The 72089-nt window shown below is 38.5% G+C and overlaps 2 pseudogenes; both read right to left on the minus strand.

The window, feature by feature from the left end:
* Positions 1-16155: 16155 nt before the first annotated feature.
* Positions 16156-39620, minus strand: LOC104091884 (uncharacterized; annotated as a pseudogene).
* A 17195-nt stretch (positions 39621-56815) lies between these two features.
* LOC104118381 (uncharacterized) lies at positions 56816-59038 on the minus strand (annotated as a pseudogene).
* Between the last annotated feature and the right edge of the window lie 13051 nt (positions 59039-72089).

Here is a 72089-nt window from a genome sequence, read left to right on the forward strand (position 1 = left end):
TTCCATATTGCAAAATAAAATTCCCCAAAAGTGTGGGGACCCGGGAAGCTTCACCATACCATGCTCGTTAGGGAGTAAAAATTTTGACAATGCCCTATGTGATTCTGGTGCATCTATAAATCAAATGCCTCTGTCTGTATTCAGAAAACTAGAAGGTGAGCTTGGAGTGATCAAATCAATACCAGTGTCCCTATAACTGGCTGACCAAACCACCATTCTACCTAAGGGAATCATTGAGGATATTCTAGTACGGGTGGACAAGTTTGTTTTCCCCGCAGACTTTATTGTGGTGGATATGGAGGTGAACAAGGAGGTGCCTCTAATTCTAGGGAGGCCATTTTTATGTACATGCAGAGTTTTCCTTGATATCTGTGAAGGGCAGCTTATGCTCAGAGTGGGCAATGAAAAAGTGGTGTTCCAGATGAAGAGGATGATGAAATACCCAGTGATGAGGCATCCGCCTACTCGTGTTTCAAGCTAGATGTTGTTGGAGAATTGGCTAAAAATTACAAGTTTGACAAGTTTGTAGGGGATACTCTAGAGAGGTGTATTACTCAGTCTAGCACAGTGGAAGATGAAGATCCTGAAATAAATAAAGAGGCTGAAGCTCTTGAAACTGAGGATCAAGTGGTTGATGAGGAGAAACTAAAAAAGGAGGCTTCTAAGCCTGATGTGGAATTGAAAGTCCTCCCTACTCACTTAAAATATGATTTTCTTGAACCTAACAATTTTCTGACAGGCACACATGAGTGAAAGCTGGTGGAGCTGCTGAAAAAGCACAAGAAGGCCATTGGCTGGAGTATAGCTGATATTCAAGGAATCAGTCCAGCCATTTGCATGCACAAAATTCTGTTTGAAGAAAATAACAATCCAGTGGTGCAGCCCTAAGGTAAACTGAACAAAAATTTGGAGGAGGTAGTGCACAAGGAGATCATCAAATTGCTAGATGCGTGAGTGACTTTTCCCATCTCTAATAGCCAGTGGATTAGTCCAGTGCAAGTTGTACCTAAGAAGGGGGATATAACAGTGGTAAAAAATGAAGACAATGAATTGATCCCCACAAGAACAGTCACTGGATGGAGAATGTGCATTGATTATAGAAGGTTGAATGATGCAACAAGGAAGGACCACTTCCTACTCCCCTTTATTGATCAAATGCTCAAGAAAGTGGATGGACAAGGATGCTACTGCTTCTTGGATGGGTACTCAGGCTACAATCAGATACCGATTGACCTAGAAGATATTGAGAAGACCACATTCACTTGCCCGTCATGTATTTTTGCTTATAGGAGGATGCCGTTTTGGTTGTGTAATGTACTTTCCACTTTTCAGAGGTGCATGATGTCTATATCATAATTTAAATGGAAAGTGTCTAGAAGTATTCATGGATGATTTCACCCTCTTTGGTGATAACTTTGAGGACAACTTGAAGAATTTGGAGCTCATGTTGGAACATTGTGAAGCCACGCACTTGGTTCATAACTGGGAGAATTATCACTTTATGGTGAAAGAGGGAATTGTCTTAGGCCACAAGTGAATGCACATAGAATTGAAGTTGATATAGCTAAGGTTGATGTAATTGCTAGGCTCCCTCTACCGACTTCTATGAAGAGCATAAGGAGTTTCCTGGGATATGCTGGGTTCTATAGGAGGTTTATCAAAAACGTTTCCAGCATTGCCAAATCGTTGACTGCATTGCTTGTGAAATATGTCAAGTTTGTTTTCAATGTGGAGTGTTTAAGAGCATTTGAATTGATAAAGGAAAGGCTTATAAGTTCTCCTATTATGGTGACATCTGATTAGAGCCAGTCATTTGAGATAATGTATGATGCAGTGATGTAGCTGTGGGGGGCAGTTCTGGGACAAAGAAAATATAAAATGTTTAGCCCATTTGCTATGCAAGCAGGACATTGATAGGTGCTTAAGTCAACTATACCTCTACTGAGAAAGAGTTCTTTGTTGTGGTCTTTGATTTTGACAAGTTTAGATCATACCTGGTGGGGAGCAAAGTGATTGTACATACACTCAGCCTTGAAGTATCTGTTGAGTAAGAAGGAGTCCAATCCGCGTCTGATGCGGTGGGTGTTGTTGCTCCAAGAGTTTGACTTGGAGATCAAAGATATGAAGGGCACAGAAAATCAAGTTGCTGATCATCTATTTCAACTTGAGAGACCTCCAGTTGAAACAGTTGACGTAAGAGAATAGTTCCCTGATGAGAAAAGTTTCTCCATTGCTATGGCCTTCGAAAGACCGCCTTGGTTTGCTAATGTAGCCAACGTTTTGGCTAATGGATGGTGGCCTAGTGACCTCTCTCGTGATCAAAGAAAGAAGCTTTAAGGTGAGGTAAAAAGTTATTTTTGGAATGACCCTTTCTTGTTTAAACTGTGTGCAGATGGTGTGATTCGAAGGTGTGTGCCTGAAAGAGAGATGGCAAGCATTATTTTTCATTGCCATGATGGAGAAGCTGGAGGACACTATGGTGGAAATCACACTGGAGCAAAGGCCATAGAAGCCGGTTTCTATTGGCCTACTTTTTACAAAGACGCACGGGCGTACGTAGCTGCATTTAGCAAGTGTCAAAGGGCAGGTAACATTAGCAAGAGGGATGAGATTCCACTAAACTCCATTCTGGCATGTAAATTTTTGACGTTTGGGTCATTGATTTCATGAGTCCGTTCCCATCGTCTTATTCATATGAGTATATCCTAGTAGCCGTTGACTACGCCTCTAAATGGGTTGAAGCAATCCTTACTAGGACCAATGATGCTCGGGTGGTGTGTGAGTTCTTACGGAAGAACATCTTTACCCACTTTGGGACACCTCGAGTGATTATCAGTGACAATGGGTCGCACTTTGTGAACAAGCAGTTCACTGCACTATTGTCTAAGTATGCAATCACACACAAAATAACAACCCCGTACCATGCCCAAACTAGTGGGCAAGTTGAAGTGGCTAACCATGAACTTAAACAAATTCTTGAAAAGACGGTTAGTGCTTCCCGTAAGGATTGGTCTCTAAAGTTGGATGAAGCTCTATAGGAATACAGAGCTACGTTCAAAACAACCATATGGACTTCATCATTCAAACTAGTGTATGGAAAATTGTGTCGCTTACATGTTGAGATAGAACATAAAGCTTATTGGGCAATTAAGATGCTTAATCTTGATCATAGTCTTGCAGGTGAACACAGGTTGGTGCGGATGAACGAATTGGAGGAGTTTAGATTGGACGCGTATGAAAATACGCGAATCTTTAAAGAGAACACAAAAAGATGACATGATCGTCTGATTAAGCCAAAAGAGTTTCATGAAGGGAACAAAGTCTTACTATACAATAGTAGACTTAGGTTGTTCCCCGAAAAATTCAAATCAAGATGGATAGGTCCGTATGTGATGAAATATGTCTCACTGTATGTCGCCATTAAAATTCAGGATGAAGAAGAGAATGAAAGCTTTAAGGTGAATGGGCACATGTTGAAACTGTACCTTGTTGGAGGATTTGACAAGCAATCCTCTAGCATCATGATCAAATGAGCCTAAGTGGCGGAGTCAAGCTCACGACTATAACTCAGAACTACTTCTAACCTTTTTTTCTTGCTTTTGCAGAATAGTTAGATAATTGTAGTGTAGGATTATTAGAGTTTAGGAGTTTTGGTACTTGTTTGGACAAGTATAAGCATGAATCTAACACAAAATAAGTACATAATAGAGTTAGGGTGCAACCCATGGGCTAAAAACCAAAAACTCGCCGGAACTTTGAGAAAACTGTGTTGCTGTGCTGCATAGGGCGCCGCTCTAGGCCATGAGGCAGCTTCTGACAAAATGCAAGCTCTCTGAATTGGTGAATTTATATGTATTAAAGTGCTCAGGGAGGTGTAGTCACTATATCCAAATGTATCATACCTATCCCGCAGCCTACATTACAACCAAAATAAATTTCTACTTAATCTTTGACTGAATTATCTCAATTAGTAGATTATTACACTACGGGCAAGTTTATGGTACATTCTCTGTGGCGCATGACTTTTATTTCTGAGAGTGAGTGAATGTTTTCTATCTTGAGTTCATATTTGTTCTTGAATTTTATTGCGTATGGAACTACTCTCTATTGATTGTGTGAGGGCACACAACTTATGAATGTAAGATAAAGTCTTTGACCTCTGTTCAGAGTAAGTGAACAGGTTGTGAAAAACTCGTGGTGCTTTTGAGTCGAGTCTTGAGGTTAGGATGTTATTACTTGGTGTTTAGACTATTTTTAATATTCTTGGCATGGTGTGTTAGGGAGATTGTTTAATGAAAAGGTCATCTCTAGGTGAAGTACAATTTGATTGCTCGAGGACGAGCAATGGTCTAAGTGTGGGTTATTGATGGTAGGCTAGAAACCCGTATTTTAGCTGCAGTATTGCACTCTAATTACTGCACTTTACGTGTGTTTGAGATTAAATGATACTGAAATATACTTATTAGGTATTTTATGCCTTGTAGGAAATGATTCTGAGCTATTTAGGTAATTTGGAGCAAAATCGAACAAGTTGGAGCTTTGAAGTCTGAGTAGAAGCCCAATAAATTAAGTTGGGATCACGTTCGGGGGTCGAGGACCAAATCCGGATGTCAAAAAGTGAACAAACGAATTTACTTTGAGAAAAAGCCACTACCGTGCTGCATGGGGAGCCGCGAGGTGCGGTGCGGCAGTGCAAAAGTGGTCTATCAAAACACAAGCTCTCTGAATATCTCCACTGCCGCGCCGCATGGGGCGCCGCGCCCAGCGACACGGTTGTGTAAAGATTTCGGCCTTTAAAAAAAGAATTTAATTAAAAATCAGATTTTGAAAAAACTGGAAAGACTACCCCCCCCCCCACCCCGATTTTCCCCACTTTCCACCATATCTTTCATTCTCTCTCTCAAACCTCTTCTCTCTAACTCACCCCCAAATTCCCCATTCTTCTTCTTCTTCAAAGTTTTTCACCTCCAATTCTCCTACCTCCATCACTCATTAAGGTAAGTTTTCTTTTCTCATCTCTTCTCTTTTAGTAGTAATTTAAGGTAGTTTAGTTCATATCTCTAACCCTAGGTAGTTTTTCAATTTTTTATTTTTGGTTAATATTCATCTTTTGACCGAAATTCTTGCATAAACCTGTGGGATTTTCATTGTTCTTATGATTGTGGGTGATTGTTGTTGTGTTTTGACGGTGTTGGAATTAATTTGTGTTGAAGTTTGGTGGGGGTGCCAATGTGGCCAAAAATTAGTGAAGTTTTGTGTAAAATTTGTGCACTTTGTGCTATTGTGAAGATGTGGTGATGTTGTGGTTATGGTGAGTGGTGTTTTTGATGTGGTTGTATGATGATTCTAACCCACTTTGAATTGACATAAGATGGTAAAAAGTATGCCCACAATGTGTTTGTTGAAATGCCTTAGTGACATAAAATTATGTAGTGTTTCTAATTTAGAAGGGAAGTGCTTTGTGGGATGTGATGCTAGATGATAAGTGTGGGGTGGGAGGTCATGTTCGTATATTGTGAAACTTTAACTTGTTAGCCCCCAGTGCTAATTGATTAACCACCCCATGCTAATGTGTTGCTAGGTGCTAAATGGGGTGTCCGATTCATGCTATGTGCTTGTGTAGTGTTGTATTGTATCTTAATTTTGTTAGTAGTGAATTAGACTAACTTCTTATTCTTCTTTAATAATTACTAGTTTAGCTTCTTAATTTTGTCTGTTACATTAGTGTAGTCCGTGGTTATGTTGTTGTAATGTTATGTTGGTGGTCGGGTGGGTTGTTGATTACTCGTGGTGTGCTTTCAATGGGGTAGTCTGAGTCCCCGATATACATTGCACTTGTGAACATGCCAATAATATAAGTGTGGGGTGGTTATCCCATTTGGTCTTGCTTTTGTTTTAAGTGTTGTGGCTAATGTTGTTCATCTTGTGCAGGTACAATGTCTCGCCGTCCTAGCAAACGTTCTAACACAGGTACCTCAGAGGTTGCCTCTAGTAGCCGTCGAGGAGGTAGGCGGGCACCTCCCCCTGCCCTAGTAGAGGAGGAAGAAGAGCGCATTGATCCTGATGCGGATGTAGTACCAGGCTGCAAGTATGGCATTCGGGTTGTGCCAGCTCATGCTAGGATGTGGTACCGGACCTTTGTTCCAGCGGTGAGTCCCGACCCGAAAGTTGGCATTGATGATGGTAAGTTTGCCAGGAAATACTCGGGGATTTACAACAACATCAGATACATGGGTTTTGAAAGCTTGTTCCGTCCTGGTGAGTCGGTGAAAGTGAACACAGTTAAGGAATTTTACGCTAACTGGAAACCTGAGGCCAGTTTAGATGCAGTGTATGAAGTAGAGGTGCGGGGCAAGATGATTCCATTTTCTTCCCGGGTAATAAATAAAATCATGGGATTCACGGAGCATTCACATAAGTTGTTCTTGAGGTTGCTGCGTTGGCCCCCCTATCCTGATATTAGATGCCAACTGCGTGGCGCAGGGTCTCTTGCCACATGGACGCGAGATGCTAATGAGTTCCACAAGGATATGAAAAAGTGCCATTTCCAGCGTCCCGCCAGAGTCATTCTCCAGTTGAAAGTGTGTCTCATTTATGCTATCTTGACTCGGATGAAGTTTGATCTGGGTAAGATTATGCTTGAGCACACGTCTCGAGTACGACCACTTGGGGCCCGCCGCCTGTATTTCCTGAGTATGATCACGCGGCTTCTGAGGACCCACCATGTGGAAGAGGCATTCCATTATGATAGGACGATTTCGGTTTTGCAGCCTCTTAAGCCTTTTGATGTCACAGCTAGGGTGTACATGAACCGGGTTGGTCTGGTTTTTATCAAAACCAAATCAAACCAACTATATCGGTTTGGATTGGTTCGGTTTTGTCGGATTTTTTGGGTTTCTCGAATTTTTTTGTTGCATGAATATTATTTTAATCTTACTTTGTTAAAATGATAGATAACGTTTTGATAAGTGAATATATGTTTAGTAAATTTTTTAAAAATTAACAAACATATGATCTATTAATATATTCTTATGGGTGAATTGTATTAGTAACACATGATAGTAATTTTTCTAGTCGTCTAACAATAATTTTTTGTTGATGTATGTTTTTAAGGTTAACCAAATTTAATAATTAAACATAAAAATCAATATGAAACCTAAATAATGATATGTTATATTTAATTTTAAAATTATCAAAATACCATTTTAAATTCGAAAAAGATATAAGAATTTAACAAAACGATTGAGGCATTTCGATAACAATTGATAAGAAAGTGACGATACAACCCATTATTTAAAGTAAATAAAAATTGATGTACTTTATAGTTATATTAAATATTACATCCAATGAGAGGGTCACAAATATTTTTAGATATATTTTTAAAACAATTCTATATAAAGTCTTAAAAGTATATATAAAAATTATATATTTATATGTCTGTTTGGTTCGGGGTTTTTTTTACTCAATACCAAACCAAATCAAACCAAACCTAATCGGATTTTTTATTCGGTTTGGTTTGACTTTTCGGTTTGATGTGGTTTTGCGGTTCGGTTTGAACACCCCTAGTCACAGCTGTGACAGACCTCCCTTCCCCCCAATGTTGTTGTTCCTGTGGATCAGAGATTTGTTCGTGTTGAGGAGACACTGTAGCTGCTATTTGCTGATATGCGCCTTCGCGTTGCTCGGGGGGAGGTTGACTTGGCAGAGCTGCAGGAGGACTATCCCCTCTCCGCTGTTACGCAACAGTGGTTGGGCTTAGCCAATGGAGTAACAGATGCCACCAGATGAGAACGCAAACTCTATTCCCTCTGATGATAAAGAGTACCTGCGCACCTTTGAGGGTATTGATGAGGAGTAGGCCACGGGCCTCAGGGAGTTACCTTTCCACTCTTGTTTTACTATTTTGCATTGGGGACAATGCAATTTCTTAAGTGTGGGGTGCTTCTATTTGATTGTATTTGTACTTGTTTTCTATTTGCCAGTTGGTTTTGTTGGATTTATTTCTTGCTTTCTTAGACAATATGGTCTGTAATCATAACTCTGAATTCTATCGACCTGTAATAGTTAGTAATTAATTATTTAGTTTCGACTCTTCCCGACGATGACATTTATATGCATATGCATGACATTATAAATGTTTTATGATTTATAGAGCTATTCAGACTTACATGTTGAGTCCCTTACTCCATGTTTCTTTCATGTCTTTTATATACTCGGTACTTTATTTGTACCAATGCCCCTTTTGCTTGGGGATGCTGTGTTTCATGCCTGCAGGTCCCGATAGACAGGTTAAGAGTTCTCCTAGTAAGCTATCAGCTCAGTGAAAGGTGTTGGTGCACTCCATTTGCTTCGGAGTTGCCTATTTGGTCAGTATGCTTTGGACATGTATAGATTGGCATGGCAGGGCCCTGTCCCGACCTTTATGGTGTTTATGTACTCTTAGAGACTTGTAGACATATGTCATGTAAATGGATGATTGTATGGCCTTGTCGGCCTATATTTTGAGTGTACAAATGATAATTTCGGTTGTATAGGCCCGTATGTCACATGTATGAGTTTGTATACCATGTTGGGTTATCCTATGTCTAGTATTCCCTTATGTTTTATTCTAGTTATTTAATGAAGGCCCTTGTGGCCCACTTACCCATGATGGTATGATAAGAAAGATATGTTATGTTGGTACTCGGTTGAGTAAGGCACCGGGTGCCCATCGCGGCCCTACAGTTTGGGTCATGACAAAAATGGTATCAGAGCAGTTCTGCCCTAGGGAGTCTACAAGTCGTGTCTAGTAGAGTCTTATTTATGGGTGTGTTGTGCATTACACTTATAAGTAGAAGGCTACAGGGAATTTAGGATGTTACTCTTTTATTTTACTCTAGATCGTGTGGTAGAGCTCAGTTGTAAGAATTCAAACTCCTAAAGATAATTGGTAAGAGATTGAATGTGGCTGTGGAAGAGTTGAGTCAGAGAAACTCGATTTTGTATCATACTTATGATGAGTAAATGTGAGGTCCTTAGCAGATCATGTGTGTACTAAGACGTGTAAGCTTCTTGATAAGGAGCCCTAAGGCATGAATATCTATCCACCCATATGGTAAAAATCAACAAGAGAATCAGAAGGTAGACACAAGTTTCAACAAGTAAAAGACGCAAGGTGAAGAAGGGTACGAGGTACCCAGTTAGTGAAGATTATCAACATTTACAATTTGGACAGAGAAATATAAGCATTTTGAGTTACTTTCAACAGTAACATAGATATATACAATTGGCCACAGCCATCTCAGTTATGCCCTATGGGAGTTAACAAATATAGTTTAAGAGAAGAATGGGATATCAAGATCCAGTTGGGGTTAGAGTAACCCAAAATAGTGGATGGATTGTTATCATTCGCTAACATTTTTGAATGATAGTGCAAATATGGTAATAGATATCCTTGTGAGACACCTAGATGGTGAACTCTAGAATAGTATAGTCAGATATGAATACTAGAATATTCAGAAATTTCAGAAGATAGGCAGTGGAAACCTAGAAGGGATAAATATTTACCTTAGTATGACTCTCGCCCCTAGTAAAAAAAGAAGAGATAATGTTAGGCATCCCGAAGAGCCAGTGAGATGAAGCAAGGGGAGCTAAAAGTGAAAGAACATTTTGTTGAAGTTTTCAAAATAAAATGATAGACAGAAATATTAGCCGGAGAATAAGAAAAGAGTAAATGAAGCATTATGAGAAAGATATGATAAATGGGTGATAACGGTAAATCAAAATATGACAGAATGATAGAGTCTATAGTCAAGTGAAGTGAAAGACAAAAGGATACATGACTTGAATCAATAAAAGGGTATAAGCCATGAAGTCATATCCTCATTTCGAGAAATAAGTTGGTGTCTCCAACATGATTACCAAAAGGAAAAGTTAGACCCCAGAGTAATAGAAATCAATATGGGCTGGTGAACAAGATAAACTGAACATGAATTAGGTACCGAATGACTTGATAATAGTTGGCATCGTGAGAATTTTAGAGATTGCATTCCGGCGCTAATAGAATGGACAACAGAAGAATAACCTTTTGAAAGGCATTCAGGAAGACGCTTCCCTAAAGCAAGCACTATAAGCAGAGTTAAGCTTAAGGGACTAAGTGTGCCAGTTACACTAGGTGTCACCCTCGTGAGTAAGAAATTTTGTTATCCTTGGTACAGAAGGGTTACCGCAAGGTGAGTAAGAGTTAGTGAAGATGTGAAAAAATTCCAAAGATAAAGAGGGGGTGGAAGATGGTGAGATATGGTATTAAGTAGGAGTTATATGATTTAGGTAACTACGAAATTGTAAAGGAAGAATGTAGTAAAAAAGCAAAAGGAATGAGATTGCATTTATTTAGATTATATAGATATGTTACGACTTTAGAACATTATGCAAGCACGACGTCGGGGAGAGGCAATAAGGGATCTCGCCAAGGATGTTATTGATAAATAATTGCGAATGAACACTGCATACATAAGGAGCCAGTGCGAGAGGTAAGTTAAGACAAAGGAAATAACCCAATAGAGATTACACGGAATATAGATATATGAATGGACCAACGAGTAGTTAGTAGCTTATTTAGGAAGAGTCTAGTTATGGCTAGACAAGAGGATACAGATAAATCAACAGAGCGTGTAAGATAAACATAGTGAACCCCAACATAGGGAATTCATTCTCGCAGATATGACATCATGATACTTGAAAAATATTTAGATAGGAGTTGGGGTAGTTAAAGGTGCCATATAGGTGTTACAGAAATAAAAGAGAGTGCCACTGGGGAGACATTCAAAATTTTAGTTCAGAAGCAACCATACGAGCACAAGAGTGCAGAGGTAAGTAACTAAGGATAATTATAGGAGAGTAAGAACATCAAAAATTCCTTCGGGTATACGATGTAATAAGCTCGCAGCTTTACATAAGTCGGAGAGTCTCCCCTAATTACTACAAAGAAAGACTAGCTGAGGAAATAAGGAAGAAGGCTTCAACCTAAGCATAGTGACATAAAGAAGAAACGGTCCTGTAACAATAGTCTCACTACAATATTGTATGCACTCCATAAGAAAGTGGCATATATCATGGCTAATGAACGGGAAGAAGAAAAAAATCAAAAGTGATATTTGATATTATATGAGTTATAGAAAATTCTAGTATTCGTGGGCAATAAGATAAGCCAAGTAGTCATGCAACAAGTGGCAGAATGACCAGGAAAAGTAATTGCATATATTTAAAGACAACTGAGAAGGAACGAAAGGAAATCTATAGTGCTAGCGAGTTAAAGGAAGGTTGCGAGTAGTATAAATAGATAGGTGTAGGTCGCAAGCTAAAGTATGGTAGAGCGACAAGGTTTTAGGTGGATAGGAATAAGGATAAGAAAATGTGAGTGAGAAGGTGACAATAATAGGTAAGGCCTCGGTATTAAGCCCATCAAATCAAGAGAGTTGATGGTTTCCTTAAGTTAGAGAAAGCTCAATATTTCCTGAATGAACTTGGAGGAGTCTAAGACTATGAGCAATTAGGAGAGATGAAATATTGTCCTGGTAGTAGAATAAGGGTGTAATTGTGATAGATAAGAGGATGACGTTTGATTGAGTAATGATTTAAAGAAAAGGGATTTCATGAATTGCGCATGATTAGAATACCCCCCCCCCCCAAAAAAAAGATGAATCATGTTGGAATGCTATGAAATATGGTTATTGAAGTATAGTATCGTCCCTAGGTGAATCAGGCAAATCACTTCAGATGTTCCCCGATGAGACGTGAGCCCTAGTGACAATGTATTACACAAGAGGTTTCAAGTTATCGGTGGTAGATTATAGATTAACGTTGAGGTGAATCACCAATAGATGGATAAAAATTCCAAAGTATGAGATGAGATTAGGGTATCATTCTTAAGATGAACAGTAATGAGGAAGCATTAAAGGACTTAGATTTATACATATAGGATAAGCAGTAAGAGAGTAACCTGGAGTTGGGTAGCAGACCTCGGTAATAATAAAATCGAAGTAAGTGTTATGGTATAATATGACCTACCTAGATGCAGTAAAGCCATAAGGATAGATATCTGAGGTTACGAAACAAGATATAACAACAGTCGTATGTTCGACAAAGTACCGAGCGAAGAACTTTCGTACACCTATAGATGCCGAGAGTGACAACTCGTCATAGTTCTGTATATGTTCACAAAGTAAGGCCTAGAGATTGGCTAAAAGCTGGAGAAAAAAGGAGAGAAGAGTCGCATAGGCACACATACAAGGACATAATCGTACAGGCTGCATGACATAAGGCAGCAACAGTTACGAGATTGGAAGAATTCCAACCACAGGCCGTGGTGTGAGAAAGAGGCCTAAAGGGGGGAACGCCATGGCCTTTAGATTTATTCACAGAACATTTACCTGGGGGCAAAGACAGTATTAAAGTAATCATAAGAGATATAGGTTATGAGACTGATAAGCGCATCAGTCAACATTCGAGGGCAAATATTCCAAAGGGGGAATAATGTTACACCCTATGTTTTCGTACATGAGAGTACGTCATAAGTCAATTGATATGAGCTTAGAAATGAGATCATATTTGAAAGTTTATAAAGTAAGTTAATCAAGTTACCTTGGAGGTAACAAATATTTAAGATCATGAATAACAAGAACCAAGAGTGTTGGAAGGCTTAGAAGCTAAACAAATTATAGAAAATAAGCTTCGTCAAAAGTCGACAAGCGGGGAAAGTTATAACATATACTTTTGGGGTGAGACTAGGGTACTTAACATGATAATAAGGTTATGTTATGATTTATTTTAGTCGTATGATAGTCGTGTGTTACGTTTTGGAGTCAAGCAAGTCATGGAACAAAAGTTGGCAAAGGTCATCACAAGTTACATTCATAATATGCTAAAACTTAGGTAAAATATAGATGCGTTTTTCTCCCAATATACATGGAATTAAGGGATGATCCACATACAAAATTTAATCTCTATGAGTTTAGTTTCCAATTCATTGAACCGTTCATCGATACAATGTCGGAGTAGAGAGATATTTGCATTTGTGCGAGACTGCGCAAGCAGCTCCCATGGGACTCACTTAGGCGATGGGTGATTCTACAACCTTTAAAGATCAGGTCAAGACTCATTTGGGGTGATGTTTCAACCCAACCAGACCCTATAATATCCCACAACACTCTCAAAGCATTCTCCATGATTCTAGAGTGAAAACTAAAGAGAAAAACATGAATTCAATGCTAGAGATCCCGTGGTGTTTGCTAGATCATAGTCCTTTATCTTGTGGCTGTTTTGGAGGATTGTTCAAGTGAATTAGCCTCAGGTTTTATGTTTTTCTTGTTGATTAAGGTACTAACCACTCTCTTCTTCATATATATTAGATTTTCAAGGTGAACTACTAGTGTTTACATACCAACTTAAACACCAAAAGTTGATTCAAGAAGAGAATACAACACCTATAGTGTTGTGGTGTCATTGAGGATAGTTGTGGGCTGTGCTTGGCTGATTTTTAGTGTTGTTTCTAATGGTTAAGGTGAGTATAAAATCCTACTATATGTGCTTGAAGTTGTTTGTGTGTTTGTTGCATTATTTGAGCAAAATACTATAAGAGGACACTTGAAATAGTTTGAGATGTTATTATTTTTAGTGGACTTTTTTGGAAAGGTTGTTTACATAAACTATATATGGTTGGAAACCCTTTAAAATGACTCTCTTATGATGTTGTTATTATAAAATATATTCTATATGTCAAACTTGTTGTTGGTACTGTGAGTATGAAGAGAAAGGACAACATAACACTGGAAAGTTATACTTGTTGTTGTTGTTAGATTGTTGGGCTATTTGAGGGTGAATTAGGAGGTGAATAGGAGGTTAGAAGTCCTCCCATTGTACTTAATATGGCTACGTTGTTAAGTTAATGAATAAATGAATTTGGGGTTAAAGGGTCCAAAAGGGATTCAATCCGAGCTTGCCGTTTGTCGTGTTAAATAGTAGTTTCGTTGGTGATGTGTATGAACTTGTTGTTGTGTAGCTTGATTTGTGTTGTGGTTATGAAAGTATATAGGTGAAGTTTGTATGGGTTCGTGTCGGTTTATGGACTTGGTAAAGTAGGGTTACAGGGGAGATGCTGCCCAAATTTACATAAACGAGCTACTAATTTAAGTTGCAGACTTAACCTTTACTCGGCACTGATTTCGAATCTCCTTATGCTATGGTAGATTGAGTTGAGTTGTTTGAAGAATTTCTTGGAAGGTATTAAGGACTCAACAGAGTTAAAGTATGTTAAGGCTATCCTTTTTGGCATGATCCATATGAAACAACGAAACGAGCAACACAACTTTCACAAGTGACTATATTCTTAAAATTACTGGGGTTGCCTATGTTCTTGATTCCCCATGTGTCCTATTATTATATCATCTGTTCATGGGTCTCAGAAAATACGTGAGTTGATAAAGTTTATCTGAAGGAAGTTTGATCTTATGACATTCCGAGAGATCTTATTGACTTACTTCATTATGCATTACATTCAGTTATACATGTACATTGACCCATGACCAGATGATGTTATATAAGCGTATATTATATGTACATGGGGTATAGGGAAAGGTTACGGCATTATATACGCACCACCACTTGATCAGCTGGTATACGTTGATAATTTTGCCCACAGAGGCCGAGATGATATGATGTGATGCCCTCAGAGGCTTGATGGCGTTATGTATGCATATACCTATGCATTATATGATATTTATACACATATGCATGACATTATAAATGTTTCATGATTCACAGAGCTATTCAGACTTACAGATTGAGTTTTCTACTCCATGTTTCTTTCATATCTTTTATATACTGCTTTTCATGCCTTACATACTCGGTACTTTATTTGTACTAACGTCCCTTTTTCCTGGGGATGCTGTGTTTCATGATCACAGGTCCCGATAGACAGGTTAATAGTCCTCCTAGTAGCCTATCGGTTCATCGGAAGGTGTTGGTGCATTCCACTTGCTCTGGAGTTGCCTATTTGGTCAGTATGCTTTGGACATGTATAGATTAGTATGGCGGGGCCCTGTCCCGGCCTTTATGATATTTATGTACTTTTAGAGGCTTGTAGACATATGTCATGTATATGGATGATTGTATGGCCTTGTTGGCCTATGTTTTGAGTATACAAATGATCATTTCGGTCGTATAGGCCCGTATGTCATATATATGAGTTTGTATACCATGTTGGGTTTTCCTATGTCTAGTATTCCCTTATGTTTTATTCTAGTTATCTCATGACGGCCCTTCTGCCCCACTTACCCATGATGGTATGATAAGAAAAATATGTTACATTAGTACTCATTTGAGTAAGGCACCGGGTGCCCGTCGCGGCCCTACGGTTTGGGTCGTGACAATAACGGACAACAAACTTCGTACTGATGAAACATTGCAAAGATTTAAAGTTCATGGACCCTCAAAGTGCATTTGTTGCAAAGCAGGAAATATGGAGAGTGTGAATCATCTGTTCAAAGAAGGACAGCTGGCTGACACAGTTTGGAAATACTTCTCCAATAGCTGTGGTATTACTATCAGACAAGGAGGAATAAGAGATACTCTTATTACATGGTGGCTGAGCAAGACAAAGAATATAGTTCATACAGTCCTTATGGGTGCAGCAAAGGAAAGCCAGGAAATGCAGGAGGAGGTGGTGTTCTAAGAGATACTCAGAATACTATGGAGAATGCTCTAATAATGTAGCTGAATCCAAAGCTATTCTTTATGAAATTCAATGGTGCATTACAAACGGATTTAGGAATGTGGATATTGAATCTGAATCTATGATCATCATTAACATGACTAATAATCAAAACAATGTTAATAGACATATTCTGCATATCACAAGCCAGATCAACAACTGGAAGAAACAAGGCAACTTCAAGTTCCAACATTGCTACAGGGAAGTAAATAATCATGTAGATTATTTAGTTAATTCTGGTGAGAGACAAAAGCAAAATATATTCTTTATACAAGATTTGACCCTACCTAATGGGGCTAAAAACTGGTTGAAGAATGACATGGAAGGAATCCTAAATTTTAGAATACGAGCTAAAATGAAGGCCTTTACTTCTGATAATGGTTGGTTATGCTTGGAATTTTTGGTTCGGGCATATGTACACTGCTCTTCTTGTAACTAAGGATCTTAGAAGTTTCCCAACCTTGATGCCTAATCCCATGTAAACTGTCATAGGGATTTATTCATCTTTTTTGTTTGGCAGGGTGGCTTGGACAAAAATCCAGTACACTGGCTATGTAATTTTATTGCAATCAATACATAGATTAGGCTATACCTAATCACCACCAATGGTGGCTTTAAAAAATAAAGGGCAATTGGAACCCCTCTTGCAATGGACAAGGCAACAACATACAAGTGTTTCCGAATATAGCAAAGAGCGGACTTGAAATTGACTTAGCAAAGCCAAGGGACGATAGAATTTAATTTTGATTGGAATCAAAGATTTCTACACTTTAATCTCTGTGTCTACATAAGAGATCTCTCATTATGTGTTGCTCTTTTCTTGACAATAAAATTAGAAATTTAAGGATAGAATTGGTTAGGAGGATTTCAATTCCCTCCCTCATAGCCATTGAAATATTTTTTAGCCAAATTCATTTATCACACCATTCTTTGAAAGTCGGCAAATTCTCCGTACTTTTCGTAAAAGGGTGGCGTTATTGTTTCCCATTGATTGCAGCCTCTGATTCTGATATGTAAGATGCTCCCAATACCATCTTCGCCATTGATCAGCTCGCAGCATTGCCGACGTGGTACCTGCTATTTATAAAGTTAGTAAATTAGTAAATTTAATAAGAAAGATTTCATCAAAATTGATTCCTTCCTCAGTTCCATTGTATGTGAACTATTTCCTTTCTTAGTCTATTTTACAAAAATTAACATCGTTCTATATTTCAGAACAATTTAACTTTAAACTTATCATTTTACCCCAGTAACACCCCTTTGTCCCATTTTATAGAATATATTTTTCATTTTTAGTCTATTTCAAAAAGAATGACACATCTTTATATTTGAAAATAATTTAACTTTAAATTTTTTATTTACTCTTAATGAATAATTACATACAGACAATTATCTATACCTTGTTTTATGCCTCAAGTCTCAAAGTCATTTTTCTCCCTAAACTACGTGTCTAGTAAAACAATATCGCATATAATGGGACAGAGGAAATATGATTTTATTGTCACACAAATTATTGTATGTTTAAAAACACAAGATCTAAAAGTCTTTTTTTTCTTTTAAACTACGTGTTCAATCAAACACATTCACATAAGATAATAAGCTAAAATAGAGGGAGTAGAAATTTACCTGTCTCCATACTTGGGGAGATAGAATAGATGCCTTGATATTAACCATACGGACTGCTAATGCTGGTCTATACTGCTCGTTCTCGCATTGCTTGTTAATATCACCAACTCTATTATAACTAGTTAAGGTTTCACCATAGCGGATGTCAGTAAGTTGATCCAAGTAGTACTCTATAGGCCTCTTACACGGTTCTACAAAATTCGGTCGAGTACTGAATGTGAATGGCTCTTCAAACCCATTAAATGTTTGGAACGTCCGTATTGGAGTCACCAATTCCCTGACATTCATCAACCATGGATAATTGAACTGAGTATCCTGTAAACGGTCAAAACCATTTTCAATCTTCGTACGATTGGTGAATATGGACCGACAAGCATCTTCATAATATCGTGGTGAGATTTGAAGAAGGCACAAACAAGCTTCGAGTTACGGAGTCAGATTGAATACCAAGCTCGACACCATTATTGAGCTCGAGTCCAAATCGAACTATACTGAGAAGCAACGGAATCGAGCTTAAGAGCTAGAGGCCAACCAATACCGAGCCCAAGTCAATACCGGACCCCGAGTCGGCATCGAGCTCAAACCTGCATCGAGCTCTAAAAATGGAAACCGACCAATACAGAATCCGATCAAGATCGAGCTCATAGACAAGAGTCGTTACAGCCGCACTAAGGGAGAGAATCTCGGCGGGAATTAGGAAAAAACTGATTTATCATGGGTTCTCCACTATGTATTTTTAATTATATCTAAAGTAGGACCCCCTCCCCCCCCTCCCACCACTAAAAAAGGATTGCTATATTTCTGTAAAGGAGGAGGTTTTGCATACATAGTAACTCAGATATCATACACTCCCATATTGAAAAATTATCCTTTTTAGCTTCATAGATTGATTCATCTTGCTTAATGCATAATCATCTTCTTTTCAACTTTGCTTATTTTTCTACAGTCAATATTCGATATTTCTATTTACTCTTACGATTTATGTCAAGGTATACCACATACCCTTAGAACTACGTACAAATTCAACTCTATCCGTTTTTGAGTAAACAGTTTGGCGCCTACCGTGGGGCTAAGGATAATAGTGATTATTTGATAAGAATCTGCAAAAACACACCATTTTAAGCTTGTTTTCGGAAGTGTCTTTGATTTCGGATTAGCAACGACGAGTTCTCAATTAAATGGCCTTACCTATCGACAACAGAGCTAGCCTTCAAGGTGAGAACAACAACTTGACGCCCAGGGCCGGAATGCCACTTGTCGACGCTGTTGGAGCTCGAGTCGAAATACCATTACACGTTAATTCGCATATGGCCATTGAGGCAAACCTACATTCTGAACCTGCAAATAGCATTCATGGTGGTACTCGATCTGCAGCTCGAGAAACTCATAACGTTGAGGAAAACAGAATCAGTTTGCGTATGATTTTTGAAATATTGCAAGCTCAACATGTAGCAATATCTCAGTTGTATAGTCAAACCAAGGTACCGAGCAGGTCGGAGCCCAGTCCACCCCGAGAAGTCACCCATAGAACGGAGCTAGCTATAGTAAGGTCAAATGAGCAAGAATCGGGGACTAATCCCGAAATTACTAAGATGTTCGAAGAACTGACCAAACGAATAGAGTCAGGAGAAAGGAGGATCGAGGTAAACGCTAAAAAAGTGGAAACATATAACTCCAGGGTTGATCAGATCCCGGGGGCACCACGAGTGTTGAAAGGGTTGGATTCCAAAAAATTCATGCAAAAGCCTTTTCCACCAAGTGCAGCTCCAAAACCGATCCCCACAAAGTTTTGCATTCCCGAGATTCCTAAATATACTAGAACGACTGATCCCAATAAACATGTCACCTCTTACACATATGCCATCAAAGGGTACGATCTAGAGGATGATGAGATCGAATCTGTATTATTGAAAGAATTTGGTGAAACCCTGACAAAGGGAGCAATGATATGGTATCATAATTTACCGTCTAACTCTATCGATTCTTTTGCTATGCTTGCAGATTCATTTGTAAAAGCACATACTGGGACCATAAAGGTCAAGACCAGGAAGTCAGACCTATTCAAGGTATGACAAAAGGATAACGGGATGCTAAGAGAATTTGTATCTCGTTTCCAAATGGAACGAATGGATCTACCACTATTCACTGATGATTGGGTTGTTCAAGCTTTCACTCAAGGTCTAAACGAATGAAGCTCGATGGCTTCACGGTGGCTGAAGCATAATCTGATCGAGTACCCATCTATTACTTGGGCCGATGTGCATAATCGATATCAATCCAAAATAAGAGTCGAAGACTACCAGTTGAGTTGTGGGTCTGTTATTAAAAGGGCTACCAACCAAAGGTCGATGAGAGACCGATACCTGCCGTATAGTGGAAATCCTACAAGCTCGGTGTGATAAACGACAATCAACTACCAAGCAATTGGAACGTGTCACACCTAAAATGATACTACTACTAAGGTACGGCCCCCTCTATTTAAATTATATTTCGAAACTAACCCTTGTAGGCGTTCGATCAGGAACAAGGATGGATTATTCAACACGAAGCCTTAGGTCTGAAAGCACGCGTTGCACTCTTTTTCCCTTAGAACGATTTTATCCCAAATGGGTTTTTAGGCAAGGTTTTTTAATGAGGAAACCATTGATCGTGCTAAAACAATTCAACAGTATCGGAGGCCTATTGTCATTGAACATAACAATGATGATTATCAAGTTCGGTACAAAGGAAGTTACTTCGTTTATTCATGGCAAAAGGGTCTCGACAGGAAAAATTGTAAGGGCCAAATGATCAAACGAGCCATGCCCATGTAGTTGGCCCGAGAACTGACACAAAACAGGAACACATGTATAATGACTTACAAAGAAATATTTTTTCTTTACCGATATATTATATCCAAGAAAAATTCCTCTATTTTGAGATCTATTATGCAAACAGGCTTAAGGGCAGACCATTACCCCATAAATCGGGGACTGACAACCAAAATATCAATGAGTTCGAGCAACACTCACTCGACTATAAAGCCAAATGGCTACACCGACTCGAGTTCTAGCAACCATTCTCACTCGGGGACTATCTACGAAGCCCAAGGGCTAACCTTACTTTGAGTTTGAGCAATCACTCACTCGACTATTAAGCCTACGGTCTACATCACTTCGAGTTCGAGCAAGCACTCACTCGACTACTAAGCCTACGGGCTACACTTATTTCAAGTTCGAGTAATCACTCACTCGACTACTAAGCCTACGGGCTACTCTTATTTCGAGTTCGAGCAAACACTCACTCGACTACTAATCCTACGGGCTACATCACTTCGAGTTCAAGCAAGCACTCACTTGACTACTAAGCCTATGGGCTACATTACTTCGAGTTCGAGCAATCACTCACTTGATTACTAAGCCTACGGTCTACTCTTATTTCGAGTTCGAGCAAACACTAACTCGACTACTAAGCCTACGGGCTACATTACTTCGAGTTCGAGCAATCACTCACTCGACTATTAAGCCTATGGGCTACCTTTCTTCGAGTTCGAGAAAAACACTCACTCGACTATAAAGATTACGGGCTACTTTTCTTCGAGTTCGAGTAAAGCACTCACTCGACTATTAAGCCTACGGGCTACCTTGCTTCGAGTTCAAGCAATCACTCACTCGACTTTTAAGCCTACGGTCTACCTTTCTTCGAGTTCGAGCAAAGCACTCGACTACTAAGCCTACAGGCTTCTCTTATTTCGAGTTCGAGCAATCACTCACTTGACTACTAAGCCTACAGGCTACTCTTATTTCGAGTTCGAGCAAACACTCACTCGACTACTAAGCCTACGGGGTACATCATTTCGAGTTTGAGCAAGCACTCACTCGACTACTAAGCCTACGAGCTACATTACTTCAAGTTCGAGCAATCACTCACTCGACTACTAAGCCTACGAGCTATATTACTTCGAGTTCGAGCAATCACTCACTTGGCTATTAAGCCTACGGGCTACCTTTCTTCGAGTTCGAGCAAATCACTCACTCGACTATAAAGCCTACAGGCTACCTTTGTTCGAGTTCGAGCAAAGCACTCACTCGACTATTTAGCCTACGGGCTACCTTACTTCGAGTTCGAGCAACCACTCACTCGACTATTAAGCCTACGGGCTACCTTTCTTCCAGTTCGAACAAAGAACTCGACTATAAAGCTTACGGGCTACCTTACCTCGAGTTCGAGCAATCACTCACTCGACTATTAAGCCTACGGGCTACCTTACTTCGAGTTCGAGCAATCCCTCACTCTATTGTTAAGGCTACGGACTACCTTTCTTCGAGTTCGAGTAATCACTCACGCGACTATCAAGCCTACGGGCTATATTTCTTCGACTTCGAGCAAAGCACTCACTCGACCTCTAAACCTACGGGCTATATTATTTCGAGTTCGAGCAACCACTCACTCGACCACCAAGCCTACGGGCTATATTACTTCGAGTTTAAGCAATCACTTACTCGACCTCTAAGCTACGGGATATATTACTTCGAGTTTGAGCAATCACTCACTCGACTACTAAGCCTACGGGCTACGTTATTTCGAGTTTGAGCAATCACTCTCTCGGTTATAAAGGCTACAAGTTCCAAATTCGATCAAATTGCCTAAAGCCTTATGAAAACCTTCATAAGGCATGAATGAAACAAAATCTTCACAAGGCATAGAATAAAACAGAGGCAAGTCGGGAAAAGAAAAGATCTTTATATATATATATATATATATATATATATATATATATATATATATATATATATATATATATATATAAGAGTGTTTACAACGTCCGAACAGGACCCTACACATAAAACCATAATGGAAACTAAGGGCTAAGTTTCTTGGTTATCTCCGGGGGAGGTCTTTTCTCCATCGGGCTCCCCCCCGCTCTCGGACCCACTTTTGCTCTCATCATCACCACCACCACCATCATCATCATCATCATCATCATTGGAAGCCAAGGCTTCATCATCGACTTCGAGCTCTTTAGCCCTTTTTATATCTTCGGTGAGATCGAAACCTCGAGCATGGATCTCCTCGAGGGTCTCCCTCCGAGATTGGCATTTAGCAAGTTCAACAACACAATGTGCTCGAGTGTTAGCGGTCTCGGCTGCCTCTCTTGCTTGTACCTGAGCAGCTTCAGCATCGGCCCGATAGACGGCCACGAATGCATCCGCATTGGCCTTTGCTTTTTCGGCGTCCGATTTGGCCTTGGCAAGTTCGGAGGCCAACCGAGCCTCGAGATCCTCTATTTTTCTTGCTTGAACTGTGCTCTTCTCCTTCATACCTTGAAGTTGTTTTTTGGCCAATGATAATTGGGCTCGATCAGTTTCTTTTTCTGCGGAAAGACGGTCCATACCATCTTTCCATCCCAAGGACTCCTCCCTTATCATATCGACCTCCTCACAAAGCTTCCCAATTACCTCAAGCTTCTGCTGCATCTGTGAGATCAAAATATTAGCCACTGTTCCAGGATCGAGCCCATGAGTTTTTAAGATTATTATTACCTGCTCGGTCTGGTCTTGATGCGCCTTGGCCAACTCAACTCGGGGGCCCTTGATTTCTTCTTCCTTTTGCCCGAAGAGGAGTTTAAGGGCGTTCCTCTCCTCCGTGAACCGTCGAAGGTCGGCCTCGTACAACGCAACTCAGATCGAGACCGAGAACATGCTTCTCGATGAACCATTGCGGCCTACATAAGAAAGAATAAAAGAATTTAGAGAAGAATAGCAAACATAAAAGTGATATCAACGAAGGTAGTTAGAGCTTACCCGATTTAGAGCTTGTTGCACTTCACAGAAAAGGCCTGACACATCACTAGGGCCAGCAACATCCTCGACACCAGTAAACAAATCACAGAAGGGGTCCTCCCCTTCATGAGACCGGTTTATCTCGAGGGCCCCCAAAGCTTGGGCTTCCCGAATCGCCCCTTCGAAAAAAGCAGGGAGAGTGGGAGAGTCTCCGATTACTATTGCCCCAAGCGATTCACTTTGGGCGTTCTCCTCAATTCGGAGAGCTTCAAGACCGGCCCCTTCAGATCTACCCACCGTTCGTTGACTTCGGTAGGAAGCATCCTCGATCTCTAACAATTCGGGGACTCTGCCCGAATCGTTCTCCGATACCACCTCAGTTCGAGGCGGAGACACACAAACCACCATCGATCCAGCTGCCTTTGAGGCATCGATGATTAGTACGGACCCGTTGTCTTCTTCTTCCTTATCTTCATCCATTAGACGCCGAACTGATTCTTCGGTCAAATGGATGGTATTCTTTGTCGGCTTACGAGCCGTCCTCGTTTTCAGTTTTGGATCTTCGAAAGTAGAGGCCCTTTTTCTCTTATTATCCTTCACCGATTTTGGAACAAAGGCCGAAGCCTCTTCCTCGTCGGACGGGGGCCTCAAAACCGCATCTTTGCCCAGGCCTACACACAAGAAAATTGATTAAGTATATTTAAAACGCTTCGTTCGAACTATCAAAGATACGAGAAAAAGGCTTACCATGATTTTTGGCGTCCCATCGGCCCTTTGACAAATCACGCCATAAGCGCTCGGCGTATGTAGAGGTCGAAGCCTGATCCCGTACCCAGTTCTTAAGGTCAGAAACTGCACCGGGCATCCAAGGAACCGCTACATCACAAAAGGGGATATCAGTGAGAAAGAATTAGAGGAACAAAACAATAGGAGATAACAATAGAGTTACACTTACGATTCATGTTCCACTCCTCGGGAAATGGCACCTTCTAGGCCGGTATTAGGTCCGAAGTCTTCACTCGAATGAATCTACCCATCCAACCTCGATCCTTGTCCTCGTCTATACTCGAGAACAGAACCTTGGTGGCCCGGCGCTGGAGTTTTATTAACTCGCCTCGAAAGAGGCGAGGGCTGTACAATCGAATGAGGTGGTCGAGGGAGAAAGGCATCCCCTCAATCTTGTTCACGAAGAAGCGGGTCAGAATAATGATCCGCCAAAATGAAGGATGTATTTGACCTAGGGTTATTCGATATTGGCGGCAAAAATCAATGACGACAGGGTCGAGGGGGGCCAGTGTGAAAGAGTAAGTATACACACTTAAAAACCCTTTCACATAAGTAGTGATATCTTCTTCGGGAGCCGGGATTACCACTTCTTTGTTCTACCAGTTGTAATCTTTCCTTATCTGTTCGAGATGCCCCTCGGTTATCGAGCACATATACCTCTATATTGGCTCGCACCGACCGGGAACCGACGAACCGTTATCGACCTTAAAATCAGAGGTAAGAACACATGCCCCGGGAAGACACTCCTCAGGTCGTGGCTCCACTGGTGTTTTTTCGATGACAGGCTATGAAGAAGAAGCTTTTTCTTTTTGAGGAACGATTTTAGATGTTTTCGCCATTTTTTATTTAGAGATGGTAAATAGAAGGAGATGACAAAGATGTGGTGTTTTGAAGAAAGATATTTGCAGAAAAATCACAGATTTACTCAGAAGATGCAAGAAAGATCTTTATAAAATTTGGAGATTGGAGATGCAAAAGTGATAAATGGTAAAGAAAGGGGCTATTTATAGATTAAGCAACGTCCATTCAGTATCAACAGTGGCCGACCATCGTCTGACACGCATTAAATGCCTTGATAAACTAAACCGGCGGGACATCTATCACGTACATCATGATCGAGCTCGATGAAAATGTCAGCGTGTATCTAATCAAGCCGTTGGAAAATTATATCGTTTCTCGCCACATCCTTCCCGAGAAACGAGGGGACTATCTGTATACGGTCAAAACCGTTTTCAACCTTCGTACGATTGGTGAAGATGGACCGAAGAGCATCTTCATAATATCGAGATGAGATATGAAGAAGGCACGAACAAGCTTCGAGTTTCGGAGTCAGATTGAATACCGAGCTCGATGCCATTATCGAGCTTGAGTCCAAATCGAACTATACTGAGAAGCGACGGAATCGAGCTTAAGAGCCAGAGTCGGCATACAGCTCAAACCTACATTGAGCTCTAAAACTGGAAACCGACCAATACCGACCAATACCGAGTCCGATCATGATCGAGCTCATAGACAAGAGCCGTTACAACCGCACTAAGGGAGAGAATCTCGGCGGGAATTAGGGAAAAACTGATTTATCATGGGTTCCCCACTATGTATTTTAAATTATATCTAAAGTAGGATCCCCCCACTATAAAAGAGATGGCTATGTTTCTGTAAAGGAGGAAGTTTTGCATACATAGTAACTCAGATATCATACACTCCCATATTGAAGAATTATCTTTTTTAGCTTCATAGATTGATTCATCTTGCTTAATCCATAAATCTTTTTTTCAACTTTGCTTATTTTTCATTCTTTATAGTCAATATTCGATATTTCTATTTACTCTTACGATTTGTGTCAAGTTATATCACATATCCTTAGCTTAGAACTACGTACAAATTCAACTCTATCCGTTTTGCGGGTAAACATATTCCCATGACACTGATACTGACCAGTTTCTATTTAGGTCATAGCACAAACTCTGCTGCAACGTCCGGCTCACGTCCTTTTTATAAACCTGAGTCACCTTCTTCACTGATTCAACTTGGCTCATTAAAGGAATTAGAGGATGTACCATGTCCAAATGGTGCAGTGACACTAACGGCGCCAGGGGATGTGCTGCCAAAAACCCTCGCGGGCTTCCTGTTATATCCATCTTTAACAAACACGCTTAGTAAAATTTTCAGTTTCTATATAAGAGTATATAGTAATTGCTCTTTTCCTACCCTTCCACGATGAATACTGGAATACATAAGAATAGGGTACTGAAATTTTATTCACACTTTGATTTTTTTTACAACAAATTTGTGTTACAATTTTGATTTAAACAAATTAACTTTAAAACAGTATTTCGTCCGTCTCAAAAAACGAAAAATGCTGTTCAGAGTATCAAGGTTAAAAGGGTCCAACTTTATATGTGATTTCGAACATATATTTCTTAGAATTTTTTAAAATAAAATTAACATATTTGACAACAACATAAAAGTAATACTACTATAGATTAAGGTATTTTGTAGTTTAAAATATTGTTTAAAGAATATTTTCTAGAGTTCTAATCAAAGAAAAAAGAAATGATTCTCCAAATGATAATAGTGTTATTTAAGCTAGGATATATTACTCGCTCTATTCCACTTTATGTTGTACATTTACTTTTTAGACAGTCAAACAAGATTTAGTTTGATCACGTTTTTTGTAAGTATATATTATTTTATATATTTTAAATTGCTAATAAGTGTGACTATAGTACTTTTTCATGTAGTTTTCAAATATATAACTTTTATTTTAAAAATTCTATATTCAAATTCACGCTGAAAATTAGTGACTCTCGTTCTCTGAAGTAAACTAGAACGGACATAGTACTAATCTAGTTGACAACAAAAAAAATGATACTATTACGTAAAGTAAAATCTTCGATTTGAAAGATAATCCAAAAGATTGTACATATATATATACCTGATGAAAACCGAGTTCTTTCGTAAGAGGAATGCCAATCTCATCCATACACCCACCAACCTTCTGATCAGAAGCATACAAGTAATGGTAGCGATTAATGCAATCATCTAAAATTTTCACGAGCTCCGCAGCTAGAGGATAGCTAATAGCAAAGCCGCCGCCGCCATAAGCCATACTGTAGGAACATATTACGTCCTGCTCCACACTTTCAGAATTCCCACCAATATAATACATTTGGTTGCGATCATATTTAGCTAAAACTGTCACCAAATTCTCTGTAAAGCAAACTGTATCATCATCTCCCATGACGAACCACCTCACATTCTTGAAGCCTAGTTCAAAACTCTCCTTCACAAGCCTCGCAATCCTAACAGCTGGCCTGCAGTAGACATTAGCGGAAACAGGAATTTCACTCAGAGGTGTCACGACTCACGAGATAAGAAAGTAAGCAAATAAAGAAGCTAAAGAGGATTCAACATATATGATAATATACGTCAATAAAAAATATTAACCTAGTTACGCAGTACATTTTTCAGCGAAAGGATTAAGCTGGCTCCACCGTTGCTAACCTGTTACCGTACGAGCAAGTGTACTTGAATGTGGAAGTGTCTTGTGAGACCCTATAGGGTGGGAAAGTCTATGGCAAGGGCTCATTTCCCGGGGCCGAGGACATCTTGTCAAGCCACACGAATCCTCGCGTTACATTTGGCCTCCACCAGAGTTCAGAGTAACGCGAGCGATTCTTCCATGTTTCGGCGGACCCTGCAATGCCAAACAGAATGTGTGATACGTTTGTTTCATCAGTGTTATTTTCATGTTCACCAAAAACTGAATAGCTAAACAACTTCGACGTATTGGAGAAATTAGCAGTGAAGTAGATTAGATATATGGCCGCAACTTAGCAGATGGCTATTAGAAAGTCCTTCACGAAATGGTGAAAATATTTGGGACTAATTAATTTGAGGTTATAAGGAAAGCGGAGACGAATCCAGAATTTAAATCCTATAGGTTCAACTTTAATATTTTTAGCATTGAACCCATTATATTTTTAAAGTTATAGGTTCACATCTACTTGTAATTTTAATAAAATTTTATGTATAAATTTTTACTCCGCATTGAAAATTATGGGTATAGTTGAACATGTAAGCAGCTAACGACATCCGCCTCCGAAGGAAATGGGACGTAGTTTTTCCAGAGTTTGAATGGATGAGGAGGTTTGTAATGGCAGGCATTCCCCAATCCTTGATAAGAAGGTACGTATTAAACTTATTTAATAATTTTTTTTATATATTATTATTTGATATTTTTAACAACGGTGTTATTCAAGATAGTCTTCTTGCACACACCTGGGCTATTCACCGACTACTTGCTAGTTTAATTTTGTAAGGAACATTCAAGATTAAAGTAGTTTAATATTTTAAGGAACATTTTAAAGTAGTTTAATATTTTAAGGAACATTCAAGATTAAAGTAGTTCAATTTTCTAACGACCATTCAAGATTAAGGTAATATTAATTTGAATTTTCATCATCTAATAATCTCAATTTTCAGCTACTCCCTCAGTTCCAAACTATTGGTCAATTTTCACATCTAGATTAAAACTATATGTGAACTTTGAGTAATATTTTAAAATATAAATTTTCATCATGTTGACGCAAGAAGAATTGTAACTTATACTCCCTTTGCCCCATTTTATGTGTCTTACTTTTCTTTTTAGTCTATCCCACAAAAAGAAATACACCTCATATTCACTTTTAGTTATCCACAACTGACTTTGCGCTTCCTTTAAGAAAAAAATAAATAAAGTATATATTTTTAATTTTACCCATAATAATTATAACATTTCAAAAAGTCTTGGGGAATGATTTGAGAAATGAGTAGTTTACGATAAGGGTAAAACAGGAAGAAAAAAAATTATCTTTTTCTTAATATGCTAAAATGGACAAGTAAAAATGAAAATATATTGTTAATATAGTAGACAAGTAAAAATAAACGGAGAGAGTATCATACTTTTTTATTTAGAAATAATTCAACTTTAATTTTTTTTTTACTCTTAGTGAGATGATTTACAGTCACACAAATATTTATGCCTTGTTTTGGAACGCAAATTAATCTTTTTTATTATTTTGTGTCCTGTCAAATACCGCCACATAAATTGAATTGAGGAAGTAATAATTATCGTACAGTTTTTGAATATCTAAATTTTAATTTAATTAAAATATTAAGTTGATCTAACCCAATTTAGTTTTAGCCGAATCGAATCTCAAAAAGTAAAAATAACACTTATTTTAGGACGAAGGATTACTAAGTTGGAAACTTTTATTGTTGAATCTTTTATACATTGCATAAAGAAGAAAGAGTTCGGTTGAGAGAAATGAAAAAAAAGGAATGACACCTCAGTCCTAGAAAAGAAGTTCACAAGTAAGGGATAATAAATAAAATAATTATCTGATAGCCATATTCTAATATTTTATAATATATAATAATATCGTAGTGTAGGATTCAAAAATATTTGAAAGCTAAAAAGATGCCATATTTAAGTCACTTTATGAGTGCAAACCAGTGGGATTGGTTTACGTTTCTTGATGTGGCACAATTCTCTATAACTTGCAAAGGAGCGAAGCTACAGCGCATATGCCGTTCGAGTTATGACAGTATCGGGGCTTTAAAAATTAAAGGAGCACGAAAATTTGAGAAAATCTTGAAATCAGGAAACAAAAAATATAATTTGAATTAACAAGCTTTAATGGTTATAAATGCTTATGGAGAGAGGATTACCAAGTACTCCCTCCGGTTCACAAATGATCATTTTACCTTTGGTACGCCAATTAAAGGAAATACAAATTTCTAGAGAAAAAAAATATATTCATCAAATTAATTTTAATTAATTGTAACCTTGACACATTAGAATATGTAAATAAGGACAAATTTTGAAAAAACAAAATTAATTCCTTCTTGATTATGTAAATGAACACTTATTTTGGACCAAAATAAAAGGGTAAAATAATCAATTATTGTGGACCAGAAGAAGTATGATTTTACACCATAAACTAAAAGTCTATTGTAATCACCTACCACATGAAATGAAAAGTCTCTTGTAATCACCAACCCCCTAGCCTCTTAATGACGTGGCCTAAAAACGCCTAAATTGCAAATTGTTACTATCCTTCTATAGATTTGTAAGATGTACGGGGTAAAATTGATAAACGACGGATGGATGCTCGACGAGTTGACACGTGAAAATAAAGACAAGTAAGATATGAGTCAGCAAATAGCTGGCATCGGTTACGAACATGTGACCGGTACTAAATAAGTTTCGAATGCGTTGAAATCGGGGGCAAAGATTCAAAAGAAAGATATCGGTTGGAAAAGACATCATTCAATGAACAACTATTATAAAGAATCTTTGCATTAATGCTCAATCGTTATGCAGCCATCAATAGGGGTTTTATTCATATTAAAGAAGAGCTTGATTTAGGGATCTTGTCTCCCTGAATTGAGCTATAAATAGAAAAATTTGTATCCATTGTAGGACACGAAACATTTGTATGCAAAAAAAAGAAGAAGCAAAACTAGCTTTTATTCTATAAAAGAAGATCATTTCTTTTGTTCTTCATATTGCTCTTATTATTGCTTTCGGAGAAGTTCAACCCACAGTTAGGCTTGTATTTTCTTCAAGTTTTTTTCAATCAATTTCTTTCTGTTCTTATTTATTTTATATTCTTGGATCAAATTAATTCACGTGTCTATAAACTACGTTACAAATTCAACTGTACTATTTTTCATGTAAACAGTTTGGTCCACACTGTGGGGCATAGACAATTGTATTATTACTTTGATCCATTCATTTGTTACTAACGCAGTTTGACTCTTTTCTTTAGCAAAAGATAAATCAGACATGGCAGCTAATGATGTGAGCATCTCTTTCAATGTTAAAACAAACAACGAGCGTGAGGACATGTTCTTGCGTGATGATTCAACTAGTGAAACTCCCAACGATGAAGATGAGACAATTCCGGTTCACGAAGACAAATCATGAATCATCTCTCAAGACAAGATCGTGTACTGACGAAGTTGAAGTAAGCACTTTCAGTTTCTTCCAATAATTCTAATGGAGGAGTTAGAGCCTCTCCCAGCGTGCCTTCAAATCAAAAAGCACAAAGAACCGGTAACGTCATTTTGAGAGAGGAGTTCGATTTTAATAAAAATGAAGCAGGTGGAATAGGTAGTGGATCCGGCAACGACAACAATGCTAATGATCCTTTAAAAATCGAGCTCATGAGATAAATGAGGGGAATGAATGAACGAATGGACCAAAATACTAAGAATTCCATGCTCGACTGGATCATATCCCGAGAGCACTACCGGTGTTGAAGGGACCAGATTCAAAGAAGTATACACAATTGTCGTTCAAACCAAGTGTGGCTGTAGAGTTGATTCCAAAAAGATTCAAGTTGTTCATTTGGGCAATGTTTGGGCGATTTTAACGGATAAATCTTGGGGTAAATGTTCCTTATACTATATTGATTATATATCATGATACCATGCTCATTTACATCATGAATCCGTGAATTTATGGAAGAAAAATCAGATATTTTGTAAAATCTTTCAAAAATATAAAATGAAGATTTGAAGGTCAATCCGATATCAGAATTTGATAAAATTGGTATTGGTGAACTTGTAATTAAATGGGTTGTCGTATTTTGTGAGTTCGTCAGATTCCGAGACGTGGGCCCCACGAGCAATTTTTGAGTTTAATTTCGAATATTGCTGGAAAACTAGTATTTTCATATGGAATTAATTTCTATGATTCGTGTTGAGTATATTGAATTGTTTGTGACTAGATTTAAGCTTTCAGACACGAATTCGCGAGGCAAAGGTTTATTGGAATCTTGAAATTGATTGCGAAACGAGGTAAGTATCTTGCCTAACCTTGAGTGGGGGAATTACCCCTTAGGCATTGAGTCTTATGCGGAAATTATGTAATTGAAAACTATGTACGCAAGGTGACGAGTACGTACTTGGTTTATATGTACAAATTATATCGGTTAAAATTCATAAATGCCCTTATGTATTAAATTGGAAAATTGTTGGAACTTAGTAAATCCTTGATTTGTCACCGCTCATTCCTTGTTTGTCGAATTTGTATTTTATATGATAATTTGGTGTTATTGTCACTTGGATTTTTATATGAATTCCGTGTGTTGTTGATTTGATATTTCTGGAAAATAATAACATTATGGATTTTCATTTGCAAATAAGTTTAATTGAGGCGTTTATATATTTATCAAAAAGTTGGATTAAAGAAGGCGTTGTGCTGTGATGAGTTATTTTTGAGATTTTATATACATTGTGTTGAGCCGTGGACTATCTGTTGTGAAATTAATTGACTTTATTGTACCTTTGGAATGGTTGTGGCCTACGGGCAATTTATAAATACGAGTTGATGATGTTGTGATAATATTCAGTGTGAATTGTTGTATGATTCGGGTTACTGTTATGCGGCGTATAAGGGTGGCACTCCATTGTTGATATTAAGTGGGCATAAGGGTGACATTTCACTGTTGTTATGTGTGTTGGGATATTGTCTGGGCGGAGTGATAAGGGTGGCTATAAGAGCGATAAGGATGTCTATAAGAGCGATAATGGTGGATATTGATATTGTCAGGGCGAAGGGATAAGGGAGGCTATTATAGGAGTGATAAATGTGACTATAGGAGCGATAAAGGTGTCCATTGATATTGTCAGGGCGGAGGGATAAGGCAGGCTATTATAGGAGTGATAAGGGTGGCTATAGGAAAGATAAGGGTAGCTATTGTCAGGGATGATATGTAATGATGTGGGGTTATTGCGTTGGTAATTTTCATGTGATGTTGTGATTTTCCTTGTGTTCATTTTTATACCTTGCAGTTTGTCTTGTTATTGGTAAATTGATAATAGTCTGATCTATGTTGAAATTGTTAGCCTGCGGTTATTGCCAGGTAGATTATGAAATGAAATGTGGGCACGAGGTGCCGTGAGTAAATAATGATGATATTGGCACGTGAACTATACGTGCAGTTGTGATATGAAATGTGGGCACGAGGTGCCGTGAGTAAATAATGATGATGTTGGCACGTGAATAGTCTGTGCAGTTGTGATATGAAATGTGGGCATGAGGTGCCATGAGTAAATAATGATGATATTGGCACGTGAACTGTCCGTGCAGTTGTGATATGAAATGTGGGCACGAGGTGCCGTGAGTAAATAATATTGATATTGGCACGTGAATTGTGCGTGCAGTTGTGATATGAAACATGGGCACGAGATGCCGTGGTTAAATGAATGATGATATTTGGCACGTGAGTTGTCCGTGCGGTTGTGATAGAGAAATTGACATGAAGTGCCGTGGAAATATAAAAGTGGGTTGAGACCCGTATTTTATTATTTTAAAATGTTGTGTCACCGGGCGATTTAGTTGAAAGAATTTTATTTGAAAAATATTTATTTTGAAGAATTATATTTGAAAGAGATTGAAAGAGATTTATTTGAAAGTATTATATCATGAAAATTTCTATTTGAAAATTATATAGGTGAAATATTTATATTGGAAGGACTTGATTAATTGGTTTTACTTGTATTCATTATTTGTTGCGTAATATTTATGGTGTTCTTGTCGCCCTGCTGTGTATATTACTGGTTGATTATTGTTGCCATCATTGTTATTTCTTTCCTATTATTTTATATGCTATATTGCACATGTTATTAGAATGGCGAGTGTCTCGACTGTACCTCGTCACTACTCCACTGAGGTTAGTCTTGATACTTATTGGGTACCGACTGTGGTGTATTCATATTACACTTCTGCATATTTTTGTGCAGAGCCAGTATTGGAGCTATCGGAGCCAGGTGAGATCGCAAGGATTCGAGGTAGAGCTGCTTGGTCACCGCAGTCCCTTGGAGTCTTTCCATTTTATTGTACGGTTAAATCATTATTCCAACAGTATTGAATATTCGATCCTTGATATCATTTCATATATTCAGTTAGAATTCGTGACTTAGTATTACTAGTCTTGGGATGTTGTTTGTAATTATTTCTGCTATTGGTTTCGATTATCTATAAAAAAAAATGGCTTGAATTGTAATTATAATCGGCTTACTTAGTCTTAGAGACTAAGTGCCGTTATGACGCCTGTGGTGGGATTTTGGGTCGTGACATTTTCAGTCTCTTGACTAGAGAACACAAGTTTTGAAGCTAGGGTTCTTGCACACACACTTGGGACTTGAAGAATTGAAACTTTTGGTTGAGAATTTCTTACCCATTTATGTTTATTTTTTTATTTTCTTGCTTTGTATTGTATATCTATGTATGTAGTATTTTTTTCACTTGAATCTTGTTTATGGGATTATTCATATTTAAAGTGTGGCTTAAATATGTTGTTGTGCTTATGTATTGAACGATTTTTATTTATTATGAAGTAAGTTATTGTTTATTTAATTATTCTTATTCTTTAATGTTTCCAAAGGGATTATCTAACCCTAGGACTCGCCCATTTAGTTAGAATTAATTTTGGGAAAGATAATTTGGGGTTGGAAAAGATTAATTAACAAGAACTTGAGGCCTTAACCCTCATTTTATAAATTCTACCTAGGTATAGGATTGAACTACTTGTAGCCATATTCGGGTGTGCTTAATCTCTTAATTGTTTTAGGGATAATTCAATTAGGAAGTGTTGCTAATCTTCGGAAGAAGTTAATATAGAATTATTACCCGAGGCTAATTAACATAAACTCGCTCATATTTGTAAAATCGTAAAATACATTGGATCGTTACTTGAGTGTAAATCCCCATGTATCCATGCTTGCAGCCATTGATAATTTTACTTGCTTTCTAGGTTAGTTTACATTATTGCAATTAGTTATAAAAATTTTCTTAAAATCATTCTAAGTGTTTGGCTTAGTATAATAAGTGATAATTCTCTTACACGCCTAATCGCCTCCATATTGTTCTTTTATGGGATTCGACCCCGACTCATAGTTGGGTAAATTATATAGCATACGACCGTGTCCATTTACTTTTTAGTAGTGGATTTGGACGTCACCTCAGGTCGCGATCCAGATAATGCCTCAGAAACCCCATAAAGATAATGCCTCAAGATCTTGAGAGCATGAACTATTGTGACCAAATCCAAATTATGTACGGGGTAATTCTTCTCGTGGGGCTTTAGCTGACATGAAGCATATGCAATAACTCGCCCCTCCTACATTAATACACAACCCAGGCCAACACGTGAAGCGTAGCAATACACAATATACATCCCTAAACCGGAAGGCAACACTAACACTGATGTTGTAGTCAATGCGGTCTTGAGCTTCTGAAAGCTCACCTTCCAATCATCAAATCATCAAAACGGAGCACCCTTCTGGGTCAATCTAGTCAAAGGTGACACAATAGATGAGAAGCCCTCCACAAAATGATGATAATAACTTGTTAACCCCAAGAAGCTCCTGATCTCGGTCAACGTGGCAGGACGAGGCCAACTCTAGACTGCCTTGATCTTCCTAGGATCTACCTTAATACCCTCGCCTGATATAACATGCACCAAGAATGCCACAAAATCTAACAAGAACTCGCACTTGGAGAACTTAGCATATAACTTCTATTCCCGCAAGGTCTGAAGCACAACTCTGAAATTTTGATCGTGCTCCTCCATGCTACGCGAGTAGATCAATATATCATCAATGAAGACAATGACAAATGAGTCAATATATGGCCCGAACACCCGGTTTATCAAATCCATAAATATCGCCGGGGCGTTGGTCAAGTCGAAGGACATCACTAGAAACTCAGAGTGGTCATATCTAGTCCGGAAAGCCGTCTTCGGAACATCCGAAGCACGAATCTTCAGCTGATGATACCCCGATCTCAAGTAGATCTTAGAGAACACCCTGGCACCCTGTAACTGGTCAACTAAATCATCAATAACCGGCAATGGGTACTTGTTCATAATGGTAACTTTGTTCAACTAGCGATAATCAATGCACATTCGCATAGTCCTATCCTTCTTCTTTACAAACAACACCGGTGCACCCTAAGGCGATACACTCGGTCTGATGAACCCCTTCGCTAGCACCTCCTCAAGCTTTTCTTTCAAATCTTTTGAAGCCATGCGGTATAGTGAAATAAAGATAGGCTGGGTACCTGGTGCAAAATTAATACAGAAATCGATGGTGGCATGCCTGGTAGATTAGAAGGAAACACATCGGAGAAATCCCGCACCACGGGACTGAATCAATCGAGGGAGTCTCTGCATCAGTATCCAAAACATAAGCCAGATATTCCAAACAACCCTTCTTGACCATATGTCGAGACTTCAACAAAGAAATAACCCGGCTGGATGAACTGATAGATGAACCCTTCCACTCTAATCTAGGCAAATCTAGCATCGCTAAGGTAACACTCTTGGTATGGCAATCGAGAACGACATGGTATAGAGACAACCAGTCCATGCCCAGGATGACATCAAAGTCGGTCATGTCAAGCAATAAAAGATCCGCTCGGGTCTCATAACCACAGAAAGTCACAATACATGACCAGTAAATCTGATCCACAACAACAGAATCGCCCATTGGCGTGGACACATATACATGAGCACTCAAGGACTTACAAGAAATACCCAAAAACTGAGCAAATAGAGATGAAACATATGAATTCATAGACCCTGGGTCAAATAGTACCGAAGCATCCCTACCGCAGACAGAAATAATATATGTGATCATGGCTTCTGAGGCTACTTCATCTGGTCTGGATGGAAAGCCATAGAACCTAGCTAGAGTGCCACCTGATTGGCCTCCACCTCTAGGGCGACCCCAAACCGCCTGCCCTCCGCCTCTGGGTGGTCGGACGGCTGGTGCGGCAGTTGGTGAGATAATCATAGGCTAATGACCCTGCTGTACTGCCTTGCCCCGAAGCCTAGGGCAGAATCTCCTCACATGACCAAGCTTCCCTCACTCAAAGCAAGCTCTCCGTGCGGAAGATTAATGACCTTGAGTCTAACCCTAGGGACATGAACACCCACTGGAAGAACCCTGAATCACCGGTGGACGGTAGGAGCTCTCTGGAATAGAGCTGAAATAGGGCCTCACTGGAGTACCCTGAGAAGGCGGTGGTGCTGGATACGTGGGCCTACTAGACTGGCCCCTCACAAACTGACCTCTGTCCCCAGATAGAGCACCACTGAACCCTCCAGAATATCGAGACCTATTGTCCCTCGGTGCCTACTCTCGGCCCTGCTGACGAATGCCCTCAATCCTCCGAGCTATCTCCACAACCTGCTCGTAACGAGTCCCCATCTCAATCTCTCGGGCCATAGTGACCTGAATACCATAGTGCAAGCCCGAAATAAACCTCTGCACTCTCTGTGCATCGGTGGGGGTATCATAAGTGCATGGCGAGACAACTCAGAGAACCTAGCCTCATAATCGGTCACAGACATCTGACCCTGCTGGAGCTGCCCGAACTGACCCCGTAACTCTTCCCTCTAAGAGAGTGGGATATATCTCTCCAGAAAGAGATGTGTGAACTGGTCCCAAGTCAAGGGAGGAGAACCTGGTGGTCTGCGGAGACGATAGGACTGCCACTATCTACGAGCCTTGCCCTCGAGCTGAAAGGTGGTAAAGTCCACCCCGTGGGACTCCAATACTCTCATGTTGTACAGTCTATCTCTGCAATGATCAATAAAGTCCTGGGGGTCCTCATGTCGCTCACCGCCTAAGGCAAGAGGATGTAGCCTCATCTATCTATACAATAGCTTATGCAGCTCGCCGGTCGAGGCTGGTCTAGGCTTTGGTATAGCCGTTGCAACTGTCTGAGCCCTGCCCACGGATAGTGCACTTGGAGTCTGATATATGACAATAGCATGCCTTGGAGCCTGACCGGTAGGGGTCTGTGCTCCCTCTCCCGCTTGAGATATGGCTGGGTCTGCTGGAAATAAACCAGCATATGTTATAGAGTCCATGAACCACATCATACGGCCCACGACCTCCTGGAATCCCGGTGCGGACATGAAATCCGTTAAGACCGGCTCAGATGCAGGTGCCTCGCCCTGCCCCTCAATAACAGGATCCTCCACTGGATCCACTGGTGGCACAATAGGAGCAACTCTAGGACGCCCTCATCCTATGGCAGAAGCTGGAGCCCTCCCTCAGCCTCTGCCTCTAGCAATAGGGAGAGTAGCTCCTCCATGGCCGGGTACATCTACCATGCGCGTTTTTACCATTTGTAAGAGAATAAGAGAAAGATACTTAGCACAACATCAACTACACGATATTAGATGAAGAAAGAGAAGTTTCCTCACACCCTATAGCCTCTCGAAGATAAGTACGGACGTCTACGCACTGATCCTCAAGACTCTACTAGGCCCGCTCATGACTTATGATACCTATGTAAACCTAGAGCTCTGATACCAAGCTGTCACGACCCAATTCCCACTATAGACCATGATGGTGCCCAACGTCGCCGCTAGAAAAGCCAACGGTGAACTATCCATGTAATTGTTCATTTAATATTTTTAAAGTAATTGATATTATTTATAAAGAGAAATATTAATAGGAAATTATAGTAAAGTAAAGCATAAAATAATGAAAGAGTAAAATAGTGAATTTAATACCCAAACTATAATATATCTACTAGAATACTCCCAAAATCCGGTGTCACAAGTGCACGAGTAAACTAGTAGAATATACAAAACCTCCTATACTACTGCCTGGAGTAAGATAGACAAAAAATAAATACAGTGCGAAGAGACTCCGGGCACTGCAGAACGGGCATAGAGAGCAGCTCACCACTAAGCCTCTGAGTAATGGGGGTACATGCCTAAATGGCCGCTTGATGTGCCTGCCTCAGATCCTGCATGATTAGTGCAGAAGTGTAGGTTAAGTACATAAACAACATTTACCAGTAAGTATCTAGTCTAACCTCGAAGAAGTAGTGACGAGGGGTCGACATCGACACTTACTAAGGGTCAATAAATAAAGTGCACAAATTATAAATAGGTAGGGAAATACATCAATAATAACGAATTAATGAAGAATAAATAAGTGGTTCTTTAACTAAATACCGGTTAGAGTCTCCAACTATCACATACTAATTTCAACAAGTAAGAGCCATCAAGTATTCATAAATTCTCAAATCACGAAAGAATTATCAAGTACATTCAGACTCCAAGCAATATCATGCACGATTTATGTCGAGGTCGTACGACCCGATCCAGAATGATGTGTACACTGCCGAGGACCGACCGATGTGAACCATAGATGCATCTATTATACTGCTGAGGCGCTTGGCTCGATCCACAAGAAGAGAGAATACTCTATGAACTCCAATTAACGGCTACTATGAATGCTCGGGATTAAAGTTATCAGATGTAAAAAAATCCGAGCATTATCAAATAAAAAGAATATTTTTGCACGGTGATTAAGCAAAAGATGTCTATTATTTATTGAAAATTCCAAACTCAATAGATGATTTAGCATATTTACAAAAAACATTAATTGGTTTTGCCGGCAGAGTCCGAATGAAGGGAAGTATCTTCTGCATCTTTTGTAGATGAATGTTGTTCCATATTCGGTCCAGTACCTTCATATTTATATTCTTCTCCAGCTTCCTATGCGGTTCCTGAAGGCTCAGAACTTGTGATCGAGGAGCTTGAAGTTGTGGGCCGAGCAGGAATGTTATTGAAGGCAGTTATCTCCAATTCAAGAGCTTCAGCCATACAATCATCCATATTTACAATGCATTCTTTGGCGTCCTCTAAAGTCTTCCTCATCATGTGGTAAATTGCATAAGTTTTCTCGAGGAGGAAAGAGTCTTCTTGATCTTGGAGTTTGGTATGAAGCTTCTTGATTTGGGATTGTAGCTATTCATTTTCAGCCCTCACGTTGCCATAGGTTTGGCTAAGGTTAGTATTTGTTCTCACATGTTCATGGTTCTGCTCCATGACCTTTTTGAGCCTTTCCTCCATTCTGGCTCTTTTCTGCTCGGCAACACCAGCCTCCTCGGTTTTGGAATGCAAGCTTGCTTCCAGATTGTTGATTTGTTCCATGGAAGCAGACTCACATTCCGTTGTGATATTTACGACATCTTGTAGCTCAACCCACTTGGCTTTCAACTCCTTAAGCTCTTCGTGTAGCTGAGCAGCCTCTTGGTTGTGAATCATCTTCTCTTGCTCGGATTGCTCCAATCAAGTTTCTAGCTTGCCCATTTAAGTAACTTTTACTTCTAAAACTAGGAGGTGCTTATCAATTTGATCTCGTTCAGCAACAAACTAATCCTGTTCAGTGGTAAGTTCGTCTTTGTCCAAGATCATCTTTTGTAAGCCCTCGGAGGCAAGAAGGTTAGCCTAAAAAGTCAAAGATTAAAGTTATAAGGACAATGTCTAGCAAGAGAAAAGGGGAGAAAAGGAAGATTAAATTGATACCTGAGCAGCAAGGTACATGTTCTTATTGATCAGACACTCATAGAAAGAGCATCCATTTTTCTCCAATATTTGTTTGAAGCCATAGGCTTCAAGTAGTTGGCGACTCCCATCAGCTTGGAGAGTAAGTGGCACTTATTATAAACCGAAAGAATGACACTACATTTTCGTCGGGGTTTCAGATGGGTGCTAGGAAAGTGTTCTCTATATTCCCATGATCGGGTGATCGTGGGGAGCAAACATCTTCCATTCGTTTGGTTGGGACTGGTGGGGAGGTAGGAGTTGATGGTGTTGCGGATGGTGTTAAAGTTGAAGTTGGAGAAACATCAAAGGTAGAAATCCTCTGACCGGAAGCAACAACAAGAGCGCAGAATTGAGATTCAGTGTTTTTAACTATTTCCATTTTCGTGAAGAGTGTTTGAATTTATCCCGGTTGAGCAGGACGAGATATTTTTCTTCTTCTTTGAAGAGAAACCGCCTCATCATTGTTTTATTCTTCATCAAGGACCACTGTGGTCGGTCCAGTTGGAGGTTTTTTTAAGGCTTCTCCCGAGTCTCAGCCGTAGGGGTATGTCTTATTTTTGGTTTTTTATCCTTAGGCTGTGGACTCATGGAAGATAGACCTTCACCGAAATTAAGAGCGACATCAAGAGCCCTCTTCCGGTCAAGGATTTCTTGCATCTATTATCGCGCCACATGTGCAAGCGACATGTTCAGGCCAATCAAATGCGGCCATGTCACACTTGAATTTGATTGATCGGAATGAGTTTGCTCTTATCATAACTCTTCCCTCCCACAACTGTAAATAAGGGTCTTCATAACCCAAAAAAGACACCAGAAGTATAACAAGAAACAAGAAAGAGCTCGTGGATCAAACACTACAAATTTCTCCATAAGTTTCAAGCTTCAAGAAATCAAGTTCAATCTCAAGAACGAAGAACAAGTCAAGTTCAAGCTCAAGAACGAAGAACAAATCAAGTTCAAGTTCAAGCAATCAAGCTCAAGCTCAAGAATAAGATCATCGTTCGTGGCAACAACTACATATTCAAGATCAAGCTCGAAGGCCCTTGAATTTATTTACTATTGGAAAGAAGAATTAGAGGATTTATATAGATTGTACAGTCATATTATTTGAAATCAAATACTACGATTGTTGCGATATTTTTCGGTCTTGATTTTATTTTCTCGACGCATATTTATTGTCTACAAATTTTGGCACGCCCGGTGGGATAATCTATGTCTCTCATCTCAACTTTTCAAATCACCAAAGTTCAAGAACATTGAAATGGCTTCAAATAAAATCAACTCCAGTTCAACTTCCACCAAGGCTGCTAATTTCAGGTTCTATGCTAATGTGGAAAGCATCCTCGATGTTACTTTTGGAAGCTTTGGACCAGTTACGAGGAGCAAAGCAAGCTCGTTAGGACAACAAGCACCCCATGTGCCATCCGCATCGACCCTCATTTTCGGATCTTCATCCTCAAAAGGAGCAAGATCTTCCACAAGCGCACCCGAAGGAGGAAGCGATGTTGCTGAAAAGATCAAGAAAACTCTTGCTCTGCTTGACCTCTCTGAATCCAAGCACTATGCTGTGAAGGAAAATGATGATGCTTCAAGTGATGGATCCTACCCACTTATACCACATAGCGTGAGCCAATTGAGGATCAATCTGTGTTACAATCCATGTTACTCTACATAGTCCACGATAATCATGCAAGCCATGGTGAGGAACACTTCATCTGTGGAGGAGTAATTGGCAAACTTGATAGAAGCAATCGCTGGCTTGACCAAGTGCATGAAAAATCAAGATGCTAGAATTGACAAGCTAACAAACAGGGAAGGAATCTTGATGGAAGAAGAATCCACCCATGCACCTGGTAATCTCCCAGAAGTCCCAGAGATTGATTCTCCCCCAAGACAAGTAGCATCCGCTAGGTCTATCCCTGTCTCATCTGAAGGGATGATTCGAATCGATCAACTGAAGGAGTTCATTGAAGGAACCATTAAGAATAAGTATGAAGTTGCTGCCAAGCCCTCCCTTATATATGAAAAGTTATACACTGCCAGGGTCGATATGTTGAAGATGCCTGATGGCTATCAACCTCCAATTTTTAACAGTTTGATGGTAAAGGTAATGCAAAGCAATATGTGGCGCACTTCGTTGAGACGTGCAACAATGCTGGGACTTATAGAGATTACCTTGTCAAGCAGTTTGTCCGCTCGCTAAAAGGAAATGCTTTTGACTGGTACACAGACCTCGAGACTAGATCTATTGATAGCTGGGATCAACTAGAGCAAGAGTTCCTCAATCACTTTTATAACACGAGACGTACTGTGAGTATGATAGAACTTATAAATATTCATCAACGAAAGAGTGAACCTGTCATCGACTTTATCAGTCGTTGGAGGAATGCAAGCCTCTAATGCAAAGAGAGGCTTAGTGAAGCTTCTGGCATAGAGTTGTGCATCCAAGGCATGCATTAGGGACTCCGCTACATCTTGCAAGGTATCAAGCCTACCACATTTGAAGAACTTGCGACTCGTGCCCACGACATGGAGTTAAGCATGACCTCCACTGGAAACGAAAGGCTGCCTATCTATGAGCCTCACAAAGGGAACGGCAAGTAAGAAGTCAGGAAATGGAGCAAGTTTTTACCCAGGTCTAAAAACAAAGAAGCTATGAATGCCAACACAACACCTATGAAGTTCACAACAAAGGTGAGCAAGAAGAAAGAGTACGAAATCCACTTCTTTTCAAGATAAACCAAGTGGGAAGTTGACTCTAAAAGAAATGCAAGAGAAGGAGTACCTATTTCTGGATTCTGATGTGCCTGCAATTTTTGAAGAACTCCTCAAGTTAAATCTTATTGAGCTTCCGGAGATGAAGCAGCCAAATGAAGCTGGTAAAACGAATGATCCAAATTACTGCAAATACCATCGACTTGTAAGCCACCCTCTATAGAAGTACTTTGTCTTCAAGGACAAAGTTATGGACTGGGCTCATGAAAAGAAGATCGTGCTTGAAGATGAGAAAGCAAGTGCAAACCAAGTCTCTATCACCTTTGGCTCATTCAGTCCGGATGAATTATGTGGTTTTAAAGAAAGTAAAGATGGAGAATTACTGGAGAACAATAAAGTTGAAGTCGATCAACCTGATGATGATGAAGGTTGGATGTTGGTGACTCGTCGTAAGCGCCATAAAAGGAGCCCATGAAAAGAATCAATAGAAGAACCAACAAGGAAAATGATGGTAAAAAGACCAAGGAAATGGAATCCAGTTAGGCATTTGAAGAAAGCAAAAGTGGAGGTGCACCACCCTCAAAAGCCACGACATCCAGTGAGCTTGGAGGATTTCTTGCCATGTTAGTTCCCCATGAAGATTTCCCGTGATGGTATTGAGGCCTCTTGTTGCAATGCTAATAAAGGAGAAGAAAAGAGTGATGACCTACTGTTGGCACCATCTCCAGAAAAGCTCATCGAGTCGATCCCTCAAGAAGTTAACGCGTGCGAGGAAAAGGTTACTTTCAAAAATGACTACCTTCTACTAGGTGACAATATTCATAACCGCCTGTTGTACCTGGTTAGCTATATGCGTGATGAAAGGGTAAATCGAATTTTGGTTGATGGAGGATCCTCAATGAACATCTTGCCAATTCGCACTGTGAAAGAACTTGGTATTCACATGAACGAACTTTCGGAAAGTCTTGTGATGATCCAAGGATTCAACCAAGAGGGGCAAAGAGCTATAGGCGCGATCAGGTTGGGAATCACCATTGAAGATATGTAATCAAGTGCATGGCTATATGTGATCAATGCAAAGACTTCATACAACGTCTTGCTTGGAAGGCCTTGGATATATGAGAATAAAGTGGTTCCATCTACCTACCATCAATGTTTGAAATACTACGAAGGTGAAATCGAGAAGAAGATAATTGTTGATGATGAGCCATTTACCGAGGCTGAGTCGCACTTCGCCGATGCAAAGTTCTACTTGAAGAACTGCATTGTGAAGGAGCTAAAAGTTGATGATGTCATGAATGACAAAGATGACGGGTCCACGGCTAAGAGAGCTGAGGTAGTTGCCGACAAAACCAAAGTTGTTACTGAGGAGGTACAACCCGACGTGAATAAATCTCATAGAGGGGATATTGCGTCTTATGGCAAGAAAGTAAGTCATGCGCTCCAATATATCCCTAAAAAGAAGAAAGATGAAAGCGAATCATCTAATCTCCAAACTAATATGCTAAAGGAATTAACTCTTCTGGTAAAACGAATTGAGGCAGTAAAGTTGTCCTTGAAGCCACTTGCAGGGTTTGTAGCCCAAAATCGTTTGCAAAATGTGGCACTCCCTACAAAACGAACAGATGAAGGTTTTGATCCTAACGCTTACAGGATATTTGCAAAAGTTGGATACAATCCCAATGAGCCGTCAAAGTTAGGGAAGCTTCCATCAGAAGCTGCGACGAGGCAACCACGTGAAGGTTTGGAATACAAGCAACTGTCACCAGTGTGCATCTCTATAAGAAGGGCAAGCATCAATTATATCACTGTAGAAGACGAATCTGCCGCTTCTAACAGGCTTTCTGTCTTTGATCGACTTGGAAAATCAATTGTGAGAACTTTCGTATTTGAGAGATTGGGTTCATTAAAGAAGGGGAATAAGTTCTAGAGAAATTATTGAAATACAAGAACAACCGCTTTGCCCAAAATTCAGAAGATCTCTAAAGATTTCCGAAGTTTGGTTCCTTCTAGAATGAAGCGACAAACAAAAGTCATGATTTCGTATGATGAGGTACTGAATCTGAAGTCATACACTGTGGTCTACACTAAAGAACATGATGAAGACGAAGAAAGTGTGGGTTCTTCGTATCATGTTACTGCACAAGGAGAGTATAGTGTTTTATCTCTAATGGAGGATGACGAGAAATTGGACGATGTTTCACCGTGTTATCACATATCCTTCAATGATTGGGACCCTCAAGAAGATGAAGATGCGACAGATGCTCCCCCGGAACTTGAGGAAGGGGTGAAGTTAACGATTGATGCCTTAAAATAAGATAACCTTGGCACTGATGAAGAACCAAGACCCACCTACCTAAGTGCTTTACTAGAAATTGATGAAGAAAACACTTATATTGAGTTACTCAAGGAGTTTAGGGTTGTATTTGCTTGTAGTTACAAAGAAATGCCTGGCTTGGACCCTAAAGTAGCAGTCCATCACCTTGCGGTCAAGAATGGCGCTAGTCTTGTTAAGCAAGCTCAAAGGCGCTTTAGGCCGAACTTGGTTCCCCTGATTGAAACCGAAGTTAACAAACTCATTGAAGCTGAATTTATTCGGAAAGTTAAATACCCAATGTGGGTTTCAAGTATTGTCCCTGTAAGGAAGAAGAATGGCCAGATTCGAGTGTGCGTCGACTTCAGAGATCTCAACAATGTGTGTCCCAAAGATGAATTCCCACTTCCTAATCCAGAGCTGATGATCGATGCTACTATTAGGTATGAGGTAATGTCATTTATGGATGGTTTGTCAGGCTATAACCAAATTCGCATGGCACCAAAAGATGAAGATCTTACTGCATTCCGCACCCCCAAGGGTATTTATTGCTACAGGGTAATGCTTTTTGGCTTGAAGAACGCTGGTGCTACTTATCAAAGGGCTATGCAGAATATTTTTGACGAACTCCTCCACAAAAATGTCGAATGCTATGTGGACGACTTGGTGGTAAAATCAAGAAAGAAGGGCGACCACTTGAAGGACTTGAGAATGGTGTTTGAATTACTCCGGAGGTACCAACTTAGGATGAATCCATTAAAATGCGCCTTTGGAGTTACTTCTGGAAAGTTCCTTGGTTTCATTGTCCGACATCGAGGGATTGAAATTGATCAAACCAAAGTAGATGCAATCTTGAAAATGCCTGAGCCTCAGGATATTCACGAATTGAAAAGACTGCAAGGAAAGTTAGCACACCTTAAAAGACTCATCTCAAACCTAGCGGGGAGGTGCCAACTATTCAGCCGCCTTATGAAGAAAGGTGTCCCTTTCAAATGGGACCAAGCGTGTAGCAATGCCTTTGAGAGTATTAAATCCTACTTGATGAAGCCTCGGGTTTTAACAGCCCCTATACTTGGAAAGCTGTTGATACTATATATTTCAACACAAGAAAGGTCTGTTGGAGTGTTGTTGGCCCAAGAAAATAGTAAGGGGAAAGAAAACTCTCTTTACTACTTGAGCAGGATGATGACACCAAACGAGCTGAATTATTCGCCAATTGAAAAGTTGTGTTCGGCGCTAGTCTTCTCAATTCAAAAGTTAAAGCACTACTTTCAAGCTCATGTTGTTCGTCTTGTTTCTAAAGCAAATCCCATCAAGTTCGTGATGTCAAAACATGTTCTTAGTGATAAACTAGCAAGATGGTATCTCCAATTTCAATAATTCGAGATTTTGTACATCCCTCAAAAGGCTGTAGAAGGACAAGCATTGGTAGACTTCATGGAAGATCACCCTATACCTGATGATTGGGATCTAACTGACGAACTACCTGATGAGGACGTAATGGTCATTGAAGTTCAACCTCTATAGAAGATGTACTTTGATGGTGCTGCACATTGCGGAGGAGACGGTGCTGGTGTACTATTTGTCACTTCTCAAGGTGAAGTTCTGCCCTACTCTTTTATGTTGTCGCAACTTTGCTCTAACAATGTTGTTGAGTATCAAGCACTAATACTTGGGCTCGAAATGGATTTTGAAATGAAGCGGTTACAATTGCAAGTCTTTAGTGACTCTCAGTTGGTGATCAACTAGCTTTTAGGTAGTTACAAGGTCAAGAAACCTGAACTACGCCCATATCATGATTATATTAAAAACATAATGGGATGGATCGGTGATGTGACTATTCAACATGTGCCAAGGAAAGAAAACAAGAAGGTTAATGCTTTAGCTGCCTAGCTTCATCGTTAACCCTGCCTGATCAAGCGCAAGTTACTGTCTGCCAAAAATGGGTAGTACCACCGCCAAATGAGGTTGAAGGTGAAGGAAATGAACTCAAACATCTTGTCGTTGTTTCTGAAGCTGAGAAAGAAAAATGGCGACAACCCATTATCGAATACTTAAGCTGTGGGATACTTCCAAAAAATCCAAGGAGGAGGACTGAAATCTGTCGTCGTGCACTTCGCTTCCTTTACTACAAAAATACTCTATACAGAAGGTCATTCGAGGGAGTACTCTTGCAATGCTTAGGGGAAGAAGAAGCACTCCAAGCTTTGGAAGAGGCACATTTTGGGGTATGTGGGTCACACTAGTCTGGACCAAAGCTCCACTTCCATATAAAAAGGATATGATATTATTGGCCAACGATGGTAAAAGATTGCTTGGACTACGCTCGAAGATGTAAGGCTTGTCAATTCCATGCAAATCTTATTCATCAACCTCCTGAAGTGTTGTACCCGACCGTGGCATCCTGGATGTTTGACGCTTGGGGATTGGATGTTGTTGGACCACTACCAAAGTCCTTTGATGGGCACCTATACATCTTGGCTGTAACTGACTACTTCTCAAAATGGGCTGAAGTTGTTGCTCTTAAGGAGGTAAAGAAGGAAAATGTTGCAAGTTTCATTCGAGTAAACATAATCTATCGCTTTGGCATTCCTTGTTACATAATAATGAATAATGGAAAGCCATTCGATAATAGGTTAATGAATAAGATTTGTGATCTCTTTGGCTTCAAGCAACGTAACTCTTTGATGTATAATGCTGCCGCCAATGATCTAGTTGAGGCATTCAACAAAACTCTATGCAACTTATTAAAGAAAGTCATCTCCAAATCCAAATGAGATTGGAATGACCGTATGGAGGAAGCTCCGTGGGCATATAGGACAACTCACTGCATGCCAAGACAAGCGACCCCTTATGCACTCATTTATGGAATCGAAGCTGTCTTGCCACTCGAGCCTCAAATACCTTCATTACCATTAGCTATTCAAGAAGGGATCACTGATGAAGAAAATGCTCGACTTCGATTAGCAGAGTTGGAGGCTCTTGATGAGAAGAGGTTGGAATCTCAACAGAGTCTTGAATGTTATCAAGCTCGATTGTCTCACGCTTTCAATAAAAGAGTTCGCCCAAGATCCTTTCAAGTAGGAGATCAAGACCTTGCCGTACGAAGACCCAAAATTACTTACCATAAACCTGTAGGGAAGTTCACTTCAAAATAGGATGGGCAATATGTCGTACAAGAAGCTTACTCAAGTGGGGCTTACAAGCTAGTTGATGCAGATGGCATGAGAATCGGCCCTATCAATGATAAGTTTTTGAAGAAGTATTATCCTTGAAGTTGCAACGCTCCTTGACGCATGAGCCTAAACTGCATGTTCCTACACTCATGGCCCGCATGAGTAACTGTGTACGGCCTACCACCAAAAAAAGAAAAAAAAAGGGTCCGCTAGGTTCAAAACCTCGAAAGAGGCGGCCTAGGCAAAATTTAGGATATAAAAAAAAGGAGTCCGCTAGGTTGAAAACCTCGAAAGAGGCAGCCTAGGCAAAAATTAGGACATAAAAAAAAGTCCGCTAGGTTAAAAACCTCAAAAAGGGCAGCCTAGGCAAAAGTTAGGACATAAAAAAAAAGTCTGCTAGGTTGAAAATATCGAAAGGGGCGGCCTAGGCAAAAGTTATGACATAAAAAAATAAAACCAAAATAAGAAAATAAAAAATAAATCACCCATTCTGAACTACGGTATGACTTGTTCCTCTTCACAGAGGTACGTAGGCAGCTTAGAGTTTCATTCTGAGTTCAGTCGCATAAGTTCAAAAGATACATATTGCCCTAGTCGTTGTCCAAATGAAGTATGATAGAAGTAATTCATTCAAACAACACTTGAAAATCAGGCTGAAATTTCATTCTTCTTTTGAACTTTGTATCTCATATGACTTAGAGGGGGCAAGCCTTCATGATAAACCAGTGTCTTCAATAGGGAGATTACAATCTTTTAGGAGGCTACCAAATATTTGCACTGAAGTTTAGGGATTTACTATGTCTTCATGTTCACCAAATCTTTTAGTCCTCCGATCTTCAAGTTTGCTGCTCTTCAAGTTGAAATGCTTAAACCCTCCAAGTCTCCAAGTTGAAGTCTTCAAGTCTGTCGGTCTTCAAGTTGAAGTCTCCAAGTTGAAATCTTCAAGTCTGTCGGTCTTCAAGTTGAAGTCTTCACGTTCGCCACTCTTCAAGTTGAAGTCTGCAAAGTCCTCCAAATCTTCAAAGTTTCCAAATATTCAAGTCAATGTCGTCAAGTCCACGAAATCTTCGAGTTGAAGCTTTATAACTTTTCAATCTTAAGGTGGACATATGAGTCCCTTTTGCACCTTAAGTTGGCCTCTTCGTGGATTTTTCCTTAAAAGAAAACTATAACTTTCCAATCTTAAGGTGGACATATAAGTCCCTTTGCACCTTAAGTTGGCCTCTTCGTGGGTTTGTCCTTAAAAGGAAACCATAACTTTCCAATCTTAAGGTGGACATATAAGTCCCTTTGCACCTTCAGTTGGCCTCTTCGTGGGTTTGTCATTAAAAGGAAACTATATTTTTCAATCTTAAGGTGGATATGTAAGTCTCTTGAGAGTAATCTCTCTGATAGTCGGGGCACATTAAGAGTAATCTCTCCGATAGTCGAGGCACATTGAGAGTAATCTCCCCGATAGTCGGGGCACATTGAGAGTAATCTCTCCGATAGTCGGGTCATTTTGAGAGTAATCTCTCAGATAGTCGGGTCATTTTGAGAGTAATCTCTTCGATAGTCGAGCCACATTGAGAGTAATCTCTCCGATAGTCGATCCGCATTGAGAGTAATCTCTCCGATAGTCGTGGCACATTCAGAGTAATCTCTCCGATAATCGGGTCATTTTGAGAGTAATCTCTCCGATAGTCGAGCCACATTGAGAGTGATCTCTCCGATAGTCAAGCCACATTGAGAGTAATCTCTCCGATAATTGGGCCATAAGAGTAATCTCTCTAATATTCGGGTCGTGATGAGTACCCTAAGATTGTCTTCTTCATGCATGGATTATTTCGTTAAATAAGAACATATCCTTCTTGCTTGATCTACAAAAAAACAAATGTACACAAAAACGTAAGAAGAAGAAAAAGATTTTTTTTTTACCTATAAAAGATACACCTGGACAAGCTTGTAGATGCCGCAAATAAGTGTTGAAAAAATAAGAGCATATGGGTTTATATACAACTTTGAAAGACAATGTTGAAAATGTAGTGGCGATGTGGGACAAAGGTAAAGGCGGTGATTTAATGCTTCCATGATCAAGTAGATATCAGCTGAAGCAATTTGTCTTCGAGTAAAATACATACTCCTATGTCTCATGAAAGTTGTCTTATATAATTGTCCACTATGGTTTTGAAAAGTTTCCTGATACTAGTTTAAGTTCCAACCAAAAAGTTGGCGACAAGAGTGGGTTGCTATAGTGGTAAGCACCCTTCACTTCCAACCAAAAAGTTGTGAGTTCGAGTCACCCCAAGAGCAAGGTGAGGAGTTCTTGAAGGGAGGGAGCCGAGGGTCTATCGAAAACAACCTCTCTACCTTAGGGTAGGGGTAAATTTTGTGTACACACTACCCTTCCTAGACCTCACTAGTGAGATTATACTAGGTTGTTGTTGTTGTTGTTAATCCATTGGGCTAGCCCATTTAATTGGGCTAAAGTGATGAGCCCACTTCATTAATCCCAAGATGTCATCTTCCTAGAGGCCCAGTTCGGTGCCACGTGTCATATGACGTGGCACGCCAAGTCAAGCGGAAGAGCCAATAGGACATGTGTCAAAATGACAAGGCATGCCAAGTCATATTAAAAGGCCAATGAAATCACGCCACATGTGCAAGTGACATGTTTTGGCCAATCAAATGCGGCCATGTCACACTTCAATTTGATTGGTCGGAAAGAGTTTGTTTTTATCATAATTCTTCCCTCCCACAACTGTAAATAAGGGTCTTCATAACACATAAAAGACACCAGAAGTTATAACAAAAAGCAAGAAAGAGCTCGTGGATCAAACGCTGCAAATTCCTCCATAAGTTTCAAGCTTCAAGCAATCAAGTTCAAACTCAAGAACGAAGAACAAGTCAGGTTCAAGCTCAAGAACGAAGAACAAGTCAGGTTCAAGCTCAAGAACGAAGAACAAGTCAAGTTCAAGCTCAATAACGAAGAACAAATCAAGTTCAAGTTCAACCAATCAAGCTCAAACTCAAGAACAAGATCATCGTTTGTGGCATCAACTACATATTCAAGATTGTCACGACCCAAAATCCAACTAGTCGTGATGGCACCTAACCCAACCCGCTAGGTAAGCCAACTTTCAATTATCCAATTACAATAACAATTATTTAAAAGAGAATATCTAAAACAAATATACTTCCCCAAGAACTGGTAGTACAAATCACGAGCTTCTAAGAATAGAGTATACAAAGCGAAAATAAAATAAATACATAGTCTGTTTGAATAGTACATAAACAGAGCTTTTATAAATCTAAGGCTACCCTGAACAAGAGGCAGCTACAACAGGAATGCAGATACATCTTCAAATCTGCCAACCATCGAACACTGCCACAACAGCAGCCAATATCTGCACGCAATGTGCAGAAGTGCAGTATCAGTACAACCGACCCCATGTACTTAGTAAGTAACAAACCAAGCCTTAGGTTGAAAGTAGTGACGAGCTTCTACCAAGGTCAGAGTCCAACTTCCATAACCAATAATAGTTCATAACAATATTAAACAAGTAATACCAGAAGTAACTCAAAGAATAAATGCTCAGCTAAATCATGACTTCTGAAAATAGTTTTTCCTTTTAAGTACATTAATGAAAACCCGAATCGTTTACCGAAGTTACCAAAAATATGAATAAGTTTGAAAACAATAATTTTTTCAAAATCCTTTCAATAATAAATAAAATATCTCATTTTCTTTCCCAGATAACCAGTGTAAAACAAATGCATCATTATGCCCATCTGTCAACATGTGTGAGAAATTATTAATAATGTGATACCGTACAGCGTGAGAAAAATACATCTCTATGCATATATGTCATATGTGCATGTCAATGCAATGTATCTTAGAGATTGCACTTATGTACTCACACTCTCAGAGTACTCAATCGGATTGTCTCGCATTCTCTCACACTGTGCTCAGCACACTCAATCACTCAGCGCTATCCAATACCTGCTGCGGCGTGCAGTCCGATCCCTGTTTATAGTCGACTGCGCTTACTGGGGGTGTGTACAGACTCATGAGGGACTCCTACAGCCCAAGCGCTATAAGCACGGACAACTCACGTGCCATAATATAAATATCTGGATCCGCACGACCAACTCACGTGCTGCACGGCCAACTCACGTGCAATAATAATATAAGGATCCGCACGGCCAACTCACGTGCTGCATGGCCAACTCACGTGCAATAATAAGCCACTAAGGCCTGCTGCAGGCGGCCAGCCCCGATCCATAAAATAGTAATAATATATATAAAGCCAACATGGCCTGCTGCAGCGTGCAGCCCGATCCCACAAATATCCTCGCAATCAGGCCTCGGCCTCCCTCGGTCATCAATCTCTCCAGTCTCTCTCTCATGGGCTCACAATGTCATGAGAATAGCCCAAAAATGATGATATGATGTATCAATAAATAACAACAGAGACTGAGATATGATATGCAATGAAATGAATATGACCGAGTATGAATTTTCAATATAACCAATAATTCACAGCAATATGACCTCTATGAGTCCCAATAATATTGGCACATAGCCTCAACATCATTTTTATGCTTTTCAGCTCAATTTCTTAACTCATAAAACCGCATGGAAAATTTCAAGATTATTTAACTACAAAATTCCACAGAAATAATTATGTCACAATTTCTATAGTGCATGCCCACACGCCCGTCACCTAGCATGTGCGTCACCTCCCAACAATTCACGAAATAGATATATTCAGGGTTCATGCCCTTAACTCCAATATTAAAAGAGTTACTTACCTCGAACAAGCCGCTTCCAATGTCAAGCACTCTAAATAATGCTCCAGAAATTCCATTCTGCGTGTAACAACTTCCGAATGGCTCGAATCTAGTCACAATTAATTTCAAAGCTTGAACAAGATCTTGATGAACAAAGCACTTGAGCTTCTTCCTCTCTCTAGAACACTCTCCCTTCTCTCTAAAAATATCAGATTTTTGCTCCAAAATGAGTCCCAAAGCCTATTTATCAAAATATGGTCGGGTTATGAAAATAAAAAAATTAACCCTCCGAAAGCAGGTATGCGGTCACATAATGGACTGCATAATGGATATGCGGGTTGCAAAATGCACCGCAAAATCGATTCCTAGAAATGTGCTTCACTGGACAGGTTTGCGACCATTTTGTGGTCGCATAACTACTTCTGTGATCGCATAATGGTTCTGCAATCACATAATTGGTCGCAAAATCGCATTTTTCCAGCCTTTGGTAATTTGGTCATAACTTCTTGTAGGAATTTCCAAATGATGAACGATTTGAAGCGTTAGAATTTAAACTCAAAGATATTTCATTTGATAGGTAATACGTTATATAACACTTCGTATTATGAGAGTTATGCTCATTTGAAGTTGGGTCTTCTGCGAACTCTCATGAACTTTAGTCTATTATGAAATTTCCAACTTCTACATTCGATGCTGAAACCTATCGAATCAAGTCCGTTTGACCTCAAATTTTGCACACAAGTCCTAAATGACATAATGAACTTATTCTAATTTTTGGAATCGGATTCCGACCCCGACATCAAAAAGTCAACCCCCCGGTCAAACTTTTCAAAAATTAATATTTCGGCATTTCAAACCCAATTCCACTACGGACCTCCAAATAATATTGTGGACATGCTCCTAAGCCCAAAATTACCATACGGAGTTATTAGAATCATAAAAATTTGAATCCGAGGTCGTTTACATAATGGTCCATATCCGATCCATTTTTCTAACTTAAACTTTAAACCTTGGAACTAAGTGTTCCAATTCATTCCAAAACCTCACTGGACCCAAACCAATTACCCCGGCAATTCACACAATAACTGTAAGGTATAATTTGAACAGTAAATGAGAAAACGGGATTGTAATACTCAAAACGACCAGTCGGGTCGTTACAAAGATCAAGCTCGAAGGCCCTTGAATTTATTTACTATTGGAAAGAAGAATGAGAGGATTCATAGAGATTGTATACTCATATTATTTGAAATCAAATACTACGATTATTATGATATTTTTCGGTCTTGATTTTATTTTCTCGACGCAAATTTATTATCTACACAGCCGTTACAAAGAATCTTTGCATTAATGTCCAACCGTTATGCAGCCATCAAGAGGGGTTTTATTTATATTAAATAAGAGCTTGATTTGGGGATCTTGTCTCCATGAATTGAGCTATAAATAGAAGAATTTATATCCATTGTAGGACATGAAATATTTGTATGCAAAAAAGGCAAAATTAGCTCTTATTTTATAAAACAAGATCCTTTCTTTTGTTCTTGATATTGCTCTTATTACTGCTTTCGGAGAAACTCAGCCCACAGTCAAGCTTGTATTTTTTTCAAGTTATTTTTAATTAATTTCTTCTGTTCTTATTTATTTTATATTTTTAGATCAAATTAATTCACGTGTCTATAAATCACGTTACAAATTCAACTGTACCGTTTTCCGATAAACATAAGATACAACAACTTTTTTAAGTCTGGACACTATTTGCAATATACAATAATGTTGGTACAAAAGTTATGCTATTATTAGTTAATACCACCGATCAAATACTGGATAAAATTAGTTTCAATGTTAAACTAGGATAATCTATCTAATCCATGTAACCAAACGACCCCTTAGTTCTTGCTTAACTATGGAATCTCAAGAGGTAAGATCAAATTTACCAATGTTCGTGATGGAGGTGAAACCTCTGAACATTTTAGCATCTATACGCATAGTTGGTTGCCTCCATGATACTGTTTTACAAACATGGTTAAGATTAGGTCTTTCCCCAAATTTAATTAAGTCAAAATCATTAAAAACAAAATCCAACATAATTGGTCTAGTTTGGTAAATGAAAAAATTGAACCAACTCTATCTATGTACATCCGTAATGATTGAGATAAATTGTGGAAAGTTAAAAATAGATAGTGGTTAACCAACAAATTAAAGTCATATAATAGGTTAAAATATCATACATACAGATAGATACATACATATACATACATATATGAGGGCATGCGCACGTGCCTTCATTAATGTACTTTTGTGGAAAAAATCATATAGTTTGCAACTTCATTAATGTACATTTTTGGGTAAAAGTCTAGGTAGTTCGCAAAGTTCCAAAGATTTGGTTATTAATAATAAATTAAAGAAATTCGATCTGTATTTACAAAGATTAGTCGAGTAGTACTACCTCCACTCATTTTTAGTTATTCATTTTTGACTTTACACTTTTAAAAAAAAAATATAAATAAAATATGTATTTTATAATTTTTTTCATAATAATTATTGTATTCAAAAAGTCTTGGGAATAATTTGAGGAATAAAAATTAATGATAAGGATGAAACAAGAAAAAAAAATTATTTTCTCTTGATATGCTAAAAATGATAAGTAAAAGTGAAAATATATTTTTAGAATAATAGACAAGTAAAAGTGAACGGTGAGAGTACTTACTTGTTCTACTATCGATGAATACAAAAGAATCTTAGATGAAGTAATTATTAGTTACATTAGTTATAACTTGAAGATCTAAGGGCGTGCCCATAAAATATGTATGTGCATTATTGGTGTATCTTTCTGAAAAAACAAGTAGTTTATTGCGTGGACTCACATTACTTATTAGATCAAGGAAATTTGATTTATAATGTAATTTTAAAAGAATGCAGTTAATTGTGAGGGAACCCTATGCATAGATATAGCTTTAGGGAGCAAAACAGAACTGCGGATCAACTAGCGAAGGAAGGAGCTAGCCAAGAGAAAACTTTTTGGTGATGTGGTTGACGTAACAGTTTCTCTTTGTTTGTCACAGATACACTTATGGCAAACAAATTAGGGACTATTTTTACTAAAATATTTAGGCATGTAATTATAATCTATAGTCTGAATCATTCATTCGAACAATTTGTCTTACGGGCCCTGTATTTTATTATGATGCATATTAACTATTAATGAATTTATCATTTCGACCAAAATTTATTCTGTTCAATATAGTCAAATGATAAAAATTATCTTTACAAGTAGTAGTACTTGAATAAATAGATAATTATTTGATTTATTTTTTATGAGAGACTTTAATTATGTTTTCAATTTCATTTAGTTAAAACGTAAAAGTTAAAATCGCTAAATAGAGAGGGGGAACATTTATAAGACTAGTCATAGATGTGTTTTAAATGTCGCATGAGGTTAGATTTTGTACGTAGTGTAAGTTTGATAAATATAAATCTTTGTTAATGACACTTTTGTACTAGCTTCTACTGCTATACACAACGCTTATTTTATCCTTAGAAACTTCACCAATCACCTTTAAGTCTTCAAAATAAAAATACATACTTTTAGTTTACTAGAAGCATGATCAAACGTTACAATAAAATTCTACTTCATACTCATAGAAACTCTTTCCTTTCCCATCAATTCACTTGTCGTAGACTTAAACTTCTTGTCCAATTCAATGGTTGAAGGATACGTCGTTGAAAGTAGGCAAATTCTCCGTACTTGTCGTGGAAGGGCGGCGTCACCGATTCCCACGGATTGCAACCTCTAATTCTGATATGCAAGACGCTCCCACTTCCATCTTCGTCGTCGATAACCTCGCAGCATTGCCGACGCGGTGCCTGTTTTATAGTGAAAATTAAATAATTTGACCCTCATGCTTCGGTTCCCTCACATAATTAAAATGAAAAAAGGGAGTAAGAAAGGTACATAAAAATAATACTAGAAATTTACCTGTCTCCATACTTGGGGAGATAGAATAGGCGCCTTGACATTAACCGTAGGAATTGCTAATGCTGGTCCATAATGTTCATTCTCGCATTGCTTGTTAATATCACCAACTCTATTATAACTAGTCAAGGTTTCACCATTACGGATATCAGTAACTTTATCTAAGTAGTACTCTATAGGCCTCTTACACGGTTCTACATAGTCTGGCCGAGTACTAAATGTGAACGGTCCTTCCATTCGTTTAATTGTTTTGAATGTTCGTACCGGCACCCCCAATTTCCTTGCATTCATCAGTCATGGATATAACTGAACTGAGTACCCCATGATACTGATAATGACCAGTTTCGCTTTAAGTCATAGCACAAACTCTGCTGCATCATCCGACTTGGGTCCTTTTTATAAGCCTCAATCACCTTCTTCGCTAAGTCTATTCGGCTCATTAATGGAATTAGAGGATCTACCAGGCCAAAATGGTGTAGTGATACAAATGGCGCAATAGGATGTGCTGCGAAAAACCTTCGTGGGCTTCCTTCTATATCCATCTTAAACAAATACGTTAAGTAAAATTTTCAGTTTCTGTGTATGTAAAATTTATTTTAAAGGGTTAAAAAAGTCTATCAATATTTCGTGCTTTTATTATAGTAACAGAATAATATAGGTAAATATAAATATATTGGTCATTTAATTTCATTGCGTTCCATGATGAAAAAACAAAAAGAGGAGGGTGCTAATCTATACTGCTTTTCAATTAAAACCAAAATTGATATATTTGACAAGTACTGCATAGAACTACTATTAATTAAATTACTTTAGAATTGAAAATACTTTAAAAAAAGAAAGATAGAATAGTAATCAATAAAACCCTTTTTAACTCTCCAAATACTAGCATAAATATAAGATGTGATATAAATCTATAATAAGATGAGACACATAGATATATAATTTTATTGCCCTAATGGTTACGTAAAGTATAACTTTGGATTTAGAAGAATGTGTGTACCACCGTGCCCTTTGAGTCGGTAAGGTCATGCACGCCAACGTCAGTGAAGAATAGTCGGAAAATACAAGATTGTATGTATACCTGATGGAAACCGAGTTCTTTGGTGAGAGGAACGCCAAGCTCAGAACCGTACAAGTAATGGTAGCGATTAATGCAGTCGTCTAACTAATTGCGAAGCCTTCGCCACCACAAGCAATACCATAGGAAAATAGAACATTTAGATCCACACTGTAGGAACTCCCACCAATGTAATACATTTTGTTGTGATCATATTTAGCCAAAACAGTCAATAGATTTTCAGTAAAAAAAACTGCGTCATCATCTCCCATTACAAACCACCTCACATTCGTGAAGCCCAGTTCAAAACTCTCCTTTACAATCCTCGCAATTCTCATAGGCGGAGTCAAAAATTTCACTAACATGCAGCACAATATAAAGAAGTAAGTAAACGAAGAAATTAGGTGGATTCAACATTTAATATATATATAATTTTTCACGGCTGACCTTTAACCAAACGAGCAGGTAAACTTGAATGCGGAAGTGCCTTGGGAGATCCTATAGGGTGGGAAAGTCTCCGGCCAGGATTCGTTTCCTGGGGGCGTCTTATCGAGCCACACGAATCCTCGCGTTACATTTGGTCTCCACCAGAGACCAGAGTGACCCGAGCGATTGTTCCATGTGTTAGCGGACCCTGCGATGCCAAACAGAATGTGGGCTATGTTAGTTTCTTTTTCTTCTTTGCTAAGATTTTCTCTGTTTGCGACGGCAGCAGAATAAGCATAGTTATGGGAGAAACGAGCAGTGAAGGAGATTAGAGAAATGGATGCGACTATGCCGATAGCAATGAGAAAACCCTTCATGGAAATGGTGAAATGATTTGTATCTAATTAATTTGCGTTTATTAGAGAAAAGAATGCTAATTATGGCTAAACTTTTATCCTCTTGCATTTTTTGCCTGATTGGGGAAACGTAGTTATGAAATTTGGTTTGTTTGTCGTTTTTCAAATTTTATATGTTCTATTTGCACTTGGGTGAGTAAATATTTCTCTTAGGGACAGGCTCCGTCGACAAGTTTCAAATCTCAAGGAAAAACTGTTTGGATGACTTGTGTTCTGCAGCTCGAACGTTCTAAAATCATTATTTTCACTGGGCGATTCATGTATCCCAAATTTATAATAGTATACAATTTGGTAAACCCAATATTGTGTTGGTAGCCGTGCTGTAGTTAATTCGTACAACTTCAAAGTTTTTGGTGAGATTCGAAATTTGACTGAAACTTGAAAAAAAAGTATTTTGAAACCTAATTTTTGAAAATTAAAGTTATATTTAAATATGTATTTTATTTGAAAAAAATTTAAAGTTTTCTGAGCGTAAAAAAACTTTGTTAAATCACTATGATCTGAGACATTAATCACTTCTTAAGTGCTTTTGCATTTTTTTTTTATCCATTTAAGCAGCTGTTAAGTTGGAATTGGAAAGAGTGCACGTCGAAATTGTTAATAGTCAGATACTTGGGCCGCCAAATCAGCAAGATTCAATGTTATTTTAGGACCGAAAAAAATGGCAAAATTTGTGGCTGGGAAAAATGTTTTAAAAAAAAATATATATTTTAAAAAAATAATTAGTTATTTTCTCGTATTTAGTTGCTAGAAATATTTTCTAAAGATACGTAACGGAAAAATCAGAAACTTTGGCTAAGCAATATGAACTTCTGAGTGGAAATGACACCAAGTAGTCACTTTTAAGTATGTTAGTTTATAATATATCCATAGTTTATAATATATTTTAAGATTAACCAATTTCGCTCAAATTTCAGGACGCGACGTCCTAGAGTTTAAACCTCAAAATTCAATCTTCAGGGTATCGTGTCGTAAAGTTCAAAAATTGTGTCATGAAGTTCGAATCTTATGTCCTGAATTTTAAATTAGTAGTTCAGAAATTCAGGACACAAATTTCAAATTAGCAGCTCAAAAATTCAGGACACTAAGTCCTGAATTTCCAAATTCAGATACTTAGTCCTGAAGTTTGGGTGAATGAGCTAATCTTTAAATACATTGTAAATTATGGATATATTTTAACGAAAAATATATTTGGCCACACTAATAATAGCCCAAATGTCTAGAACGGGGGCATTATGGTAACTTCGCAGGCTTTTGAGGGCATAATGGATAATTGTGCATTTTCGTTTTCCATCTGTACCCTTTAGCAAATTTTTATTTTAATTCAATTTTTTCAAACAATTCTCTCTCATTATTTTAATTGTATTACATTCCCAAGACTTCCTTCACATATACACACGCATGGCTACATCATTTTTCAAGCACTCAATGCACATATACACATATTATACCAAACGAAATACATTGAAATATACACATAGTATACTAGTGGAAATAAGTAAATATTTAAACTACTACACTCATCTTGCATTGGTCACTTTCTAACCCTAAACTCTTAAATATATAGTGCTTCACCTAAGAAGCTTTTTCAGCTCCCATTTTCCTATCTTTATTTTCTCCTTCTTCATATTTTATATTTCTTTTAGAGTTAAGGGTTAGATTAAGGAATGGGGGACGAGAAAAGGAATAATGCTTCGAAAGTCTATGTTGTGTTTCGTGGCAAGAGGCCTGAATTATACAACTCTTGGCGTCAGTGTGACCCTATGGTTACTGGTGTCAAGGGTAGCATCTTCAAGACTTTCAAATCGTACAATGAAGCCATAGCAGCGTTCAATGAGTTCAAAAAAAGTTGTCAAGTTGATAATATATCGGCATCGAAGGTGTATGCGATATTTCGTGGTAAAAGGCCCAGATTATACCACTTTTGGTGTGAGTGTGGTCCTATAGTTATAGGTTTCAAAGGAAGCATCTTCTAGTCTTACAAATCTTATGATGATCCATAGCAGCATTCAATGAATTCCAAGAAGAAAATGTTGACAATAAAGAAACATCTTCAAGTTCGTTTGTAGATGAAAGTGGTATAGGGGTTGAAGGTGACAATGGAACAAGTGTTATTTCATCTGTGTTGTTAGCTGGAATGTTTGTAAGGATGAAGATATCAGAAAATTATTCAGTTTGATTATTAATAAAACTATTTTCCCCCTTATGAACTGAATATTTTGTCTATATTGTTGGATCTTAATTAAAAAGTTTGCTTCATAAGTACTTCTTTTATTCTCAACTATCTTCAAGTTTTTTATATATTTCTTGACAATACATTTTTCTACTGTCCAAGGTTGGTGCCATAAGTTCAATGTGCTATCTTAATTTGAAAAATAAATGACCACCTTTAGAGGACTTAATTAATCTTTATAAATGCTACTCTTAGTTCTTTCATTGCATTAGGCATCAAACGAACAGTTGCACTTTTGAAGACAATTGGACTGTTTTGTTAACTGGCATCAAACGATCATTTAAGTAAAAAAATGATTCAAAGACATAATATAATGATTCAAAGACCATATGCAGCCATTACACTTCCCAGTAGCCACCTCCACTCCTCCATGTGGACATTACACTTCCCAGCAACCACTTTCACTCCTCCATGTATCCATTACACTTACGAGTAGCAGCTTTCACTCCTCCATACAACCATTACACTTTCCAATAGTCAATTTCACTCCTTCATGCACCATTACACTCCTCCATGCAACAATTACTCTCCTATATTACTACAATTAATTATCGAAACTTGTCTTTATCCATCCACCTATACAGATTTTGGATAATATTTTTTAACTTTTGTACATAGATTTTATCTCATAGTCTTATCCTTACATTTATCAGACTTGAGTAAACCATGTAAAAAATACTTATTTGACCCTTGTTTAGGTTTAGGTTTTGGTGGTTGAATTCTAATTAATAATGGATCGGTCTCCAAAATTTTGTATTGGTAAATACAACTTTTGATTTTTCATGTTGATTTTTTCACTTCTCTATAAGCAAATTAATGTCAATTTTCAGACTTTTTTTAAAAAGATAAGCTTCCCAGTCTTGTTCTTGGTTGTAAAAGGATAGAAAAGACGAGGAGGACTTAGCCTAAAATTATTAAATGTAGTTCCAGTTTAGTCATTTTTTGTACTAAATATATTAAATGATTTCCAGTTTAAATAGACTTTTTTTTAATCGAGTAGTCTTCTTAAAATAAATCAATATAACAATGATCATTAGAAAAAAACACAGACAATATTATAAGGAACAATCATATTAATCCAGAAACATGTTCTTATAATACTACTTTGATCCATTTGAAGTCACTACATATAACTAAAAGCACATATGACGAGCTAAGCATTAGGTGTTCCTTGCACTTCAACAAAGAAGATCACAGTCCCTGATGTAACCCCAACTAGTTCAAAGAGAAGAACATTCCCTTTCTTCAAGTTATTGTCGACAGCAAATTATTTCCACCCCTTAACGAGTCTTCTCCGAACACCACTTGTGAGAGTCGTAGCCCACTCCTTCCTATTACATAGAAGAATTGTTTTAACCGAGATAGGAGGAAGATAGTCACAGATGCTCTTTGGAAGAAATTGCAAAAACATAATGTAAAGATAGGGTTCATGGTTCATTGCTAGTTACCAGATCATCACGCTTAATGTACGATCTGGGCACGTTCATCCTAAACCATGGATAGAAATTATCTTCAACCCATCTGTTAGCATTCATATTTAGAGTATCTATTTTGTTTGGAGAGTTAGAAATATTGTTTATCACTTTAACTTGTGTTTAAGAGATATATAAAGAGTCAAAAGTTTTAATTTCCCTCCAATCGTATTTTTACTTTTCCCTTTGTTTCCCTCCGAAAATTTTATTTGAAATTTTACTCTAAAAATGTTATCTTGTCTTCCCTCCTAATAAAGAAGCTAGAATACATTTTAGTCCTAAAATTTAATCATGTTTTTCCTTTTATTATAATTAAGATTAACCAATAAAAATATATAGAATTATATATTGACTATTATATAAACGGTCAATATGACCTTAATGAATGAAATTATATATTGGCTATGTATAACATAGGTCATATGACTATAACCTTAGTCAATGGACTTATATGGCTGCTATGAATAACTAGTAGCCGATACGTATGACCTTTATTGTCACGATCCAAAATCCGACTAGTCGTGATGGCACCTATCCCAACCCGCTAAGTAAATCAATTATCAACTATCTAATTCCAATGAATTTAGTAAGGCAATTAATTAAAAGAAAATATATGAAACCAATACATTTTCCCAAGAACTGGTAGTACAAATCATGAGCTTCTAAGAATAGAGTTTACAAAGTTGGTATAAAATAAATACATCATCTGTTTGAAAAGTATATAAACAGAGTTTTATGAATCTAAGGCTACCATGAACAAGAGGCAGCTACAACCGGAATACAGGTACACCTTCAGATCCAGCTCCCGACGAACGCAGCAACATCAGTAGCCAACATCTGCACGCAAGGTGCAAAAGTGTAGTATGAGTACAACCGACCCCATGTAATCAATAAGTAACAAACCTAACTTTAGGTTGAAAATAGTGACGAGCTTGTTCCAAGGTCAGAGTCCAACTCCAATAACCAATAACAGTTCATAACCACATAAAGCAAGTAATGAAAGAAGTAACCTAAGGAATAAATGCTCAGCTAAATCATGATTTATAAAATAGTTCCTCCTTTCAAGTGTATCAGTGAAAGTCCCAAGTCGTTTACCGAAGTTACCAAAAATACGAATAAGTTTGAAAATAGTTATTTTTTCCAAAAATCCTTTCAACAATGATAAGATGTTTTATTTTCTTTCTAGATAGCCAGTGGAGAAATACATCACTATGCCCGTAGGCTAATATGTGTGAAAATCATGAATGACATGATACCGTACAAAGTGAAGAAAATACATCTCTATGTCTGTATGTCATGGGTGCATGTCAATGCAATATATCTCAGTGATAAACCATATGCATACTTCTCAGAGTATCAATTCACTCAGTCCTTCCCATCACTCAGCCCTCACAGTCACTCAGTCCTCACAGTCACTCAGTCCTCACAATCGCTCGGCACTCGGCACTCAGCACTCGTACCCAGTAGGTACCTGCGCTCACTGGGGATGTGTACAGACTCTGGAGGGGCTCCTTCAGCCCAAGCGCTATAATCTGCACGGACAATTCACGTGCTGCACGGACAACTCACGTGCTATAGTATCAATTTCTGTATCTGCACGGATAACTCACGTGCTATAATAAAGCTTATAAGGCTTTCTGCAGGCGGGGAGCCCCGATCCACATAATTATAAAGTATATAAAGCCAATATAGCCTGCTGCGGCGTGCAGCCCGATCCCATAATTATCCTCACAATCAGGCCCTCGACCTCACTCAGTCATCAATCTCTCCAGTCTCTCGGGCTCACAATGTCATGAAACTAGCCCAAAATGATAATATGATGAATTAATAAATAACAACAGAGACTGAGAGACGATATGAAATAAATGAACATGATTGATTATGAAATTTTATTTTAAACAAATAATTCAACAGCAATATGACCTCTGTGGGTCTCAATAATACTGGCACATAGCATCAGCATGATTTTTAATATGATTATCAGCTCAATTTCTTTAACACATAAGACTACAGAGAAAATGCCAAGATTATTTGACTATAAAATTTCATGGAACCAATTATGTCACAATTTCTATAGTGCGTGCCCGCCCACACGCCCGTCACCTAGCATGTACGTCACATCCAAATAATTCACATAATGCGTATATTCAGAATTCATACCCTCAGCTTCAAGATTAGAAGAGTTACTTACCTCGAATAAGACAAATCCAATGTCGAGCAAGCTAAACAACGCTCCAAAAATCCCATTCTGCACGTATCAACTTCTGAACGGCTCGAATCTAGCCACAATTAATTTTATTTAGTCAATACCAATTATTGTAATCAATTCCATAAGGAAATACTAATTTTTCAATAAAAAACTGAAATTAGCTCAAAAATTGTCTGTGGGGCCCACGATTCGGAACCCGATAAAATTTACAAAATATGAACGCCCATTCAACCACGAGTCCAACCATATAAATTTTATCAAATTCTGACATCAACTCGACCCTCAAATCTTCAAATTAAAGTCTATGAAAATTTCTATTATTTTTAACCCAAAACACTAATATGTTGATAAAAACTACAATAGATTCGTATAATTTAACCAAAATTGAGTTAGAATCACTTACCCTAATCCATATGGTGATAATCGCCTCAAAATCGCTTCAATCCTAGCTCCATAGCTCCAAATGTATTAAAATGGCCGAAACCTCAAAATATAGCTTCTATCCAGGCATTTACTCTTTGAGATCGCAGAAAATGCTTCGCGATCACGAAGCACAAAAATTTTCAGCCTAAAATTTGCCCTTCGTGATCGCGGAAAATCACTCGCGATCGCGAAGAACAAACTCTCCAACTCTTCCACACATCCTCTAGTATAATGGTCATAACGTTTTGTACAAAATTCCAAATAATAAATAGTTTTACTTTTAGAAAACTAGACATCAAGGGCTATAACTTTTATTTTTGAATCATCTTCAAATTCCTTATAGATTATGAGATATAAGCTTCCAAAATCGGGTTAGTGCAGTAGAGATTTTGTTCTACGCGATTGCGAAAGAGTTTCCGCGATCGCGATTCACAAGGCCCCAAACTGTTGTTTGCTCTTCGCGAACGCGAACAAATGTTCGCTATCGCGATGCATACCTCTATAGACAAAAACTAGCAATTAAAAATGGCCTAGAAATGGTCCGAAACCACCCCGAAACTTACCCGAGCCCCTCGGGACCTCAACCAAATATACCAACAAGCTCTAAAACATCATACGAACTTAGTCGAAGCCTCAAATCACATCAAACAACTCTAAAACCACGAATCATGCCTCAATTCAAGCTTAATGAAACTAAGAAATTCCAACTTCTACATTCGATGCCGAAACCTATCGAATCAAGTCCGATTGAACTCAAATTTTGCACACAAGTCATAAATGACATAACGGACCTATTCCAATTTTCAGAATCGGATTACTACCCCGATATCAAAAAGTCAACTCCCTGGTCAAACTTCCAAACTTAAATTTTTATTTTAGCCATTTCAAGCCTAATTTAGCTACGAGCTTCCAAATAATTTTTTGGACACGCTCCTACGTCCAAAATCACCATACGGAGCTATTAGAATCATCAAAACTCTATTCCGGGGTCGTTTACACATAAGTCAATATTCGGTCACTATTTTAACCTAAGCTTTAAGGCCTTGGATTTCATTCTTCCAAACTAACTCCGAAATACTTGAAAACCAAAACCGATAATTCACACAAGTCATAATACATCATATGAAGGTATTCAAGACTTTAAATAGTATAAAGGAGCATAAATACCCAAAACGACCGGTTGGGTCGTTACATTTTTCCTCACTTAAACATACGTTCGTCCTTGAACATGCCAAGAGTTGTTTCCAAGCCATCGAATTACTATTCCACCTTACCACGCACATACCCGGGGGGTGATCCCATGCCACCCTATTCCATATAGGCCTGACAACCCAACACAATTAAAGATCATTACTTTAACCTTAGTCCGTAAAACCCTTAGAATTCAATTCCCAACATTATGAATTTCGTACAAGACCCGAATCTCACATTTACACACTGTATAAGTTTGAACAAGCTGCATCGAGCCATAACCATAACCACGGATACAATCACATAACATACTACACCACTTGCATGCTCGTAGCACCATTTCCCGATCACAGTAACTACTCCAAAACCAACTCGGTACTGATATTAAACCCCATATCAAACAAAACCTCATTCCAAAACCTTTGTACACTGCTGATAATGAAAAAACACGCGGAAATCTCATGACCCCTTATTAGATTAACAAGTCATGGAGCTCTCTCGCCCCCAACTATAAACATAATCACTTCCTAAACCGACTTTCAATATTATACTCCCGAATATACCATAATCAAACCTAATAGTACCCATTTTAGATCCAATGACCTTATATTATTAAACACAACTATCCCACAGACATGCCACATCAATGTAACTCCAGCCACCATTGCGCAATCCGTGTACCCATATATGAGAGATGTCTCAAGGAAGAGAACCATATTGCAAGTTCAATAAGCACCACCATGGCCACAATGTTACAGCCAACTCCTCAAATTTCGTGAAGAGGATAACCGTAGGCGCATGTGCATAATTGTAGAGGAAGGAAATTAATGAATTAGATAAATCATCTTAGAAATAAAATTCCCACACACGGCACGGACAACTCAAGTGCCAATAATATGAATCGCCCGGCATGGTCACAGGCCTCCAGTCCCAGCATATCATACATGAGTAATTAAACAAGTACACTTGTATATGATAATGAAATAAGATTCTCATGCTCCTGGACTGGTATAAATAACACGTCATAGTGTAAGCATGTGCAAAGTCTGCTATCACACTTCAAATCAGCAATTTAACGCAAAAATAGTAACTACCCCGTTTATTCAGGGAATTAGCCTCTTTGTAACCTCAAGTGTAGCCCAGATAGTTCTCAACAAAGGTAAGAACACGAGAAACGTTATAACTTTACGCTTAACAGTCAACTCTAGGCATATCATAGCCTAAGCATTCTTTCGAGTATAAATACCTGCCCCAATGCCCGCACATTGGCTCAAACCTCACATATATGCACACTTATAGTGTGTAGCTATCACAAATAATTAACGCAACTAGTGCCTCCATTGAGTTAAAATAAAATACTCACCTCAAATAGGCCGCAACCCGAAACAATATACTTTTGAGAACTCCAGTCTTCAAATTCATCGAACACATGAATTACCGTAACTGATCCCAACTCCAGCACTAGAATGACTAACACATCTTCCATTCACGATAATCTTATGAGGAATACTTTCATAATTCTTCCGTGCCACATAGCAATAATTTGAATATAAACAGTCTATCAACCAGCTGAGTACTGCAATACTGATGAACATCCGTAAGTGAAAATACAACGCGCCTTCTGAAATGAGCACCCTTCTCAGGAATTACCGAGCACTTATAACATTCATCAAAATATCTGAAACTGACCATGATGTCCAACATTCGTTACCTTCTCTTCAAGACTGAACTGTCACCTTGTACATGTAAATTCTAATCCCGCACAACACAACACATCTATTATGCCATCATGTAACAAGCACAAGAATCCCATTATCAACTCTGAGTCACCAGCAAATTACATACCCGGTTAGTTAGAAACCTTCATCTTGCTTCCTTTCAGGAGGAAATCACAATACACAAAACGTTTCCCACACCAGTAGAAAATATCCGGTTCAAACCATGGTAAAAACCATCAAGAACACTTTGAAATCCATCTGCACAAAACCAAGCTATTAGAACTAAATTCCTCTAACTCGACCAAATCACGTAGGTCACCAAAACCCAAGAATATTGCCACCAAAACATCTGTAGAGTCTCACCATATCATAATTACCCCTATAAATACCACAATCAAAACACCCACTCTGAAAATAACTTATTTGAGTCTAAGGCCATTTCATTCACCTTCCTGATACCGAAATATAAAATGCATAACGATATACAAAAATTCCACAAGTCTCGACACTATCCAACTTAAATATCATATTTTAGCCATAAACAAATCCGTCAAAAATTCTCAATTATTACATATTAATCTAGAATCCATTAGAACTTTCTCGAGAGTCATCCACTCTGCTCAAATATCAATTACACCGCCCAAACGGGCCGAAAGACACATGCCCCATTAGCACAACAACACCCAAAGAAGTACCCCTACCTTAACACCTCCAATCAAATTCATATTCCGTGCGCACTACATCCTTCACAAATAACAACTCACTCATTCCATGATTTTCATATATTCATAAGTGCAATATAACCCGTATCCAAGTATTTCCTTATTCGAGTCATCCTCGATCTCAACCTCTGCAAGTCATAACTAACTCACAAGTTTGCCTCAGCCCACAACTAAATCTTTACATATAACCATGAAATTGAATTGTCAATAGCAGGCTCCCCCACTTGGCTCAAAGCCATAAATTAAAACACTCGATAACTCACAATACCCATACTCTATTACTGCCTTAATACCGCAGTCAGTTCAATAAAAATTCTTCTCAGGACCATGCAACACCAACCATAAAATACCTCAATCATACGCTAATCTCGCATTCATTCTCTTGACAGTCAAGTCAACTTTCTCAACTAGATTCAAATTCAAATCTCAACACATATAACCCGCTGGTATAAAAGAAACTCTCCAATCAACATTATAAAAAACACACCTACTTAGCCTCAAATTTGCATTTTGTTATACCCTTTCGCATCCACAATTACTATGCAATCACTTAATCTTCCTGAGTCCAAACTCATTAACAAGACATAAAAATTTAATTCTCTCCACAATTAAACTGCATAACAGATCCTTCAATACACTCACAATTCGAGACTGTACGTCACATCAACCGAAAATCAAGCACCCAATGGCCTTCTTTACATTCCAAGGAAACACTTCCCATCACATTCAATCCATCTTAACACATCCGGCACATCATCCCTAAAATTACAAGCTGGCGATACACAACTGATATCGAGTGCTCACATGCGCATACGAATGCATGGAAGGAATTCAAAGACTTATATTTCAAGCTAAATCAATTCTGCACGATAAGGAAAGAAATATGGAAAATTACCCTAAATGCCCTGTAGCCTCTCGAAGATAAGTATGGACGTCATCATATAGATCCGCAAGACTCTACTAGACACTTGCTAATGACTCGTAGAACCTATGAACCTAGAGCTCTAATACCACCTTGTCACGACCTAAAATCTGACTAGTCGTGATGGCACCTAACCCAACCCTCTAGGTAAGCCAATTATCAACTATCCAATTCCAATGAATTTAGTAAGGCAATTAATTAAAAGAAAATATATGAAACCAATACATTTTCCCAAGAACTTGTAGTATAAATCATGAGCTTCTAAGAATAAAGTTTACAAAGCTGGTATGAAATAAATACATCTTCTATTTAAAAAGTACATAAACAGAGTTTTATGAATCTAAGGCTACCATGAACAAGAGGCAGCTACAACCGGAATGCAGGTACACTTTCAGATCCAGCTCCCGACGAACGCAGCAACATCAGCAGCCAACCTCTGCACGCAAGGTGCAGAAGTGTAGTATGAGTACAACCGACCCCATGTACTCAATAAGTAACAAACTTAACCTTAGGTTGAAAGTAGTGACGAGCTTGTAATGAAAGAAGTAACCAAAGGAATAAATGCTCAGCTAAATCATGATTTTCAAAAATAGTTCCGCCTTTCAAGTGTATCAGTGAAAGTCCCAAGTCGTTTATCGAAGTTGCCAAAAATACGAATAAGTTTGAAAACAGTAATTTTTCCGAAAATCCTTTCAACAATGATAAGATGTTTTATTTTCTTTCTAGATAGCCAGTGAAAAAATGCATCACTATGCCCGTAGGCCAATATGTGTGAGAAGTCATGAATTACTTGATACCATACAGTGTGAGGAAAATACATCTCTATGTTTGTATGTCATGGGTGCATGTCAATGCAATGTATCTCAGTGATAAAACCATATGCATACTTCTCAGAGTATCAATTCACTCAGTCATCCCCATCACTCAGTCCTTACAGTCACTAAATCCTCACAATCTCTCGGCACTCGCACTCGGCACTAACACTTAGTAGGTAGCTGCATTCACTAGGGGTGAATACAGACTCCGAAGGGGCTCCTTCAACCCAAGTGCTATAATCTGCACGGACAATTAACGTACTGCAAGGACAACTCATATGCTATAGTATCAATATCTGTATTTGCACGGATAACTCACGTGCTATAATAAAGCCTATAAGGCCTGCTGCAGGAGGGCAGCCCCGATCCACATAATTATAAAGTATATAAAGCCAATATGGCCTTCTGCGGCATGCAGCCCGATCCCATAATTATCCTCACAATCAGGCCCTCAGCCTCACTCAGTCATCAATCTCTCCAGTCTCTCGGGCTCACAATGTCATGAAGCTAGCCTAAAATGATGATATGATGAATCAATAAATAGAAATAGAAACTGATAGATTATATGAAATGAATGAACATGACTGAGTATGAAATTTTATTTTAAATAAATAATTCAACAGCAATATGACCTCTGTGGGTCTCAATAATAGTGGCACATAGCCTCAACATTATTTTTAATATGATTCTCAACTCAATTTCTTTAACACATAAAACTACATAGAAAACGCCAAGATTATTTGACTACAAAATTTTATGGAACCAATTACGTCTCAATTTCTATAGTGCACGCTCACACGCCCGTCACCTAGCATGTGCGTCACATGCAAATAATTCACATAATATGTATATTCAGGATTCATACCTTCAGCTCCAATATTAGAAGAGTTACTTACCTCGAACAAGATGAATCCAATATCGAGCAAGCTAAACAATGCTCCAGAAATCCCATTCTGCACGTATCAACTTCTGAACAGCTCGAATCTAGCCACAATTAATTCGATTCAGTCAATACCAATTATTGTAAACAATTCCATAAGGAAATACTAATTTTCTAATAAAAATCCGAAATTAACTCAAAAATTGCCCGTGGGGCCCACGTCTCAAATCCCGACAAAATTTACAAAATATGAATGCTCATTCAAACACGAATCCAACCATACCAATTTTATCAAATTCCGACATCAACTCGACCCTCAAATA

This window comes from Nicotiana tomentosiformis, chromosome 10 (genome assembly GCF_000390325.3).
Source record: "Nicotiana tomentosiformis chromosome 10, ASM39032v3, whole genome shotgun sequence".
NCBI classification, from domain to species: Eukaryota; Viridiplantae; Streptophyta; class Magnoliopsida; order Solanales; family Solanaceae; genus Nicotiana; species Nicotiana tomentosiformis.